This window comes from Hibiscus syriacus, unplaced genomic scaffold (genome assembly GCF_006381635.1).
Source record: "Hibiscus syriacus cultivar Baekdansim isolate YM2019G1 unplaced genomic scaffold, ASM638163v2 tig00111792_pilon, whole genome shotgun sequence".
Classification (NCBI taxonomy): domain Eukaryota; kingdom Viridiplantae; phylum Streptophyta; class Magnoliopsida; order Malvales; family Malvaceae; genus Hibiscus; species Hibiscus syriacus.
This window is the reverse complement of record NW_024063179.1, coordinates 834,730-906,818: the sequence shown is the minus strand read 5'-3', so window position 1 is coordinate 906,818 and position 72,089 is coordinate 834,730. Positions and strand designations below refer to the sequence as shown.

Here is a 72,089-nt window from a genome sequence, read left to right as displayed (position 1 = left end):
AGTAATAAAAATTAAGGTTAATTATAATAATAAAAATATACTTAATATTTATTGTCTTATAAATTCATCACGTTTTTAGTATTTTATAAATTTTTATGTTTTATAGATTTTTTTTAAAAAGTTATTCAAGTATTATTATAATTTTGGAAAAAAAATTAAAATTAGAAAGTTTTGAGGGTAAATTAGATATAAAATCATTGTTCAATGACTTATTTGATGATTTAAATGTAGTTTAGGGGTAAAATTAAATATTTACTTTTTTATCGTTATCACGCTATCAATTTAATGGGATGTGTGGAATGTCATTTTGTTACAAATAGATAACTTTAGTGATAATTTTGTTACAAATCGATAATGTTAGTGATAATTTATTATTTTAAAACTTTAGTGAGAAAAAAATGAAAACTTACTTAAATAATAGTGACTATTTGCATAGTTTACCCTTATTTTTTTGACAAAACTATGCTGGTGATCTTTATATTTTCTATCTGACCAATTTTGGTCATTGGTTTAGAAAGGGCTTAAAGGTTACTGTTGCCCTTATAGTAGACCAAATTTATTGATTTTGTCTCTATCGTATTTTCACATTAATTTAGTCATCGAAATTGTTTAATTTAACGTAACATTTATTAAAAAGAAAAATTTAATATTAACTAATCTGTTACATGTAAATCACACTTCTTCCCCAAAAAAAAATTCCTTTCCTAATCCCTTCACCTAGAAAATGAACGAAGAGACCAAACAAATTTCTAAAATCAAACCTCAACCCAAAAATCACGATCGAATACACTCCCAAAATGCCACGGATAAATCCCTCAGCGTCCGAATGAAAGAAGAGGTCGTCGTTGAAGCGTTTAAGCCCCTCGAGGAGCTGTTGTACGAGGATTCCTCACCGGTTGCAATCTAGAAACAACCGACCGTTGTCCTCGCCGGAGATGAAAACCAGAGTCGAAGTTGTCGAACAGGTGTTTCATCTGCAAAAAGGTGGGGTTGACTGGGTCTTCTCTCTATATCTATTATTTTCATTTGTCGTCCTTTCCGTTACTTTTAAGTTGCGATGTCCAATTGATGATTTTCCAGTGGTTATTATTATTTTCCTCTTTTTGGAGTGTTTAGTGGTGTGAAAATTAAATGAAACATCTGTGGTGGAAAGAACTGAATTCTTTGGCATTTACTCTTTACCAGTTTTATTTTGCTCACAGATGCATGTGTCTACGCTGCTATTTTTTTTATCCCGTTTGTGACTATGAATTGTCAAACACTAAACCTTCGGGGCTTGACTTGCCGGATAGCATCTAGTGCTTTGAGAGGATTTATTATTATGAATTGATTCTCATGATTCGGTTCGGATTATGTTTATATTTCTGAAAATCAGTGAATCATATCGTTTTATACCCAGATTTAGAGGATTTATTATTATGAATTGATTCTCATGATTCGGTTCGGATTATGTTTATATTTCTGAAAATCAGTGAATCATATCGTATTATACCCAGATTTAGACGGCGATCCCCCCCCACCCGGTTTCAAAAGTGTGTTATCTTTTTTTTTTAATGAATCTTTGTGAAACTGTTATCGCTTGTTATATAACCTTTATGGGGTTAAGGTTTGATTTACGTGAAATAGTTAGTTAACATTAAAAAAAAAATTAATTATCACGTCATCAACTAGACACGTCAGCAATATTATCTAACGTGGAAACAATTACATCTACATAAGCAAAAACTACATGTTTTGTTAGTCTTAATGATCAACGGTATAAAATGATAAAATTAAACAACTTCGAATGTTAAATTGATGCAAAAATATAATAGGGGCAAAATCGATAAATTTAGTCTACTACAAGGGCAACAATAACCTTTAAGCCTTTAAAAAAAGAGTGGTTTTGGTCCCTCATATTATCGTCCTTTTGATTTTAGTCCCTCCGTCGTTATCTCCCACTAATCATTTAACGAAAATATTACGTGAAAATTAAAAAAATTAAAAAAACTCTCCTCTTCTTCCTCCGAGGTAGACCCTCATGGGAGTCAAGGAGAGTCTTAGCCCCGCCAATTATTTTTTAAAATAATAAAAAGTTTACCAACCCTTCAATTTAAAAAATTATATTTATGAAAAATAAAAAATATTTTAACTCAGCTATAACATATTCTTAGTTTCGCCAATTCAACCAAGAACAAGATCTAAACATTTCTTTTTGTTGATTATAATGGATTGGATAATAAGCATTTGTTTTAGAAAATTTCTCTTTTTCTTTTTCATACGTTCTTTCGTCTATCAAACTCAATTGCTTAAATGCCATATTTTGCATGTTTATTGATTGTAGCAAATCCTTAGTAGAAACTAGGCATGGCAATAACATAAGTTCTTCACATGTCATCGTCATCAAGTAACGATCCTCCTGCAACCTGTGGCGATGAGGCAACCGCGGGTGTAAGGGTTGATTGGCTCACCGTTTAGACACTCAGGTCGGTTGCATCGGTCCATGTTTTCCCTAATTGCTTCACAGCTAATAGCTTTTCGTTCTCCGGTGAGTCGGCGATGATTTATCTCGGAATCCATCAACGTCTTGGTTCGGTTTCAACCTTACGACGACCCGAAATGCACGACTTGCAGCTGGCCTCATCAAGGGTACTGGTGGAATTGGCAACCACCATTGCCAAGACCAAGATGAGGAACATGAACAAGACCTTGCAAAACCCCATTTCTAGTCAAAGGAATGGAAGCTGTGTGAGAGAGTGATGTGCAAGTTTAAATTTTTTAGGCAAAGGATGTAAGACTTACACTTGAAAATTATAGGAGTAATGAGAGATACTTTCAGCTATAAAAGCCTCCCTGCATTTATAGTATATTAAAGAGATTAAACGTAGGGGGTGTTAATTTATAAGGATTTCCGATAGATAACAATTAATATTAAAATTAAACATAAACTAGAAAATTAACATTTTTAAATAAAAAAATTGGTATAAGGACTTAATATTATAAAAGGATAAAATATACAAATGGTCAGTAAACTATAGGTGTTGCTTTGTTGAGACTATTAAAAGTTATAAAATGATCATTAACTATAAGATGTAACCATCAAAGGTTGATTCACGTGTTAAGCAGCTTGATATCACTTAAGCAAGTCTCGAGTTCGAGTCATTGTGCATGCATAAAATCTCCGTTGGAGACTCACCCATCAAAACTATATGTGCGACCTGGGTCGATCTAGATTAGTCAAGGCAAAGACTTGGAAATCGGAAGGCAACAAAAAAACTATAGGATATTGTTTTCTGATATCATTGACTCTTGAAAAACTATAGGACAAATTTGACCCGAAATAGACTCGAACATGATGACCCAAATTTGACCCGAAATCTGAAAAAATCGAATCGAACCGAATCCTACCCGAATTTTAGCCAAACCAAAAGTAACCCGAACCGAAACTAACCCAAACCGAAAGTAACTCAAACAAAAAATAACCTGAACTGAAAACAACTGAACCGAAATTAACCCAAATTTAATTTGCCCAAACTCAATGTTTTTTATAAAATATATCAGTAATTCTATATATAGTTGACTTGACTTATACCCAACTCAACCTGAAATGACCTGAAGATCCAAAGTTGACCCAAACCGAAAATAATTGATTGAATATTGACTTGACAAAAAAATCAACCGATCCGATATGACCAGACCAGATACCCGAATCGACCCGATTTACTATAGACCTGAATAAAATCAAAACCCTCATTGACCCGACTCTACCCGACTTACTATGGACTCGAGTAAAGTCTAAACCAAAATGACCTGAACCGAAATGACCCGATCCGAATGACTCGTTTGCCACCTCTAGACTATATACATTCCAAACTCATTTTTTTATGAAAAAAGGCAAAAGGGTTTCTTTTACCCCTCACCTCTATTGAATTTTTGCATCATTTTAGACAATACCCCTAACTTAAAACCTTAAATTATAAAACCTAAAGTCTGAAGCATAACTCATTACCTCTAAACCATAAACCCTAAACATTAACTTAAGGTTTATAATTTAGGGGTTTAAGTTAGGAGAAGATATATAATGATGCAATTAAACAAGTTTGAGAGCCAAATTGATGTGAAAATACGATAGAAACAAAAATGATAAATTAGGTTTACTACATGGGCAAAGGTGATCCTTAAGCCATTAAAAAATGATAGTATAAAAATATCGCATTTCATATGTTAAAAACATATATTTATACTAACATGAATCAAATAATAACGATGAATACGTACGTAGATTTATCTTCTATGACTCAAGTATGCAATTTGTTCTGCAGATGAGAGAAAATTGGCAATTAACTTCCCAACAATTTGTAGACATGCTATTTTCGGTTTGACATGTCTTATAAAAATGAGAACTGACGGAATATAGTGATAAAAAATTGAGAGGTTAACTTAAACATTAAAAAATTAAGAGGTTTAAATTAAAAATTTCTAAATTTTTGAAGAATTTAGTTTATATATATATATATATATATTTAAAATTAGGATCTAACTAAAATATTTGAAAAGTTGAGAGGTTTAATGAGATTTTTTTAAAAAAATTATGAAAGGGTTTAATTAAAAACATTAAAAAATTTAAAAGTTTAATATGCATTTCTAAAAGTTTTGAGGGGTCAAATTAAATATCTTAAAAAATTTGAAGGTATAAATTATAATTTTTAAAGTTTTGGGAGATTATGGCCCCCACTAGTTCACCTATGTTCCGCCATTGAAAATGAGTCATCAAGGTCTAATCAACATGGCAATAGTAGAAATTTCAGCATTCTTGAAGCTAATATGTGCACTCATGCTACTTATAATGGCAACATGGATCCTTTAAATACTACTGCTTTTTGTACGTCACCTACTATTTTGAATGCATCTTCTTAGATACAGCCTTAAAACAAATATAACAGAAACACAGTTAGACATGGGAACGGGACTCCAACATGTTTCGAAGGGTTGGTTTTTTTTTAAAGTAAAAATTAGAGTCGAGTATTTTAGAAGATAAATTCGTGTCAGATTAAAGTTGAGCATAAAGTGGAAAATATCATAGCCGACTTGATATGAGAAAAATAATGTAATTATATCTTATATATTTAGAAATAAATATAATAATCTCTTCATGTATTTTTCTAATTAGATTATTATTTTATCAAATAAAATTAAAAAAATTATGTATGTATTTATGTCATATCGGATTTGAGTTTTATCTCTAAAAAGGAATTGCATTTTAAATCAGATCAACCCAAGTCGGATTATAATGGATAATAAGCACTTGTATTAGAAAATTTTCCTTTTCCTTTACATATGTTCTTTCATGTGCAGTGTTTTGAAAATCAGATCGGACGGCCGGTTCAACCGGCAACCGCTGTCTAGTCTGGTTCAATCTACACGGTTGAACCGCTACTAGTGAACCGGTCGAACCGTTGAACCGTTGGAACCGAACCGGCTGAAAACCGGAAAAAACCACCAATTTTATTTAAAAAAAAATAAACCAAACAACATTATTTGTTAAAGGAGCCAAGTCGAACTCGAGTATTGTTGAGCTCGACTCAAACTTGAAAACTTTAAAAGTAAGCTCAACTCGACTCAAACTCACGAGCTAAAAATTATCAAGTTCAACTCAAACTCGAAATATAATATTGAAACTTGAACTCGAAAAGGTTTGAACCCAAAAAAATTTAGATGCTCGATTGAAGCCTAAAATTCAAGCTTAATTGAAGTGAAAGAATAGTTCACTCAATGCTCACCAAAAAGCTCCATGATTTTGAATGCCAAATTACCTCTATTATTTATAAAAGTTAGTTGGGATGCTCTTCTATGTTTCTTAGTCATGTGGGATTGTTTTGTTCTCATATTTTTACTCTTTAGACTTTTGGGATGCTCTTCTATGTTTCTTAGCCATGTGAGATTGTTTTTTTTAAAAAATTAAACCAAACAATATCATTTTGTTATGATTTTTTAACCCCAAATTTATTTTTTAATTATAGTTATATAATTATATTTATTATTTAATATGTTTTACCTTAAATATTATAGAGAAAATAACCTCAGTGACCAAAAATGCCTTATAATATACGATTTTAACCAACTTTTTTTGGATTCGCCAAAATGACCAACTAAATCGCAATGCGATCAATAATTCGCAACGCGATCTCCGGTATCGCAAATCAGTTTCCAGATTCGCAACGCGATTCTGACTATCGCATTGCGATTTCCCAAATTCGCGTTGCGATTTTCCTAATTCGCAATGCGAATACGTAAATCGCAACGCGATTACGTAAATCGCAATGCGAATTAGGAAAATCGCAATGCGAATACGTAAATCGCAATGCGAATCTGACTATCGCAATGCGATTTACATAGCGCCATTCGTATTAAAGCGTATTTTTTTTTCAATTCCAAACACGAATTTCTTAATATATCGGAAACTGAACCGTCCACAGTATATCCCGTAATCGCAACTCATAACCTAAAACCTAAAATCACAACTCAGTCCCATCTCCATCTCTCACTCTCTACGGCGAAATCCGTCCCCATCTCTGAAGATTTCCGTCCACATCGCCGGTGAAATCCCTCACAACCATTCACGGTCAGAAATCCCTCACAATCATTCAGAAATGGAAAATCAACCTCGGAGGATTAGTTTTTTAATTATTTTTATTTTGAAATTTTTGCATTATTTTAGGTTTTTCATATTGAAATTGATGATAAGTTTACTGGTAATTTCAATAATAGATTAACCATTTCACTTAGATTTCTTATTAAATTCATTCGATTGCTGCCAATACTGCTAAACTGTTTAGTCTTTAACCCTGTGAAGTTAGTATTTGTCTTTGTTTTGTCTTTTGGTTGAAGTAATGCAGAAGAAGAATAGTTTCTAAACTTAAAATCGTAACATGAAAATGAAAATCGCAACACGAAAATGAAAATCGCAACGAGAGAATCGCAACGCGAAATGAAAATCGCAACGAGATAATCGCAATGCGAAACCAAAATCGCATTGCGATTTTCATTTAGCGTTGCGATTCTCTCGTTGCGATTTTTATTTTAAACCAAAAGACAAAACAGTGTTGCAAATTTTAGTTTCAAGAATAAACTACTATTTATGTTTATTGTTTTTGGTATATCTTCACAGTGTAGTTTTTGGTATATCTAACTTGGTATGTTTATTGTTTTTGTAGAAATTTTTTTCGGCTTCATTGACATTATGGAATAAAGTTAGCCTAGCCACTACAATTGCTTCGAAGCTTTCACCTGCACAAAGAAAATTGTTTGAGGAAACCTGCTTCGGGCCATGGCTGAGAGTACAGCATCCGGGTGGAGATGCTAATTTGACCCATTTGTGGCTTCAGACCATGACTAGCGATCTACCCGACACTATACAACGTGGTGAGGAAGAGATATGGTTTCATTTTCCACCGGCGTATACTTGTTTTTGGGCGGAAGGAGTTCTGCTTAATCACTGGTCTACGATTCGAACACGATGATGTAGGCCGGTACACTCGTCATATCACCCGCCCATCATGGTTATCCAGGGTTTTTCCTGATGAGTCAATAGAGAAGCCGAACTTACACGTTGATGACCTGAAGAAATTGTTTAATAAGAAAGATGGTTTTACTCGGATGAATGACGTCGATGTTGTCCGAGTATGCCTTCTACTACTTTTGTATGCCAGCTTTTTAGGCAGAGAGGCCATACAACCTATTCCTCATGAGCTAATATTATTGGTAGATGACCTAAATGCATGGAATCTGTTTCCGTGGGGTTCGTATATATGGAAAGCTACCTGGACTAAGTTGTCATCTGCCTTTGATGACCGCAAAAGTTTGCGTGGCGATGGGTCGAAATACACTTTGTCAGGCTTTGTTTGGGCCTTTAAGGTAAGAATTTCTATATAATGTTTTCAAAATTATAATTAATTATTTAACAATTACTAATGTTTGTTATTATATTGTTTGTAGATTTGGATATTCGAGGCTTTCCCCAGCATGCGGACATATGCATTAAAAACTTCAAATGATATTCCTAGGGCTATTTCCTGGAAGAGGAAACGTATGTTGGATTGGGAAGACTTAATACCATATGCGACAATAAATAATGTAAGTTAACACAAATACTATCATATATAAACAAGTTATTAATAGTAGACGTTTAACTTTGTTTGAGTTTTTATATTTTTAGGAGGCCAACACTCTATTAATGAGACTGACACCCACAGAGGCTGAGCTTGCCACTGATTGGTGGCAAGCTAGTCAGCATTTTCTTGATGGCACAAATGATGAGCAGCCTCCACTTCCTCCACTTCGAGAGCCATCACCTCACCCAGAGCCATCACCTGATCGACCCGACTATACACCTCTACAACAAGAGCCATCACCTATCCCGTCACATCATCGAGCCTCTTCTCCACCATCACCTCATGATAGGCGACCGAAAAAGATGCCACGACTTCTATCTCCCTGTTCTCCACCTCCACGGGATGAGTCAAGGGAGTTACGTGATGAGGTCAATGCCTTGCGTGAGGAGATCGGTACTCTACGCGATAACGATGGTGCATGGCGTGTGGAGGTGTCTACTTTACGTGGTGAGGTTGTCGCTCTACGTGAGATGGTAGTATCGTTGCAGAATGAGATTCATACTCTACGCAACAAGGTAAGTTTAAGATTTTCCATATTTAACTTGATGATAAATTTACTCGTAATTTCACTTAGATTAACCATTTCATTTAGATTGCTTAGTAAATTTATTCGGTTGCTGCCAATACTGCTAAACTGTTTATTAACACTGTGAAGTTAGTATTTGTCTTTTGTTTTGTCTTTTGGTTGAAGTAAATTTATTCGGTTGCTTCCAATTCTGCTAAACTGTGTATTCTTTAACACTGTGAAGTTAGGATTTGTCTTTGTTTTGTCTTTTGGTTGAAAGTAAATTTGTTCGGTTGCTGCCAATTCTGCTAAACTGTGTATTCTTTAACACTGTGAAGTTAGTATTTGTCTTTGTTTTTCTTTTGATTGAAAGTAAATTTGTTCGTTTGCTGCCAATTCTGCTAAATTGTGTATTCTTTAATACTCTGAAGTTAGTATTTGTCTTTTGGTTGAAGTAATGCAATCCATTCAAGTTTCAATTTGCAGAAGAAGAAGAAATAGTTTATTCTTGAAACTATATTTTAGCAACACTGTTTTGTCTTTTGGTTGAAATGAAAATCGCAACGAGAGAATGAAAATCGCAACGCGAAACGAAAATCGCAACGCGAAATGAAAATCGCAACGCGAAACTATAATCGCGTTGCGATTTTAATTTCGCATTGCGATTCTCTCGTTGCGATTCTTATTTTGCGTTGCGATTTTCATTCTCTCGTTGTGATTTTCATTTCGCGTTGCGATAGTCATTTTTCACGTTGCAATTTTAAGTTCCAGAAACTATTATTCTTCTGCAAATTGAAACTTGAATGAATTGCATTACTTCAACCAATAGACAAAGACAAATACTAAGTTGACAGTGTTGCAAGTTTGAAACATATTTGCCTTTGTTATCTGATGCATTTTGTGAACTATGATAGAATAATGACTTGGGTGAATTCAATGCAAGTTTGAAACATATTTGTCTTTGTTTTCACTGTTTAAATATCATGTCTGTTTATTTACTGATTTTTGTATTTAATTATTTAGCGGCCCGATAAGGTGGATGCTTTACGTCGGGTTTTCTTGCACGACAGAGTTCACACATCAGACGGCGTGCACGTGCTATTAAGTCTCCGTACACCCCAATAGTGCGAAGACACCGCAAGAAGAAGCCCGACTCGCCTGTCATCTCTCAAGAGTCCACTCCTATCGTTGAAAAGGCCCCTATCATTCCTCGAGAGTCCCCTCCCACCGTTCAAGAGGCCACTGCCATCGTTGAAGAGGTCCCTCCCACCATTCAAGAGCCCGATTCACATGGCATCATATGTAAGATTCTTGAGAAACCCTCTGACGTGCCGGACATGATGGATGAGTGTTGGCTCTCGTATGAGTTACCGGCCAGTACCATACCGGTATCTGAAGTGGAGAGGAGACAACTACCGGACACAATTCTGGATAACACCCTTTGGGCTAAGACCGCAGTTGATTTTTATCTACATGAGCGGAGCCAGGGGTGTTTCACTGACATATGCAAGCTCAACGATGATATCTATTTGTTGCTTGATCGGTCTTGGTGGGGCGTATTATTAGGGGTCGAGGGACAATGGCTATTTCGATGGAGGGGTAAGTCTTATATTTTTCTTATATTTCAATTTGATTATTTTTTTTTTAAATTTATGTAAGTTACTAATATATGTCTTTTTTTGTAAAACAGCATATCGATGCGTGGGTGTCACGTCTTCTAATAATTAGGAAACTTAAGGAAAATAAAAGAAATACACGATATACAATTATGCCAACGTCTTTTAACGCCGTTCACTTGAAGAATCAACGAGTTGAATCATTTGCGTTGGGCAATGGACAAGCTAAACTTTATCCTGCATGGTGGGAGGTCGATAAGGTTAGTATTTATTTTAGATTGAGTTTAAAGGTATTCATAAATAAGTGCGCAAATGAATGAATTATTACTTATGATTGCACGTGTTTATCCCTGTTTTGGAATGTAAACATTGGCTTCTCGTCGAGCTTCAGCTCCCATCCCTTAAGGTAATAGTATATGACAGCATGATAAATTACATATCATTAGCTGATTTAAGAGATATTATTAAGGGATGGAGCTCTCATTTGGCTAAATTCTTGGATACGATAAATTATTGGACTCGTTCTGGAAACAAGAAGCCAAAGAAGCTCAATATTACAGTTAGCAGAGACGAGACCGCACCACAACAAACGAAAGGACCCAGAGGGGATTGTGGTCCTCTCGTATGTTTGGCGTTGGAGTGTTTGATCACAGGAAGTATAACGTATCTACCTCCCACCGATAGAGATAGAGCTGCAGTAGGCTTGTGGTTTCGGCATTATATGGCTAGATCGATATATACGAGACGCTGCCTACCTGCATCCGCGTTATAAAAATGTCCATAAACAATGGGTAAGTTTATAGGCTTTTGGTTTGAAAATGTTTGGTTAAGTACCTAGAATTCAATAATTTGTTGTTTGTAGGTTTTAGATGTGTAGAAAGTGTTGTTTGAGCAAATGTTTGGTTTCTGCAGGTTAATCTCAGAAGTGAGTTGCGTGAAAATCATGTATGGCTGCAAAAGTTGATTCAATAGTAGATGAGGAAATAAGAATTATTGCTTATTTTTTGATTGTTTAATTGATTTGTAAAAGATGATTTGTAAAAGTTGATTTGTTTAATTGATGTGAACATAATTCTTATTTGTGCTTGTTTAATTGATTGAAATGTAATGGTTGATTTTGTTGATTTCAATCTGCATTATATTGAAGGCAAAAATGACTATCGCAATGCGAAATGAAAATCGCAACGCGAAACTAAATTCGCGTTGCGATTTTCATTTCGCTTTGCGATTCCCTCGTTACGATTTTCATTTCGCATTACGATTCTCTCGTTGCAATTTTCATTTCGCATTGCGATTCTCTCATTGCGATTTTCATTTCGCATTGCAATAGTCATTTCCGCGTTGTGATAGACATTAAGATGATTGCGAACGTCATTTCCGTGTTGCGATAGTCAAATGAATGCCTAATAAGTGATAACAACTGAACATAGCATAGAAATTTTCAAACTCAAGTTACTAATACATGCCTAACTGAAAATGTTAAAAGTTCACACATAAAATTCACATAATACAACGTTTGCATTTAAAAATCACCTAAGTTAACAGTCCCAAAAGGTGAAGCCGGTTATGATTGGGATTTTAAAGATGATTGCGATTTTGATTGCCTTTTGCTTGACACCATATGAGCTTTGGATTTTGATGAGGATCCATATTTTGGTAGAGGAAAAGATGATTGTGATGGCATTGGTGATCCACATGTCAACCTTGTATGACCACTTTTCTTGCACCGACTACATGTCGATCTCTTCTTCTCTTCACCCTTAGACGGTATACGATCATGACTTTTTGGTCTGCCAGGTAGCCTTCTGTCCACGGCTGGTGGCAAAACTGTTTGTAAGTCATCTGGTATGTCCCACTCAGAAGGATGTGGAATAGGGTAGACAATCTCGCCATAAGTCTGTCGATATACTTATGTAGTGTAGCAATCCATAGCGTATGCGCTTGAATCATCTTGGTTTAGATGAAGAGAAACTTTTATAACATGGCCACACGGATAACCAGATGTTTGTCATTTCATACAACTACACGTCTTTGCATTTAGATCGACAAGCCCATTTAAGTTATTATCCAGTACTTCAAACAAAGTGTTTGAACATGGTTCAACTCTCCATGACGTTGACTTCACAACACGTTTCGTTATCTTTTTTTCTGTCCATGGTGTAACATGATGTTCCAATGTTCCTGTAAATTTAAATAAATAATACTTAGTAAAATATATGATAAGTTACGAATTTAAAGAAATAATACCTGTATGGTTTCTTTTCTTGTAGTACCACTGTTGAATAGAGGCTCGAAAAAACTCCATTAACATAGTAATGGGTAATTTCCGGGAATGACGACTTAGAGCGTTAATTGATTCTGCACTATTAGACATCATGAAACCATATCTTGCTCCAAGTTGATGTACTCTTGACCATATTTCAAACCCGACATCTTCTAGTGTTTGATCACACTGAGGCAAAACACGTCTTAAACAGTTTATATGCTTATTAAAATCCACTTCCCGATAAGCTTTTACAGCCTTCCAGTATGTCCATTTGTGATTTTTTATACCAACAGACCTTGATTTTAGATTTCTATACAAATGAACACCACAAAGTCCATGAAAAGCATCTGGGAAACACCTTCTAACAGCGTTGTCAATTGAGTTTGCCCTATCGGATATGATTGTCAGATTGCTAATAGGACCTATGCAATCCCTAAGATGCCCCATAAACCATGTCCATGAATCAGAGGTTTCAGATTTTCCAACCCCGTAAGCTATTGGCAGTATCCCATTGTTAGCATCCATGGCTACTGCTAATAAGTTTACTCCAAGTTTATCGACCTTTTAAATGTGCTCCGTAAACTATAATAACTGGGCGCATGCAATTAATAAACGAACGAATCTACAAAATCATATACACAAGAAATATAATCATTTAAATGTGAAATGCATGTAACTAACAAAAATGAGTCAACAAAATTATATTGATTTACTAACCGCAGCACCAATGGCGATAAACAGCAACTCAAAGCGTCCATCTCTATTTTGTTTTGATATGAGTTACCGACTCAGGATTTTTCAGCTTTAAATTGTGACAATAAGCCGGCAGTTGGGCAAACGATGCTTCTGGCGACCCCCTCAACAATTCCAAGGCATAACATTTGGCTCTCCAAGCTTGAGAATAGAGATACTAATCTTGAACCGAGCATTCATGTCCGTCATAATTTCATGTCCCCGATATACCCTACCATTCAAAAACATTAACTCAGCCAGAAAACCACCCAACACCTTTTTGTTTGCCTATCTATGGTGAGGAAAAACTTGGGTTCTTGAACATGTATGTTTATCAATAAAAATCCTAACTTGAAACATTTCGCAATCTTTTATCCTCTTTGCAATCATACGCCACATATAGTTTTTGTCAATCATACACCTTGTTTCGAAACAATCTTTGCTTGATTTGTTAACTTTTAGTTGATAGTCATCTTCCACAGATTTCGTATACAAAGCTATCTTCAAGTCTTCCTTTGTATCAAAACAATCATCTTTCTTGATACGAATAATTTTTGTGTGACAATCAACTGCTATCTTGACCAACTCTTCTTCTGGTATCTGAAGTAATTCTGGCATATTCCAGTTATACTCCCGTGGCATTTTCTTCGGGGACTTTTCTTTGGGGATTTCTTCTTCTTCTTTTTCTTCTTCAGTGTTATATGAATTACAGAATGGATGTTCAACATGTTCATTTACAGTCGTAACTTTCTCCTCATTATCATCAACAACATCTTCCTCGGCAACGGCTGTTTCATCATCAAAATTCGGGTATTGACCAATATCAAAATCATTACACGCAGGGTCTGTTTCTTCTTCTGAAAAATCATCAAAATCCGAGTATTGACCGAGATCAAAGTCCTGGTATTGACCAAGATCAAATTTCGAATACTGACTAGTACTCACAATTTTTTTTTGTTGGCTCATCATCGTCTAATTGGTCAATACGAAAAGCGGAATTTGGTGCTGAAAGTTGATTGGGATTTGGATTAGGGAAAGGTTGTGGGTTTTGAGATTGTGTTTGGTATTGGAAAGGTGGTGAAACAATATTTGCTTGGTGATGAAATTGTGGTGGAACCATTAAATTTTGAGTACCATAAACTGGGGTTGAAAAACTTAGTTGATTACTACCCGCTACTGACCCAACTTCATTACTTCTAGGTTCAACAATATACAATGTAACATCATCACTTGAAACACTAATGTAAGCAATAAATCGTTCAACATCTTCATTGTCGGTTAACAAATAAACTTTACCATTTCTCTGATAAGATAGCCTAAATCCACTTAGGGGCTCTAAATTCAATTTATTTGCAATACGTAACATTAGAGTTTCATAAGTTAACTTTTTAATGACAGTTTTAGTTGAAGATTCATGGGTAAAGGCATATATTGTAAAACACCATGAACATTCTCCCATGACCCTCCAAAACACAAATCTATCCAAACATGATCAACATTAGATGATTTCATTATTGTAAATTAATTTACTAAACAAACGAGCTGCGAAACTAAAACCTGTTGCCGGATGGGGAAAGATGTCGTTGGATATAGGAACGGATATCGCCGAAGAGAGTGATAGATGGAGATGGAATGAGTTGCGATTTAGGGATTTAGGTTATGAGTTGCTGCTGCTGCGTATTTATATACCCAAAACATTTGTGTTGCGAAATTAAAACCTGTTACGAATTCAGAAATCAAGTTGCGAATTTGAAATTCAGTATTGCGATAGTCAGAATCTCGTTGCGATTTACTAAATCGCATTGCGATTTTCCTAATTCGCATTGCGATTTAGGAAAATCGCAACGCGAATTTGGGAAATCGCAATGCGATAGTCAGAATCGCGTTGCAAATCTGGAAACTGATTTGCGATACCGGAGATCGCGTTGCGAATTATCGATCGCATTGCGATTTAGTTGGTCATTTTGGCAAATCCAAAAAAAGTTGGTTAAAATCGTATATTATAAGGCATTTTTGGTCACTGAGTTTATTTTCTCAATATTATATTGTAGTTAATTTGAATCATTTTGTTTCACTTGATTTTATGGTTTTTAATTTATAGATGTTATGACTTGTGATTTAAAAAATTAATTTTTATTAATATTTTTGGTATTTTTATTTAATTTTTTAAATAATTATAACGTCGTCCGGTTCTTCCGACCGGCCGGATCGATTTGACCGGTTGAACCAATGAACCGATAGCATGGCCGGTTCGCTAACCGGTCCGGTTCTGAAAACCATGTTCATGTGTGTCAAACTCAATTGCTTAAATGCCATATTTTGCATGTTTATTGATTGTAGCAAATCCTGTAAAAACTAAGCATGACAATAATATAAGATTATCTGAGGAACCAACAAGAAGAAGAAACAAAAGCAAGACCACATGTCATCTTCATCAATCAGTGATCCTCCGGCAACCTGTGACGTAGTGGCAACCGTGGTGTAAGGGTTGACTGGCTTACCGCGTTGACACTCAGGTCGGTTGCACCGGGCTGCGTTTTCCTTAATCGCTTCATAGCTAATAGCTTTTCGTTTTCTGGCAAGTCGGCGATGATTTTATCTCGGAATCCATCGATTTCTCAGTTCGATCTTCAACCTTACGATGACCCAAAATGCATGACTTGCAGCTGGCCTCATCAAGGGTACTGGTGGAATTGGCAAACACCATTGTCAAGACCAAGATGAGGATCATGAACTAGTCCTTGGAAAACCCCATTTCTAGGCAAAGAAATGGAAGCTGTGTGAGAGAGGTGTGTAAGTGTAAAATTTTATAGGCAAAGGATGTGAGACATGTCGTTGAAAATAGGAGTGATGAGAGATACTTTCAGCTATAAAAGTCTCCCTACATTTATAGTATATTAAAAAGAATTAAACTTATGGGTTAATTTATAGGGTTTTCGGTTAGATAACAATTAATATTAAAATTAAACATAAATTAGAAAAATATTATTAAATAAAAAAATGGTACAAGGACTTAATATTATAAAAATATAGAATCCGAATTTTAAATAGAGTGAATGGCATCGCGAAATTATAACACTCATTTTAAATTGATCCTTAAACTTTTAAATATTTTAATTTCATCCCTAAACTATGACCTCTTTCTAAATCGGTGCCAAAACTTTATGAACATTTCAATTTCGTCCCAAATTCATCTAAACATATAATTAGTTTCAACCATAATTTAACCTAATTTTTTCCCAAATATATAATAATATAACTTGGCCTACCGGTTTTATTAATAAGAGAAGTGATTAGTAGATGTGTATAGTTTAGGATGAAATTGGAATGTTAAAAAAGTTTAGGGACAAATTTAGAATGAAGGTAATTGTTTGGGATGAAATTGAAATGTTCAAAAGTTTGAGGACTAATTTACAATGATAATCATAGTTTAGGGATATAATTAGAACATTTACAAGTTTAGGGACCATTTTAAAAACGAATGACAAATGATGCAATTAACTCTTTAAAATAATATAAAGATTAATGTCATATTTAAAGCTTGTCCACAAGGAGAAATAATAATAGAATCCCTACATTTATTGTGGCTGGCAAAGATTGTTCTTCAAGTTAAGCCTCCTGTGGTGTTGAAGTAAACCAATTTCCCAAAGTTTCAAAAGAATGTATCATTGTGAAGCAAGGCATCTTCTTAGCAATAACAAGGAAGAATATTAATGGAATCCGTAGGACAAAAATGAATAAGAGAATAATGCAATCGCGATCAAATATACCGATGCTTGAGCTCTATATATAGATCTCGTTTCCTGCAAATATTCTGATCTACCAGTATACGGAACATGAGGTTCTGGCTTCACCTCCCAGGGTGTTCATGCTTCTGCTTCACAAAGAGCAAGAAGAGCAACAACAAACGCAAGGCTAAGGAAGCAAATGGTGATTCCTAGGGGGGAAAGAAGGATGTTTTTACAATGATTTGTTCACGCTTTTCTATTAATCCTTTTTCTTGTCATTTTCACCTATAATGATGTCCGCTGATCAGGGCACCGTGGGTCCTGATTTGAACATGGGATACCTTGAGGAAGCTCATGATATTCGAAAATGACAATTTCAATTTGTGTGTGGTAACGTTACAAACCATTATATGACGAATTATGTAACAAATTTCATCAATGACGTATAAATGTTCAACGAAATGAAAAAATATCCATTTTATTTAGTTGCTTCTTATTGATTCTCCCTAATAATCATTTGGTAGCTATTGTCAGTTCAATCCTACCTGCTATGCAATATAAGAGAATACTCTTACAAAGGAATGTAATTTGGCTCTTGTTCCAAAACAAACAAAACAAAGCAAATATCATTGGTTTGTAATTTAGCTCTGGGGAAAACCTTGTTAAATTTCAATCATTCATTCATTCACACACGACTTAGGAGAGGGAAAAAGGGTTTCTCTGAAATACTACAACACAGGACATCTCAAATTTAGATCAACTGAAAAGAAAATTGTTGTTGAATATGAATCTTAGTTTAAACTCTGGTCTTTTGAGACAAATTGAACATCATCTGCATTGTATGTCTCCATAAATACCAGAATTTGGCAACGAACCCATACGCAGTAGCAACAACAATGGAAACATCAGGACAACTGCAACAATCCAACATGACATGCAATTGAACAATTAAAGCATCCACTTAACTCTAAACCTAATTTGAAGTTAAATAAAAAAGTTTTTACCATTAAGCTTGTGCCTCAACCTCTTTATCCTCGACATCATTTGTAGTGCCATTTGCTTCCCCACCTTCAGCATCCTCAGTTGGAGGCTGAACCTGTTCCTCCTCTGGCAATGGTTCTTCCACATAATCATTCTCAAAAGCATCAGCTGGAACCTCATAAATCCTCACTTGAGGCTTGGAAGGATCCTTCACAAGCACATATTTCCCCTCATTTAACTTCATACACAAGTCGACAATAGACTTCACAATTCCCCCACATATTCGCAGTATTGAGATTAATTTGAGAAGCAAAATCCCTCGGTTTGTAACCAACAACACCCAATATCACATGGTTAAAATGATCCCTGGGATGCACCCTCGAAACATATCCCAATTTCATCAAATCAGCATTGGCTAAAATCGCTTGTGCAGTCCATTTAGCAAACTTATTTGCATTGTTCTTCAACTCGGTAGCCAAAACCGCACCCCTTTGAGTCTCCAACTTCTGCCTCCAATCAACACCAGAGTACTTGGGATCAAACTCATTAAGCGCATTCAAAGTAAGGAAAGACTTCTGGTTATTAACATCAACAACACTCTGAACCTCACACCGACAAACTAACTGGATATCATTATCAAGCTTCCATCTCCTATACCTATAAGCAACAGAAGCCACTTCGTCGCCTTCTTTGGCAAAGGGATTCGGCTCATCGAAACTAACCTTATTCCCATCCCTAACTAAAACCTGCTGTGAAAAATTCTGATTTATATATGCAGCTTCAACGCTCAAGGAATAAGCAGAGTTAATATCATCTTTAGCTTCAGGTAATGGCTCCTGAGATGTCTCGTGGACAGACAACAAATCCAATTGCGACCCATCTCTTTTATCGAAAAATAACTTGTTCCCAACACGTTGAATAACAATATCCCATGAATAAACTGACCTGGGTGCACACATTAAGGTAGCCAGAATCGTGTCCGTAGCAAAAACCGTCGCTTTATCCTCGTTAGCCAACCTTCGTATAACCGGGTCGTCAGTCGTAGTGACTTTAAAGAAGTTTCTGTTCTTGAACCTTTCGAGTCTCCGTTCGTTCTTCGGCGTGATTCGATCAAAGGACCGATCGTAATACTCCAAAGCGCTGCAGATGAGTAAATCTTCCGGTTCAGGGACGGTGAAGGATAATTTGGAGAACGTTGAAAAAGGGATCTGGTCCAGCATGTTCCATTCAGGTTGGATATCCACGGACGACTTGAAAACCGCGGCTTCCCGTCGTTGCTGGTTCTGGTTGGACCGGTTGAGATTATAAAGCCGGTCACGTCGAGCTCGTTCTTTCTCGGCCTCTCTCTTGCGAGCCTCGACCTCTTCATCTCGTCGTTGAGGGAGTTGGGGTCTATTTTGATTGAACCGCCACTTAGGACCGAACTTAGGCCGCGGCGGAGGCTTCGCATCGACTAAACGGAAGGAGGAATCGTCTTCAGGGTTAGCCAAAGGGAAAGCATCGAGGTCGAGGGAGAAATCAAACGGCGAGTCGGAAGGATTTCCGGGGCCGTGTCTCGACGAAGGACGGTTGGATGGGTTGGCGGCCGAGGAAGGGAAATTGCGGGTGAAGTCGGCGATTCGGCCCAGCTTCTCCGAGCGAGAGAAGGGAGCGAAGGGAACGTGGAGAGGGAGAGTGGTAGTGGCTGATACGGTAGAGGCAGTGGATTCCGGAGGACCCCAGCCGTTGGGATTAAACGGAACTGCGCCAACTTCGAAAACTCCTACCATTATTTTATTGAACTCTTTAGATTTCTGCCTGCAGCACAATAAATGGGTAGTCCAAGAAGGTTTGGCGAATGATAACAGAAAACCCTAGAGAATTTGCCATCTTTAATGGTTTCCCGGAAAATTTTGGTCCGAATAAGCCCAGAATTTCATCATGTATTACTATTGGGCTATTTGAGCCATTTTACTATTAAAACTTGGGCTTCCTCATGTATTACTAAAATGGACTAATATCAATTTCGGTTTTTTTGGCGGCTAAATTAATTGGCTCAATAGGCCAGTTATGAATTTATTTTGCAATCTATAGTAAATGTTACAGTGCAACACAAACTCGTCACGTTAACTTGACGGATTTGGTCAAAAAATATTTTTTTAATGGTCTCAAATTTGTGGACCCACGTGAGTTAATATTATAATATATTTATATAGATTTGTCACGCTGATGTGATGAGTCCTTTAGAAATATATATTTTTATTTTTAAATTCAATAATTATTTTAAAAATTAAAAAGAGAACTCGTCACATCGATGTGAAGAGTTTCACTTGATTTTTTTTTAAAAAAAAACTAGTTGTCGGAACTGTTCTTAAGCTTTTTAGGGATACGGTGGGGAACGATCCAACTTAATCTTGGAAAAGGTTGGGTTTTAAAATAAATGTATAAATAAAAAGATTTGGAGTCAACATCAACCTTTGGGTAGTAGGTCGAGTACCTAAAAAATATCCTTTAAAATAATTTTAAGAAAAATAATTTTAAAAGTAAAAAAATGATATGCGTTTAACCAGAAATTCGTTTTGGAAAAGAGTTTGGGAGTCGATTATGTGTGGAGAAGGATTAGCATCCCACAACACCCGAAATCGGTACCTAAGTGATTATAGTAATATGGATGTTGAAATTGGCAAACATGAATATACATTTAAATTGTGATCCTTTTTAGAAAAATTAAAAGGAGTTTTATTTTGTACGAACAATTCTCGAAAATACCTTCCTTGTTAGTTAAGGGGGCATTTCCATATATTCTCCACACGAAATAATATTTCCCTAATTTTAATAAATCATATATACACAATAATTTTTAAAACAACTCGGATATAAAAAGGTATTACTTTGTATGAAATATCATTAGGAACATGATCCTTGTCAGTTAAGGCACATTTCCATAGATTCCCCACACAAAATAACATTGTTTTAACTCATAGATAAAATACACATGTTAAATATTTAAAGAGTTCATTCGAAAATAAAATGTATTATTTTGTTCGAAAAATTCTTGGAAACACACTCCTTGTCAGTTAAGGCGCGTTTCTATAAAATTTCCGCACAAAATAATATTTAATATATATATATATATATTTAAAAAATACTAATATACATATATTGATCGAACCCATGCACATTTAATAGCTACCTAATAACATGCAACAAACAAGATAAGGTCAAAACACAACACAAGTCGAATAGACCGCACTAAAATATAACAAAAAGATAAAAACTTTAAAGACCAAACTGCAAAACCAGCAAAGCCTAGGGTAATCATTGCAAATATTATACAAACTAGGCACTAGAATTGTAAATAAACTAATAACGCCATTCAGAACTAAAAATATTAAATTTGAGGATTAAATTGTAAAACAAGCAAAAATCATGGCCATAAACAAGAATAACATGCAACCTAGGTACTGGACATGTAATTTAACTAGTATCACAATTCAGATTAAAATGAAACCATTAAAATCTAGGGACTGAAACAAATATTTACCCAAAACACGTGTAAATAAGGGCATTGACTAAAATAAAGACAGAGTAAAACTTGAGATCCAACTAAACATAAATAAAACTTCATTACAATGACCAAAATGAAAATTTACAATGCACAAGGGCTGCGAGAATGATTTTCCCATGTTCCCAAAACGCACAACCTCTCCCCCTAAATGACGTTGTATGAGGAGGGTATATATATCCATAAACCGACCTAAAATGGCCTAATCTCCTCATTTTTCATTTTGCTTTCTCTCTAAAAGGAGATAGCCTTTTTTATCTAGTTTCTCTCTTTCCTCCCTCGCCGGGGAGAGGTCGACAGCCTCCGACCACCACTCACCGAACCCTCCACCATCTCCTACGGCGGTCGGAGATCTAATTTTTTTTTAAAATGTCACTCGTCATTCCCTTAACTAAAAAATACACCCCACTTAACCTAAAACCAACCCTAGCGTCCTAGATCAAAGGGAAATGAAGGGGTTACATTCGGTTTCCGGTGGTTTCTCTTTTCTCTAGTGGCGAGATGCGTGGCTTTGAGTGGTAAGTTCTCCTTTCCTGTCTCTCGATTTTTTCTTTCTTTTTTTATTCTGAAATGAGCCCTATTTGCTTTGTGTTATCTTCCCTTTTATATTTGTTTGGTTCTCGATCCTCCCCCTTTCTCATTCTCTTTTCTTTAAAAAAATCTCAGATCTTCGTTACTACCCCCGAAAATCCTCCGCTTTCCCTGATATTTTTGTTGTTGTATTGTATATAGAGGAGTCTTCCCCTCTTGGAATTTTCGTTTTGCATGAAAATAGAAAGAGAGAGCCTTTGATTCCTTTTTGTTTCTCTTTTTTGGCTATGGATGCTCTGACCGAGGACGGTGTTTGGCGGTGACGGCAATAACACAGGGGGTAAAAACATTACCCCAATGCTATCTTCGTCCGCCCCGAGGCAGCTGGCGATAAATCCGGTGGTGGTAGTCCTCGGAAGTGGGGAACCATGTGAGCGTACAACTCACTCGAGGAGCGCGTTGCGACGGTGGCTTGGCCTGTGGTGGTAGACGTCTTTAGGTCAAAACCCTAATATGGGTTAATTTGGACCGTTGGATAAGATCTGATCCAACGGTTGAGATGGAGTGGTGGCCGGAGGCTTGGTGCAGCTAGGGTTTCCTAAATTCTTGGGTTGCATCCGGGTTTGGGCTTGCTTGTAATTGGTTTTGGGCCTGTAATTTAGGTTTGGACCTTTTTTGGGCCTGATTTGTAATCTAAAAATAATAAAATAAAATTAATAATAATAATAATATTAAATAATAATATTAAATAATAATAAATAATGTTAAATTCGAACCCGGACAAAAACGCGTGTCTACAACTGCCCCTCTTTGCACATTCTTGTGTTAACAAGAAAAGGAAAAGGCGAAGAGACAACGAGTTTTTGTCTGATCAAATCTATGCTCTGGAGTCTCATGAGAGGTTTGCTCCACTGCTCCTCCAGGGTAAATCAGATCAAGAAATGTTGACTCATTCCACTGTTCTTCAGGGAAGATTAAATCAAGGTAGACTTGTTCCACTGTCACTCAGGGAACGTCAAATCTTGCAAGAGAGGGATTTGTTCTACTTCTTGTTGAGGAAAATCAATATGAGGATTTTGATTCATTTCACTGTTCTTCAGGGAAGATTGAATTGGGGTAGAGTTGTTCCACTGTCACTCAGGGAATATCAAATCTTGAAAGAGATGGATTTTCCGCTTTATCTTGAGAGAAAATCAGATCTGGGGACGTTGATTCATTCCTCTGTTCTTCAGCGAAGATTGAATCGAGGTAGACTTGTTCCTCTGTCACTCAGACAATATCAAATCTTGAAAGAGATAGATTTGTTCCGCTTCTTTTTGAGGGAAAATCAGATATTGGGATGTTGATTCATTCTACTATTCTTCAGAGAATATTGAATCGAGTTCGATTTACTTCTCTTATCTTCAAGAATATAAATCTTGAAAGAGAGGATCTGTTCTTTCTTCTTGAGGGAAAATCAAATCTGGGGACGTTGATTCATTCCACTGTTCTTCAGGAAGATTGAATCGAGGTATACTTGTTCCACTATCACTCAGGGAATATCAAATCTTGAAAGAGAGGGATCTGCTCCATTTCTTCTTGAGGGAAAATTATATCTGGGGATGTTGTTTCATTCCATTGTTCTTCATGGAAGATTGAATCGAGTTCAATTATCTTGTCTTTAAGAATATCAAATCTGAAAATTAAGCATTAACACTTGTTAGTATGTGTTTAAGGATTCGAAAACATCATACCTGAAAGTTTTGGTAGGATAATCTTTAGGAAGTGACTTCTCCTGTGGGAGATTGTCTTGCCACCACCAACCATGGAAATTTGAATTGGTTACTTATATGTTGGGTCATTACATCTTCATCTTTTCCTTTTAGAGAACATGTAAGTACTCAATCGCATTTATCATTATCATGCATTTTATGTCATGACCCTAATTATGCCTAAAATGAGTGCAATGGTGCAGTTTTTTAGGGTATTTTCTATTTCAAATGAGAACTCTCTTTTGTCTACATCCTTGTAATTTAGTCGAATTTTGGGCACGAGAAATCAAAAGTAGTTCATCCTGACTGACAACTCTGGTCGGATACTCTTTGGTTGAACGTTACTCTGAATCTCTTTACTCTTGAACCCAGATACTACTCACGACCCGTTATTTGATCAGAGACAAACCTCTTGGATTATCCCACCTTGTTGAGATTTTACGCGTAGCCTAAGGCTTTAACTTTCTGTAGCCCAACATCATGTAAGCCTCATGCTAAAGCCTTTTTCAGCTTCGAAACTCCTGCACTTTTTCAAAACTTTTTGTACAATAATACACGATGATCTTATGTTTTCGAGTTAATCTATATGTTTTTATTCTTAATTAAGATGCTTGCAACATGGTTTTAACAAATAAAAAGACCTCTTTTAATTTATATAAAGACTTTTTGGGTGAATACATGACAAATTTTAATTGGAATAATTAAAAGAAAACACAGTAGGCGTCCTCAGATATCAATAGTACGAATGCTTTTGAACTGGCACGTCGCAAAATGACTCGAGTGTAGCTTCTGTCAAAGGGATCTTAAGGATAGTGACAATGCACAAAGGTGTGGAATTTCCATGTACTACCAAATTCCCCGAATGTTAGATGCCATAAACCAATATTTGAATCTCATGTGTTCTTCATTTCTTTTCTGGTTATCCCATCCTTTTTGATTTCTAGTCCTAACTCTGACCACCATTTCAAGTCTTTAAAACTAATTCAGAACTTTCACCATGCACGAATTCTGAATTTACACAACTTTCAAGATGTTTGCGCGGGTTTTCAACTTGAGACCTCCTCTGGTTTCAAGACGCCCTTTTCGGGTTTTCATCTTGAACCTCCATTTTGTTTATTCTCTTTTTCTTTTGCCTTTCTTTCTTTTCCCATATTTTTTTTTCATTTTCTTTCTTTCTTTTCTTTTTCTTTTTTCTTTTTCATTCTTTAGGCAAAGAACTTATTGACAGTGTCATAATTCACAGGTTAGGTAACTCTTGTTCATCCATTTTGGTGTGGATCAAAGCTCCTCCGGAAAAGGCCTTTTTTACAACATAAGGTCCCTCCTAATTCGGTAAACATTTACCACTGAAGTCCTTTGAATTGACAGAATCTTTCTTAGTACCAGATCTCCTTCCTGAAACTCTTATGGGCGAACGTTTTTGTTATGTGCCCTCATCATACGCTTCTGGTACATTTGTCTATGACGAATAGCTTTTAATATTTTCTCCTCTATCAGATTCAGCTGATCATACCTACTTTGCACTCATTCTACTTCATCTAGTTGACATCCCATAGGCTAAAGAAAATGGAGTTGCCCCAGTTGACATCCTTATTGAAGTTTGATAGACAAACATAGAAAATGGTAACTTCTCATGCCAATCTTTATAAGTCTCAATCATTTTCTCTATGAGCCTCTTGATGTTCATATTGGCTGCCTCTACTACCACATTCATCTTTGGGCGATAAGTGGTGGAATTATGGTGTTTTATTTGGAACTTTTACATACTAAATCTTTCATCTTGTTGCTTAAATTCAAGGCATTATTGGTGATAATCCTTTCTAGTAGCCCATATCGACAAATAATCTCTTTCTTTAGGAACTTGTAAATTGTTGACTGAGTGACATTCCCATAGGAAGACGCTTCTACCCACTTAGTGAAGTAATCTATTTCCACCAATATGAAACGATGACTTTTGAAGCTTTGGGTGAGATTTTCCCAATGACATCCATGCCCTACACAAAGAATGGTCACAGAATAGTTATTATGTGTAATGGATGAGTAGGGTATGGAGCTTGTCTCCATAAATATGGAATTTGTGACATTTTCTGGCATAGTTTATATAATCGGTTTCCAAGGTCGACCAATAATATCCAAATCTCATTATTTGTCTAGCCATTGCATGTCTATTAGTTTGGGTACCACATACTCCCTCATGCACTTCTTCTATGATCGTTTTAGCTTCTTTGCCATCCACACACCTCAACAAACTTGATCATGACTTTTCTTGTACAAGATCTCGTCATCAAGCATATATGCTACAACCATTCTTTGAATAGTTCTTTTATCATTCTTAGTTGCCTGCTCAGGGTAGCTTTGATATATGATGTATTGTAGGATATCATAATACCAAGGATTTCTATTATCTTCCTCTTTTATGCTATAGCAGTGGGCTGGATACTCGTAAGTTTGCATCTTAATATGCATCATACTTTAATGTTCATTGACTTTGAAGTATGCTGCCATTGTGGCTAGAGCATCCGCCATTTGATTCTATTCTCTAGGAAGGTAATGGAATGTCTCTTCCTTAAACTCTTTGATAAACTCCACGACCAACTTACGGTATTGCACCAACTTGGGGTCTTTCGTTTCCCATTCGCTTTAAGCTGATAATTTACCAGAGCTGAACCCTCATACACTTTGAGTATTTTTACTTTACGCTCAATGGCAGCTATGAGACCTATAATACACACTTCATAATCGGTTATGTTGTTTGTGCAATCGAAGTTCAGCCAACTGGTGAAAGGGTAGTGTTCTGCACTAGGTGAGACTAAAATTGCCCCAATCTTGTGTCCCAAGGCGTTCGAGGCACCATCAAAATTCATTTTCTAATATTCATCAGTAGAGGAAATTGTTTCTTCAGCTGAAATAACCATCAAATCTTCGTTTGGGAAATCAAAGTTCATCGATTCATATTCTTCCGAAGCCCTGCTTGCAAGGAAATAAGCTATAACACTTCCTTTAACTACTTTTTGGCTTACATATTGGATGTTAAACTCAGATAATAAAATATGCCAAAGAGCCAATCTTTCATAAAGCAGACACATCCATTATATATTTTAGAGGATTAAGTTTGGAGATCAACCAAGTAGTATGATACAATATATACTGCCTAAGCCTTCGAGTAGTCCAAACTCGAGCACAACACAACTTTTTGATTAGTGAGTACCTTGGCTTGCAATCAGTGAACTTTTTGTTGATGTAGTATATTGCTCTCTCTTTTTTCTCGGTTTGGTCATGCTGCCCTAATAAACACCCCATTGAATTCTCCAAGATTGGCAGGTAAAAAATTAATGGTTTGCCTAAGATTGGTGGCATTAATATCAGAGCATTTGACAAATATCCTTTTATTACTTCAAAATCTCATTGGCAATCATCATTCCATACGCCTGGGTTATTTTTACGGAGAAGGTGAAAAATGGGATCACACTTTTCGGTTAATTGTGAAATAAACGGGTAATATATTTTAATCTTCCCAAGAATCCTCGAACTTCTTTTTATGTTTATGGGGGTGGTAAATTCTGAATGGCTTTGACTTTGTCCGGATCTACTTTAATCCTTTTTTGCTCACTACAAACCCTAATAATTTCCTAGATGTTACCCCGAAGGTACACTTACTTGGATTGAGTTTCAGCTGACATTTTCTTAACCTTTGGAAGAGTTTCTTCAGATTCTCTACAAGTTCTTCTTCCGTTTTGGCCTTAAAAATCATATCATCGACATAGAATTCTATTTCTTTATGCATCATGTCATGGAATGTCATGGAACAGTGTAACCATGGCTCTCTGGTGGGTTTCCCTTGCGTTCTTTAGCCCAAACGACACCACCTTGTAGCAAAATGTGCCCACAAGATGATAAACGTAGTCTTTTCCATATGTTCCATATGCATTTTTTTATTGTAACCCGAAAACCCATTTGTAACACCCCAACCCGTACCCGAACAGAATACGAGTCTGAGGTGTCACTTTGACTTTTCAAACTTTGACTCTTGATCAAAATTCAAAGAAAATTTAAAACTTTCATTAAAATAATAGCGGTTTATTGACATAAATTGACCCCAATAACCAAAATCGATCAGAGCATCTTTAACTCAATCAACTAGTACATGCCAAATATATTCAAATTAACCAAACCCATTTAAATCATCTATTTTCTGATCTGAAATTTTTGTAAGGGAGTTGCTAACCTGTCTTGCTCCTCTTCGCTTCTCTTATCGCTTCATTAACCTACGTGTGAAACAATCGCACGCTAAGTCAATGACTTAATGAGGCATTAAATTATAAAAGAACTCTAACTAATCACACATGCATGAACATACAATCTTATAATACCATATCAAAATGATATAACATTATATATATATATAACATATACATATCACACATCATTTTAAATCTCTACCCTTTGTTCACTATCAATATTCTTAACATTTATATCTTATAATTATATCCTCTTATACCCATTCTTTTACTCAACATATCATTCAATTAACCAAGCCATACTGATATCATCAGATAAATCATATCAGATTATCTAATAAGCAATACATGCATACATATAAATCATCATTAGTCACTATCATTTAATATATACTTAATCTATACATCCTCATGTCCTTGCTATTAAATTTATCATATCACAAAACATATTTGTTATTTTCTCTTGATTAGCCCATGTACATATATGAGAACTAATGATATGTGAGTCTCTAGAGGTTGTGCACTAATGCTGTCACCACAGCTCGTATAAATGCACCGAAGTGCCACGTAGAATTGCACCGAAGTGCCATATAATAATGTCCATAAGGACCACATATCATTCCTTAAGAATCATATACATATGCTAGGGATCAAGTATGTGTCTCACCAGACTTCACACATGTTCTAAAGAATACATATATGTCCCGAAGGACCACATATCATTCCTTAAGAATCATATACATATACTAGGGATCAAGTATGTGTCTCACCAGACTTCACACATGTTCTAAAGAATACATATATGTCCTGAAGGACCATATAGACCCTCGACTCTTGGCATGCCAACTATACCTCTAGCTCTCAAGACACATAACATGGGCATTAATATTTATGTTTGTCCCATATTCACACATTCGTATCAAATAGACATATAATCTCATAGCTTTCTGTCACATAGATCGTGTAATATCCTCGTAGAGTCTCATATCTCATTATCATATATATATTTGTATTCACATAGACCAAAAAGCCATATTGATCACTTTCACATAGGTTATATTATACTTTCATGTACTCACACATTTCTTGTCACATGTCTTATATTTTATGATCATATAACCATATAACTTATTATCACATATCTTATAATCACATACCTTATTTCAATTCTCCTTTAATTACATAAGTCAATTATATTAATTCACATGGTTTATAACATACACATGCATTCACATAGATCATGTATAAAGATGCACTTAACATCTAGACATAGGCATATACTCATGTACACATAAACATCATAGCACTACATGTTTGTATTCGTGTACTCGTATAATCTAACATCATAATTCAACTCATCGCAAGTCTTAATTCCATAAATACTTATACTTAATATCATGTACTCATTTTCATATAGTCTATTTATATATATATATCATAACTCCATGTTTTTCATAATTACTCATCTCCCATCATTTATTTACTAATCTCATATATTTATCTAGTTCAGTTTCACATGGCTTATCACATATATAAGTCTTCTAATAAATTATCATCAAAAGCTCCTATAATATCTCTCTATGTCTTCATACATTTTTAATATATATCTTATTTATTATAAATTCATTTAAGCTTATAACTCTTTCCCATATAACTTATCTTACATATTTATATAGTTACTTCTTCTTGTTATCACCTAAGTCATGGGTATTTTACATAGTTCATGCTCCTATAATTTATATCTCAGGTTCATATAACTCATCTAATTCCTATAATACATAAATCATTGCCATATAACACATATCATATAAATTCATACCACCTAACATGTAATACAACTAAGCATATTCATGTAATATCAAACATAATCATACAATCATATATTCAACATATTGGAAACAGACTTGTTGCAAGTCAAATTTCCATATACAATACATATATTCTAATAGTACGCACTCACCTGGCCTCACTAGTCAATACCGATCTGTTATCTTTCCTTGATCGATCTTACTTGATAAGTTCCAGAACTTGTTTAGGCTCTGTATCTACATAATCATTCATTGATACTAATCAGTATACTAATTAATATATTTTAAACTATCATTTCTTGGGCTAAAAGAAGAGTCATTTTTATCTTTTAATGAAGGTATGCATCGATGCACCACACCCTGCATCGATGCATAAATCCTTTCGATGTTTGTATTTAATGGGGATGCATCGATGCACTCCTTATACATCGATGCATAAATCCTATTCGATGTTTTCTTTTTAAATTAATGCATCGATGCACTGCATGTGCATCGATGCACCTTAAACAATTTCTGGGATTTATCTTCGATGCATCGGTGCACAATGAATGTGCATCGATACACATTGCCCTGAATTGTCATTTTAGCACAAAAATCATCAACTCTTCCCTTAATTCTTCTATTTTAAGCTCCTCTTATGACATTAAACTCAACTACCATTACTTGAACCAACTTATATCCATGTAAATCATCTTTAACCTCAAAATCCTATCTTCCTTATGAGATTCAAGAATCATACCAAATTTGCTGTATGTTCTAAATCCAATTCTATCACTCCAAATCTCTTAATTTAACCATTGAAAGTCAAATTCAACTTCACAATATATTAACTCCCTCTATTTCAATAATTCACTTAAAAACTCTTCACATTTAATCCTTCAAAACTCATTCATTTTGGAGTTTCAACATGCTTTAATCTCTAAATAATCTTTCTTATCACCCCAAGAATCAAAACTAAGTTTAAAACTCAAGAATTATCCGTTAAATTAAACTTACCTTTGCCATGAGCTTACGGGAAGAGAAGAAGAAGAAGGTTGAACCAAAGTCTCCAGACTTTTCTATTTTATCCCTTTCCACGTGCCATCTCCTATATAAAGGAGAAATAAAAATCTTTCTTATGAAATTACCATTATACCCTTCAAACTTTCCAAAAATTACCATTTAATCTAACACTGAAATTTTTCTATTTAAATCCTTGAACTTTTAACTTGTTTCGAAACTGAGCATATAGTTTTCAAAATTTGCAATTTAGTCACTGACCCTGATTTGGGATGTTACACCATTCATGAATGAAAATAGGGAGTTGTCTACCAGGGTGTCTATATGTGGCGAAGGGAAATTATATTTCGTGCTGGCCCTGTTAAAATCTATGTAGTCAATGCACATGCGAACTTTTTCATCTTTCTTGTGTACTTGAACAATGTTTTCCACCCATTTCGGATACTTGGTTACTTTCAGGAACCCAACATCGAACTGTTTCTTCACTTATTCTTTAATTTTCAATAGCATTTTGGGTCTCATCCTTCTGAGCTTTTGTTGTACTAGTTTACATTCTGGCTTTATCGACAATTTGTGTACCACTAACTCAGTATCTAAACCTGGCATATCCTCATACGACCAAGCGAACATGTCTTTGTATTCTTGAATCAACTCGATCAGACTTTGTCATCCCTCAACAGATAGGGTGGTGCCAATCTTTATCTATTTCTTATTCTCATCGGATCCCATATTCAAGATTTCAATAGGCTCTTCAGTAGGCAAAATCTGTTTATCCTCCATTTCCACCATTTTTAGAAGTTCAGAAGGTAAGTCACATACCTCCTCATTATCACAACCCTCAACTTTCCCCTGACATATGGGCAGCTCAAAATCCATCTCCGGGTCAGAGTAATCAGCATTCATACTTTTGATATCGGAGGTCCTGAAAGAATAACAAACGAGATGATATATATATACATATATACATACAAGAGAATACTTTTCCCATATCAAAATATAATGAAATAATAAAAAATAATAAATAAATAATGAAAAATATGCACGAGAGAGCGTTTGCCACTTAGTGAATTGACAGGAATGCATATTTCATTAAATAATTAAAAAGACATAGATTAACACTTTACAAAAGATTAACTATTGTCTCGGGTTTTAGACAACATGGAAAGTTTCTTGTGCATTACTCTGAAAAAGTTTTGTAAACTACAGGTAATTCTTATGTAGTCCAATTGTTTAGCATGAAGGCTGACGGTGCTGGATAAATGCCCATAGCTCTTCCTTCTATAATCTCATCCTCTGATATCACATTTATGCCTAAATCCCTCAAGGCATCCTCAACAACTAACTCTTCAGATGACTGTCATACCTAAAACATATGGCCCCTGGATATGAATATGTCAGACAGTGGCGAGAAAGTCAAAGGCTCCTACTTAATATCCTCCCGGCTAGCCTTGCTCTCATTCTCTCCTGGATCTTTTGAAGACCTTTCAGTTTTTCCTTCAGGGTCTGGTGGTATCCCAGACCAAAGTGGTCCCTCTTAATGATGGGAGAAACTAGATTGACAGATCCCTGTAGTTGGGTTCCTAGCCCCTTCCCAACCTTGGCCCATCTTCCTAAGGTCAGCTTTAATCCCATTTGGGTACAATTCGACAACTTGGGAATAGATATCCTTCTCCCCTCAGCCATGAATGTGGCATTGACGAATCCTAAGGATCTGAAGAATCATTCGACGACATCCTCATATATTTCTACGTAAGGAGTAGTGGTGGAAACGAAAGCAATAATATCCTCTTTAGTATTAATATAGATCAGCTTTCCTTCGATCACAAACTTGAGCTTATGATGCAGTGTGGATGGCACTGTCCCTACCTAGTGGATCCACAACCTTCCTAATAAATAATTATAGGTCGGAATAATATCTATGACCAGGAATTTGACCTTGTAGGTTGATGAGCTGATAGTTAGGGGGATGTCGATCTTCCCCAATATTTCTCTCTTTGTTCCGTCGAACTTTCGGACGATACTCTAGCAGTTTTTCATGTGCGTACTATCGACCGACATCTTTTTCAAAGTTATAAATGGCATTATATTTAGTGCTGAGCCATTGTCGATTAGCACTCCCCTTGCACTAAATGGTAATGTGCAGGGCCTTGGGATTGCCAACTATCCCAGACGAGATTTCATCATTAGTGAAGGAGATGCAATTATTGACTTGTATATTTGCAACTAACCGGTATATCTTTTCCACTAGCACATCTTTTGGTATGAAAGTCTGATTTAAGACTTTCAACAAGGTATTTCGGTGTGCCTCGGAGCTTAACAAAAGAGCTAGGATCGAGATATGAGCCGACATCTTGTGCGACTACTCCACAATGTTGTACTCACTATGCTTTAAAAATTTCAAGAATTCTACAGCCTTATTTTCCGTTATAGGCTTATTAATAATCGACTCATCATTCTTCAGTAATATCTCAACCCTCTTCCATTTATCATCAGCAGCTCTTTTCTCAGCTTAATTAGTCTGATTGGGAGAATAACATCTCCCACTTTTGGTGAAATGGCCCACCTCATATATATTTTTCCTTTGGTGACCTTTGGAACGCCAACGTTATCCAACTGGCACTCATATCTATAGGGGACCTATTTATTATCTTTATAAGGCAAAGAAGACATGGGTGTGATCACTAATTTAGGGGCTATTCTTTATGCCGAATGAGTTTTCGACGTAATGACTAGAGGGCAGTTGGCATTATAGATTCTCTTGAATGAACCTTCGGATGCACAAAGTGATCACTCGCATTCTGCCATTACTGCTTGGTGCTTCAGATAGTGCGCTCAAGACCAGTGATCTACACTTCACAACTTACAGAGCATCCTCTAAATCACAAACATTTCTTCACAAAGTGGTATTCTTTTCGAGGCTAACCCTTAAATCTGTCACCCACGTGATCATTTTCCACAAATAAGGAATTTTTTATATGTAGGATGTAAACACTATACTCTTCATTCTTAGCCTGAGCATGAGCTAACTCTTCTCATGCCTTGCTTTCATATCTTGTTTCTCTTGAGTGAAAACCTCTATTCGGTCGTTCTTCGCCCCACATCATTGTATCCAAAGGAAAAATTCATCATGCTTGCCTTAGAGTACATGATCTCGATATTGTCTTTCTAATTTCAATTATTCACTGCTTCGCCTATTTTCAGCTTCAAGCTCATCTATTCTTTGTCCTCTAATCTCGAGCTCACTCAGCATGCTATTCACCTCTATTTTGAACCCTTTGACAACTTTTTGACTTTTCATTTTTCCTCTTCCAGCTCACTTAATTGGCCTTGATTTTCAGCTTTGAACTCCTCAATTTTAGCTTATAACCCTTGCACTTCAAAAATGAGCTCATCTTCTTATTTCTTACTCAGTTGTACCTTTATCTCAATTCCTTGGCTTCTTTTCTTTCACCACTCAATGTACGAGTCCAGAATTTCTTCTTTGCTTTGAGCTATTGATCTCTTGTCTTCTTCTTTGCCTCTAGCTCTCTGACCTGACATTCTCTTTCAGTTCTGATGTCCTTAATTCGACTATCTTTTTCAGCCTTGAGTTCCAATTTCCACTGTTCTGAAGTCTTTCATAGTCCAATAATCTCCTAGGCTCGATTAATCTTTCGGTAATCTTTTTATAGGTCCACAAAATCAGCCTCAACCTCATCTTTCTTTTTTCGCATGAACTCAAATTGTTTGTTATGGTACCCAATATTGAGGCCAACATGAAATTTTCTCGTCTAAGACCTTCACACTCTTTTTATTTCTTGGCAATTTCAGTTTCACATTCATTCCTCAGTATTTCCTACTCAGATGGCACATATTTGAATTGTTCCTCTAAAGGAATAACTTGATCACAGTCAGGTAAGGGAATGATGTCATTCTTCCTTGCATTCCTCCAAGCCACATAGTCTGGTGTTAACATGACATCAGCTGCTACCACATCAGTTCAAAAGGTTAACTTCCAAGCATGTGACATTAACCGGTTGTTTTCTTGTAGTGATCTCTGTGGTATACAAATTCGGACTTACTTAGGCCAGAGGTGGCTGGGATGATCTGGCATGCCCCATATTGTCTTAAAACCATTAGCGGAGTTTAACCTACTTCACCCCATAACCCTAACAGAGTTACCCAATCAGAGTCCCCATATTTGTATAATATATCAACATAGGCTAACCAAAGGACGCGCCACACTATATCGTGATGTTGTAAATTCCTGAAAAGTGAAACCTAGCCTTTTCTTATGAGATGCTCTGACCATTGTTTGGTGAGGAAGTATATTAATAGAGAATAAACACTTAAGAATCGACGATGTATTCTCTTTAAATCTTTCAGAAGTGGCTACGAATTCACACAGCAAACAACTGAACGCACCTAGTAAAGCGGCTACTCTATGCTCTTTTACAATTGTTAAGTTACTGAATGTCTCAGCTAAGATTGCAGGAACCTGATTTATTTTCCTTTCCAAACGATCAAATAGATCAACCACGGCGGAGCCTATATGACAGATAACTTTTGGGAAGATCACTAAGCCATAAATTCCTAAAGTGAACATTTTCATACTCTTCTCAATATCAGTGTGTTTAACAATTAGTTCTTTAATACAAGACCAAGGGAAACAGTCGGATTCTCCTTTCTTTTGGATGCGATCGGCTACCCACTTTTCCCCCATTTCGGTAATCTTTGCGAGCTTGCTTTTAAAGGGTTGTACTTTGTCGCCTTTGAGTAGATTCTATCCAAGTGTATTGTTTCGAAATGAAACAGGGAGGTGTACTCCTCCAGAGTGGGAGCTATGTACTCTTTGTTGAAAGTGAAACAACTATATGATGGATTTCAAAACTGGATTAGAGCCTTGATCAATGGCTCATTTACCATAACATACAATGAAAGAGGTATGTCACCATATTTTTTCCATAATGCATGCCTCATATCAGATTTTTAACTCTTCCATATTTCACATAGCCCTTGGAGATCATTTTGCTTAAGACTAACTGGAACGATCTCTGGTAGTATTAATATATACTCTTCAGCCAAACTATCCCCATTATTCCTCTGAGTTTCTTCAGACCATGACCTCACTTCTTCATTATTTATTTCCTTGTTATGAAAACTCTTGTCCATTTGTGACCGCCTTCTACTTTAATGACCACTTCATGAACCAACACCTTTCTTAATGAATGATCATGCAATGCAACAATACCAAAATACCATAAACAAAAATAGATATGTGTCAGTATATACAATGAATAATCAAATAACAAGAAAGTATATTATAAACCTTACTTACATGTAACCTACCCAACATGATATTTACTCTCATGCTTTTATTCGACAAATAAACCCTAACCACATGTCATCTATTTCACAGGCTTCGTATGAAAATATAAAACATAAATGCATACTCTTCTAATTTTCATGTTTTTTTTTTGCAAAATAAGTAAATAAATTCAATGAAAAGGTTAGAGTGAGTTACCCCTTTTGTAGGTTTTGAAGAACTGCAGATAGAAATTCAGTATGAGATGGGAAAAGTTTTGGTATTACTAACAGGGCCCTCGAATTATCCTTGCTGGTGCCCCATTAGGCCTGCCAGACTCTCGATCCTCACCCATTATAGGCTTAAACGAATTGATTTCAATTCGAGAGGATGTATTTCCCCATGTCCATGCGAGGAAACTCAATGTTTAACTCGTAAACACGAGGCTATGCACCCCAGAGGTTACTTGCTAAAGCCCATGTGGAGAAAAATATTTTTTCTCACGTAAGCGTAGCATTCACCCCTACCTAATGGGATAGAGCACAATTAGAAGGCTCTAAATACTCAAACAATTATAGTACGAGTGGGAGGAACTCACAATCCTTCACTTCGATCCAAAAACAAACAGACTAAAACAAAGGTCAAAATTCTGAAACATGTAAATCACGTTAGTACAACCAATAAATAAAAGATGCATGATGCAATGCAAACAAAACATGAGGATCAAAATTTAAATATCGTTCAAATTTACCATTTTTAACAAAAAATATGACGAATAATCGATTACGACTTGACTCTCTAATGTCCCCAGCGGAGTCGCCAAGCTGTCGGAACGGTCTTAAGCTTTTTAGGGCTACGGCGGGGTGCGATCCAACTTAATCTTGGAAAAGGTTGGGTTTTAAAATAAATTTATTTATAAACGAATTTGGAGTAGGTAGGTCGAGAACTAAAAAATATCCTTTAAAATAATTTCAAGAAAAAAATAATTTTAAAAGATAAAAAATGACATGCGTTTAACCAGAAATTCATTTTGAAAAAGGTTCAGGTGTCGATTACGTGTGGGGAAGGATTAGCACCCTTTTAATGCTCGAAATCGGTACCTAAGCGATTATACGTCATCTAGATGTTGAAATTGGTAAACTTGAATATACATTTAAATTGTGATCCTTTTTAGAAAAATTAAAAGGGTGTTATTTTGTACAACCATTCTCGAAAATACCTTTCTTGTTAGTTAATGGGGCATTTCCATGGATTCTCCATACGAAATAATATTGCCCTAATTTTCCTAAATCATATATACACAATAATTTTTAAAACAAATTGGATATAAAAAGGTATTACTTTGTATAAAAAATCATTGGGAACATGATCCTTGTCAGTTGAGGCACATTTCCATAGATTCCCCATAAAAAGTAATATTGTTTTAGCTCATAGATAAAATACACATGTTAAATATTTAAAGAGTTCATTCGTAAATAAAAAGTATTATTTTGTTCGAACAATTCTTGGAAACACACTCCTTGTCAGTTAAGGTGCATTTCTATAAATTATCCGCACAAAATAATATTTAACATATATATTTAAAAAAATACTAATATACATATATTGATCGAACCCATGCAGATTTAATAGCTACCTAATAACATGCAACAAACAAAGATAATGTCAAAACACAACACAACGCAAGTCGAATAGACCACACTAAAATATAACAAAAAGACAGGAACTTTAAAGACCAAATTGCAAAACCAGCAAAGCCTAGGGTAATCATTGCAAATATTATACAAACTAGGCACCAGAATTGTAAATAAACTAATAAAACCATTCATAACTAAAAATATTCAATTTAGGATTAAACTGTAAAACAAGCAAAAATCATGGCCATAAACAAGAATAAAACACAACCTAGGTACTGGACATGTAATTTAATCATCATCACAATTTAGGATTAAAATGGAAACCGTTAAAATCTAGGGACTGAATAAAACATTTACCCAATACACGTGTAAATAAGGGCATTGACTAAAATAAAGACAGAGTAAAACTTGAGATCCAAATTAAAATAAATGGAACTTCATTTCAGTGACCAAAATGAAAATTTACAATACACAAGGGCTGTAGAAACGAGTTTCCCATGCGCCCAAAACGTACAACCCCTCCCCCTAAACGATGTCGTATGGGGAGGGGTATATATCTGTAAACCAGTCTAAAATGGCACAATCTCCTCATTTTTTCATTTTCATTTCTCTCTCTAAAAGAAGAGAAAACCTTTTTTTCTCTGGCTTCTCTTTCCTCCTCACCGAGGGAGGCCGATAGCCTCTGGCCACCACTCGTCGAAACCCTCTACCACCTCTTATGGCGGTCGAAGATTTAAAAAAAATCCCAAAATGTCGGTCACTATTCCCTTAACCCAAAAATACACCCCACTTAACCTAAAACCAACCCTAGCTTCCTACATCTGAGGGAAACGAAGGGGTTACCTTCGGTTTTCGTGGTTCTATTTTCTCCGATAGCGAGATACCTGGCGTTTGTGATAAGTTCTCATTTCCACTCTCTCGATTTTTTCTTTCTTTTTTTATTCCGAAATGAGCCCCCTTTTCTTTGTGTTATCTTCCTATTTTTTCTTTGTTTGGTTATCGATCCTCCCCCTTTTCCTTCTATTTGCTTTTAAAAGATCTCAGATCTTCGTTCTGTCCCCGAAAATCCTCACATTTCCCTAATATTTTTTTGTTATATTGTATATAGAGGAGTCTTCCCCTCTTGGACTTTTCTTTTGGCATGAAAATAGAAAGAGAGAGTCTTTGATTCCTTTTAGTTTCTCTTTCTTTTTGCTATGGATGCTCTGACCGAGGACGGTGTTCGACGGTGACGACAACAACACAAGGGTTAAAAATTTAACCCCGAGGCTATCTTCGTCCGCCCTGAGGCAGCTGGTGACAAATCCAATGGTCGCAATCCTCAGGCAGTAGGGAACCACAGGCACGTGTAACTCACGTAGGGAGCGGGTGGTGGCGGCTTGGCGCTTGATGGTAAATTATCTTTAGGTCAAAACCCTAATATATGTTAATCTGGGTCTTTGGATCTGATCTGATCCAATGGTTGAGATGAGGTGGTGGTTGGAGGCTTGGTGCAACTAGGGTTTCCTAAATTCTTGGGTTGCATCTGGGTTTGGGCTTGTTTGTAATTGGTTTTGGGCCTATAATTTGGTTTGGACCTTTGTTGGGCTTGATTTGTAATATGAAAAATAAGAAAATAAAATTAATAATAATACTAATAATATTAAATAATAATAAATAATGTTAAATTCGAACCCAGATAAAAACGAGTGTCTACACTAGTCGTTTATAATAGTTGTGGAACGAGCAGTTGCAACGGTCAAGACGAAACTCGTCACCTTGAGGTGACGAGTTCAGTGGGATTTTTGAAAATTATAGTCGTTTATAGCCATTAGGTTTGGGCTTATAAATAGTGGTTTGGGGTTTAGTATTTTTTTATTGTGTATTGTTAAGAAAAACATTGAAAAAAATCATATTTTTTGAAGAATTCCCGAAAAATTTCTACATGTGATGAAATGTTACGCCTTGATGTTATCCATATTTCTTCGATCGAACTCGGTTCAGAAGAAGAACGGGACGTTCGCCAACGAGGAATGACACTGAGAGATCTGCATCAATGGATTATTTTATATCTATAACAATCTGGGTTGTATCCAGCCACATTTTAGTGCGGTTTTAAGGTGAACCCAACATTGATTTCGACTATGATTGAATGTTGGAGCCCTAAGATGCATACTTTCATTTTTAGAGTGGTGAAGTGATAAATAAATGAAAGCGGATAAATATGGATGTTGCTCGAGTTGAGGAATCAAACATAGAAAGCTCTAGATTCGATGAAGAAACGAGAAGAATTGTTGAATGAATAGGCGGTGACTATGGTTTTATACAAAGCATGTAATAAAAGAATTGAACTTATCTATTTTAAAGGGACAGGTAATGGGTATTTGATGATGGATTTTTATGGATGAATGCTTGTTGGAAAGATGATGATTCAATGATCGTAATGGTGAAAAATGATTTGAGATCAGATGGTCAAATTGATGAGAAAATCATTTTTAAGATTTATCCCCGATAGGTATGATGATAACATAAACCTAATTTAGGGATAACTGTGACATGATAGTGATATAGGGAAAAATAAGATGATAATAGAATATGAATGTGAAGGATAATTGTCCTATCGAACCCTCATAGTCGTAATGAAAATGCAAACTTGATAATACGAGTATAACCAACCCTCCTAATCGTAATGAATAGACAAACTGGAATGTGAAGATCTTTCTCTCAAGAACCTAAAAGAACTAAAAGAAAAAAAGCTTCAAAGGCGTATGACTATTAACTCTTGGAAAAAACAATCTCTTGTTGTATTGTATAAAAGAAGAAAACTTGATGATTACAATGCGGGAGGACCATTCTTTATATAGGTTTTGAGGAGTCCTTGTTGTTACATAATTGAATAATAAAATAATAACAAAATCTACCCTAAATCCAAGTGAATGGATGACATGAATGAGGGCCCTTGATGAATCTTTAATATGTTGGTGTGGAAGAAATAAGTATGAGGTAATCCTTGTAACTTGATGGATAATCTAGATGAGTCTGTTAGAAGGGGCATGGGTGGCATATAATGAAAAAGAGATGTGATAGACGCCCATGGTTATGATAAGTGATGTGATGAGGTTGATAAGTTATCAAGGTTCGTGATAGGTGGTATGATGTGATAAGGAAAGTGTAGGGTGATAATCTATCAAGGGTTTACAATCAATAACCCATTTACCCTTATCCAAATAAAATAATAAAAATCCTAAGATAACGAGTTAGCCTAGGTTTTATGGACTTAGCACTGGGTAACTTTACAAGTTTTGTGACTTAAGGGGTTGAAACTCATTTTCGGGTATATCTTCATAAGTCTTGTAATTAGGCCTGAAATAACTAGGGTTGTGGTGATCTAAGTTGATATGTGAGGAAGGATAAGTGAGTTTCCTTCCTTGAACTCTTCATTCTCCATATGGGCGTATAGGCCCTTACTGATGAAGGCATGTACTGCAGTCTAGAGTTTATCTTTGAGTAGTTTGGCCCGTCATCTTGTGATTGGGCCTAAAGATAGAGTGAGCTCATCTTCCTTAGCTTTTGGGCGTGTGGTGCATATATCATCTCCCCATCCTTAAAAAGATTCGTCCATATCTGAAACATCAAACGGAGATAAGTCAGAAACATTAAAAGATGCACTCATGTCATACTCACCTGGAAGATCAATATAATATGTATTCTCATTAATTCGTTAGAGTACTTGGAATGGTTCATCGCCTTGTGGGTCAAGTTTAGATTTCCTTTTCTTTGGAAAATCTTTCTTTTCTTATGTGTACTCAAACCTAGTCACCTAGTTCAAATCTGACATGGTGTTTTCCTTTGTTAACTCTGTGAGCCACTACTTCGTATGTTTTCTTCATCATTTGTTTGGATTTGGCATGAATATCCTTGACAAAGTTTACTTTTTTTATTTTCCATCCATGGTAGTAATATGTTCTAAGGGAAAATGAATGAGACCTAAAGTAGTTAGTGATCAAATCCTTAAACTATTTCGACTAAAGAATAACCTGTCGTGGAGTAGATTGACATATTGTATGAAAATTCAACTAAAGGTAAACATTTTTCCCAGTTACGGGTGTTTTTACCATCCATGATTCTAAGTAAAAAACCTAGAATCTGATTGATTATCTCAGTCTATCCATCGGTTTGAAGATGACAAGTAGTTAAGTATAGAATCTTTGTACCTTTCTTACCCCCACAATACCTTCAAAAGTGGCTTATGAACTTTGTGTCTCGATCAGAAACAATTGTGCGAGAGATGCCATGGACTCTCACTATTCTCGGAAAAATAAATTAGCAATGTGTGATGTGTCGTCAGTTTTATGACAAGGAATAAAGTGTGCATCTTTGAAAACCTGTCGATAACCAAAAAGATATTATATCACCCTTTTTTGGTTCGAGGTAAGCCCAAAATAAAATCCATAGATAAATCAATCCAAGTCGAGAAAGAAATCAAAATTGGAGTATACAAAGTATTAGAATTTACCTTGGATTTGACTTGTTTGTATGTGATGCATGAAGCACATATGTTTTCAACGATTTTCCTTATGTGTGGCTAGAAAAAGTGTTCCATGACTATGTCAAGTGTCTTGTTAACACCAAAGTGGCCCATTAGTCATCCTAAATGTGACTCATAGACTAGAAACTCTCGTAATGAGCCTTGTGGTATGCACAACCTATTCATTCAAAAAAAATCCTTCTACAAGATAAAGCTTGTTAAAATCACCTTTTGAACAATGGTTGTAAATTTTAGAAAAATTCGGATCAAAGAATAAAGATCTTTGATGTGTTCGAAACCCATAATAGTAGCATGCATTTGTGTAATGAGTGTGTACCTTTAGGTAATGCATCAGCTAAAATGTTATCTTTCAATCTCCCTGATGAATCATAGCAATCCATTGGTATCTTGATCCAATGGTCTTCCCCATGAGAAGCCAATGCTAAAGTCTGAAATCCTAATGTGTATGTAGGCAGGGTCAGTCCTGCATTCTCAATTGGGTTCTCCTCTGCTAGGTCAGGCAGACGGGCTTCCTTTTGGACCTTGGCTTTATGAACCAGACTTGGAAATTGGACCTTGAACTCAATTGGACCTGAAATCAAAAATAAAAATAATAAAATAACAATAACAACAATATATATATATATATATATGTTTTTGAAATATATATAATATTGTTGAATTATATTTTGATATAACAAATATTTGTAGAATTGATTTTGGACTTAATCAAATATTTCAAAAATAATCCAAAATCCAAAATATCTTGAAAATATGTTTTCCAAATTGTTTTATATATGTGAAATGTTTTTGAGTCAATTAAAACATGTTTAAAATGTTTAAAATGTGTTTAAAGCTTTTAAAAATATGAAAAACAATATTCAATAACTATTTGGAAATGTTCATAGTTTGTAAACTTTTGTAAGAGTTTGGAAACGTTTGTAAATAGTTTCGAAACATATCATCCTGCAATTGTTTTAACGTTCGATTTTCTTCAATGGTCATACTTTTAAGTAAGAGTTTCGAGACTTTTATCAAAGTTACGAAGCTTTCAAAAATAATGTGTTTAAAAGTTTCGATACTTCTACAAATTTTCGAAACTTTCTCCAAAGTTTTGAAACTGCATGTGTAGGTGGCTTTTAATGCATTTTTAAAGCTTTCAATGACTATAACTCATCCCCAATGGTCATAAACGGCTAGCAACTCATTCCACACAATAAAAACACTCCAAGGACACTTAAAAAAGGTGACTACATCTATCCAAGCTTAAAGATCAAGATAAAAGAGTCTTTCATTCTTATTTATTATGAAGCTTTTATCAAGGTAATATTTTTAGGTAAGAGTTTCGAAACTTTTATCAAAGTTATGAAGCTTTCAAAAATAGTGTGTTTAAAAGTTTTGATGCTTTTACAAATTTTGAAACTTTCAAAGTTTTGAAACTCCATGGCTTTTAATGCATTTTTTAAAGCTTCCAATGATTATATCCCCAACGGTCATAAACGGCTAGCAACTCATTCCACGCAATAAAAAACTCCAAGACACTTAGAAAAGGTGACTACATTAAAGATCAAGAGAAAAGAGTCTTTTATTCTTATTTATTACAATTTCTCTGAATATAGTGTATTGAGCCTTATTGAATATCTTTTTATTCATTCTTTGTGAGCTTAAATATTTGTAAACACCTACCTAGTGATGTAATCTTGTTTACCCAAATCAAAGCTTGTAAAAGGGGAGTGGTTCTTGTTTAGCCTTAGAAAAACTAAGGAGTTGTAAATGTTACACTTTATCCTTAAAAGGTAAGAACAAAGTAGTGAATTTGTTAGAAAATTCTTAGTGTGTAGCTAAGGTATTAGATGTAGACTTGTTTGAAAAGTCAAACCACTATAAATCATTGTTCCAAATTTTCTAAATTTTATTGCTTACACACCAAAGATTTTTAAAGGCCAGTTCACCCATTCTTGGCAGTTTTTGGTTGATTGATTGAGTCCAACAATTGGTATTAGAGTGGGTCACAATCGATGGTTTAACAACCTAGTGAAGATCCTAGAAGAGCTCTATCAACTTTCTCTATCAACCGAGAAAGATGGCTTCAACCTCGGGCTCCTACTACATTGAAGATTCACAACCTGTCAACAAGCCATCATATTTCAATGTAGATAATTATGCCTATTACAATAATATGATGATACTCTTCATTCAAGCTAACGATCTATGAGCTTGGAGCTCTATTTTGACAGGTCATTCTATTCTAACAAGTTATGGCGGAGTGAGTAAAAAGAGAAGAAAAAGTTCCAACTAAATGCTAAAAGCCATGTACATTTTGTTTTGTGCATTAGGCTAGGATGAATATGGAAGAGTTTCCTCTTGTTCAAATGCTAAGGAGATTTGAGACAAGCTCCAAGTCACTCATAAAGAAACCAATGACGTAAGGGAAACAAAAACCAGTCTTATCAACCATAGCTATGAAAATTTTAAGATGAAACCAGATGAAGACATCAAAGCTATGACAGATAGATTTTCCGTGATTGTCAATGGTCTCAAGGTATGGAAAAATTATCCCTAATGAAAAGCTTATGAGGAAGATGATTTACTCTCTTCCAATGTCTTGAAAATCGAAGAAGACTTCGATCATTGAAGGAAAAAATCTAAAGTCTCTCACTCTTGATGATTTTTTGGGTTTTTTGCTCACTAATGATTTATTGGTAAAAGAGGAGGAGCAAGAAGAAGAAAAGATAAAAGAGAATAACAAGAAAATGAAAGATGTGAGAATCACCTTTAAATCCACCAATAAAAGTAATCAAGACTCAAGTGAAGAGGTGGATGAAGATAAAAAGATGACAAAGTTCTTCAAAATGATAAATGATTCATGATATCTAAAAAAGATAAGAAGCATGAATTGAGTAAGAAGAAGGGTCCTATAGTGTGCTTTGAATGCAAAAAAATAGGACACGTCAAGTATGATTGTCCTCTCTTGAAGAAAAAATGGATCAAGTAAGAAAAAACATTTGTGGCTGGTTGGAGTGATGGAGATAACTCCAATGATGAAGATGAAGAGTCAATCTATGTCTCATGGCCATCAAAGAATATTCAAGGGTAACTTCTAACTCTAATGATTTAAATTCCTATTCATTTAAAGAGTTACAATATGCCTATGATGAATTGTTTTTGGAATTTGAGATAATGAATTCCAAATATAATAAATTGATTTTAAAATTTAAAGTTGAAAATGATTTTCTTTTGAAAGCAAAATTAGATTTTTATAAATGATTTTGAGGTTTTAAAAATCAAAACTAATGATTTATAAAAAAGAAAATCTTGATTTGAAAGTTAAGCTTGAAGGCTTAACAAAAGAAAAAAGAAATAATTTCTCAAAACAATTCATCATGTTTAAAAATGACAAAATGCTCACATTTTCATTTTCATGGTCACATGGAACATACTTGTCTTTAAGACTTAGAAAACATTTTAAAATTAGACAAGTATGGGTTCCTAAGGGAACAAGGGACATTAGCACTAACAATTAAGGATCCAAAGCAATTTGGATACCGAAATCCAAATAAATGTCTCTTGTACATGTGTGGGAGAAATGGTGACAAAAGTGAAGAAATTAAAATGTTCTAACTTCACAAGATGAGGAATTGGTAACCTCTAAACTTAATTTTTATTTTATTTTACATTATTGGTTGCTTATTTGTTTTATGCATGCATGAGTTTTTGAACATAAATGATCATTTGTTATTTCTCAATCTCATGTACATTAAAATGTGTTATGGTGAACCTTCTAAAGCTTTTAATGATTTTTCATATTTTTTGTTCATCATAATGATTTTTGTTCAAATTTGTTTACATTTTTTAAACAATTTTTTCTTACTTTTGACTTTAAATTTGAATTTTTTGTATGTGTTTTAAAATTTCAAATGATATTTCTCTAACAATTGACTTTATGTTTGGATTTATTGAATTTCATGTACTACTAATGTTCTTCTCTCTTATCTTATTGAAATTCAATATTCTTTGAAGTGTCAAAGTTTTGAGCTAAAATTTGTTTTTAGAATGCATTTGTTGATGGGGAGCTTTGATTTCTTAAATCAATTTAAAATAAAATTATCTACTTACTCTCATTGTTATTTTGAACCAAAAAGTTTGAATTATTTTTGATATAATAAAAAGGGGGAGAAATGTAAGGTTGAAAAATTCAATTTCTTAAAAAGAAAAATGGGGAGCATAAAATATATTCAAATAAATTCTTTTCTTCAAAATATATTTTTCTAAAGGGGAGTTTTTGTCCAAAACAATTTTTAAAAAAGTTTTGTTATATCAAAAAGGGGAGATTATTGAATTATATTTTTATATAACAAATATTTGTAAAATTGATTTTAGACTTAATCAAATATTTCAAAAATAATTCAAAGTCCAAAATATTTTGAAAAATATGTTTTATAAATTTTTTATATATGTGAAATATTTTTGAGTTAATTAAAACATGTTTAAAATGTGTTTAAAGCTTTTAAAATATGAAAAACACTATTCAATTACTATTTGGCAATGTTCATACACGATATTGTTCATAGTTTGGAAACTTCTGTAAGAGTATGAAAACTTTTGTAAAGAGTTTCGAAACTTTAGTAAGAGTTTCGAAACTTTGCATAATGAAACTATTTTAATGGCCCGATTTTCTTTAACGATCATATTTTTAAGTAAGAGTTTCGAAACTTTCATCAAAGTTTCGAAACTGCATATTTGGGTGGCGTTTATTGCATGTTTTTAAAGCTTCCAACGGCTATAACTCATTCCCAAAGATCAAAAACTGCTAACAACTCATTCCACACAATAAAAACATTCCAAGGACACTTAAAGAAGATGACTACACCTATCCAAACTTAAAGATCAAAGAAAATAACCTTTTACTCTTATTTTCCATTTTCTCTTGTATATAATATATTGAACCTTATTGAATATATTGATATTCATTCTTTGTGAGCTTAAATATTTGTAAACACCTACCTAGTGAGGTATTCTTGTTTACCCAAATCAAACCTTGAAAAAAGGAAGTGGTTCTAGTTTAGCCTTAGAAAAACTAGAGAATTGTAAACGTTACACCTTATCCTTGAAAGATTAGAACAAATTAGTGAATTTTTTAGAAAATATTTAGTGTGGAGCTAAGGTAGTGGATGTAGACATGGTTGAGAAGTCGATCCACTATAAATCATTTTACCAAATTTTCTATCTTTTATTGTTTCCACACCAAATATTTTTAAAGGCCAATTCACCCCTCTTGGCGATTTTCGATTGATCGATCGAGCCCAACAAATATATATTTTTAATAAAACTATATATATATATATATATATATATATATATATATATATATATATATATATATATATATCAAAACTATATATGTTTTCAAATATATAATATATTTTTCAAAAACCATATATATATATTATAAAAACTATATATCCCTTTTATAGTATAATATATATATATATTTCAAAACTACATGTTTTCCCAAAACATATATATTATATACTTTAAAAATTATATATTAATTTAAAATTATACATGATATATAAATAAAAATAAGATAAGATCAAAATAAATCCCGACGAAAATTGGTGTCTACATCATTATTTGAAAATATTTTCCTTTATAAAATTAAGGAGATTAACCAAAGTTTAAAACGAACTTTAAAGACTAACAATAAGGATAGTCTAAATGATCAATAAGAGGCTAAAACTAAACTAGAGCCAAGAATGAGTAAACGAGCAAGGGACCAAACTTCCTAACCTTTATGTTGGAGGTTAAACCTCAAACGTATAATGAAGTTATATGGTCCTTTGAAGGCACCTTTTGGAAGGAAGCCATTACGAGTGAAATAGATTTCATCATACAAAACCATGCGTGGGAATTAGTGGATCTTCCTTCGGGATTAAACCACTAAATTCTAAATAGATTTTCAAATGAAAAATGAAAGCGGATGTAACAATTGATAAGTATAAGGCTAGATTAATAATAAAATATACCTATAAAAGGAATGACTTGAGTATTTTAATACATACTCTCATTTATTAAGGATAATAGCCATAAGAATGATACTCGCAATTACCACTATGCGAAATATAAAAGTACATCAAATGGATGTCAAAATAACTTTCCTAAAAGAGGATCTTGACGAAGAAATATACATGGAACAACATGAGGGTCATGTAGTTCTAGGTCAAGAAAAGAAAATTTGTAGGTTGGTGAAGTCTTTGTATGGACCTAAACAAGCACCAAAACAATGGCATGAGAAGTTCGATAGTATCATGATGACAAATAACTTCAAGATAAATGTGTGTAATAAGTGTTTATATGTCAAAACTATAAACATTGGATATGCTATTCCATGCTTGTATGTTGATAGCATACTCATTTTTTTGAAGTAACATTGAAATGGTAAAACACCCCAATGATATGTTAAATTCAATATTTGACATGAAAGATATGTGATTGGCAAATACAATTCTAGGCATCCAAATTAAAAGGTCATTTGAAGGCCTCATACTAACACAGCCACACTATGTGGACAAAATCCTTGAGAAATTTAACAAGGATGATTCTGTATAGCCATAACTCTAATAGACTCTTGTTCATATTTGTCTAAAAATAAAGTGAAAGTGTTAACCAAGCAGAATATGCAAGGGTCATAGGCAACCTAATATATCTCATGAGTTATACGAGACCAAATATTTCTTTTACTGGAGCAGTCTAAGAAGATTCACGAGCAATCCAGGTGAAAACCATTGGAAAACAATAACAAGGATATTGGGATATCATAGATATACTCAGAATTATGGGTTGCATTATTTCAAAGATCCTATTGTCTTAGAAGAATACTCTGATGCTAGTTGGATATCTGATATTCAAGATATCAGAGGTACAAGTGGATATGTATTTACTTTAAGATGAGGAGTTGTGTCTTGGAAATCCTCAAAATAAATGATTATAACTAATTTTGTAATGAAATCTGAGTTTGTAGCTCTAGACAAATCAGGAGAAGAAGTAGAATGGTTATGGAACTTTCTTGAGGATATGGCTGAAACTTGTTCCCACAGTATGTATATACTGTGACAACCAAACAACAATTGCTAGAGCACAAAATATCATGTATAACATTAAATTGAGACATATGCATCATCGACACAATATCATTAGATAACTAATCTCAAATAGAATTATCTATATTAATTTTTTAAGATCAAAGGATAACATCACAAATATGCTAACCAGAGGGTTAAATCAAGATCAAGTTGAGAAAACATCTAAAGGAATGTGACTAAATCCCATGAAGTTTAAAGGCTTTATGTAAAGTAAACCCTACCTTATTGACTAGAGATCCCAAGATCTAGGTTTAAAAGGATAACTTAATAGCATAAATTTTGTACGGTCACTATGGGGGTTCCTTATCCAAATTTGTTTCTATGATGTAAATAATGATCAAAGTTATATAGGCTAAACAAAGCTTTTAATGACCATTGTGTTGCGGTGAGCCAAGAAACATAAGTCACCTATGTGAGAGTGAAATAAGGTCACTTCAAGGAGACTATTTGTCATAATTCTTTCAAACTCTTGCATAACCAGGCGATGTCCATGGCTTTAAGGACATACCCACGAGAACTAAATTCTTGTTAGAGGGGTAGTTGTGTGAAGTATGTCATCGTTTACACAAATGGTAAAATAATTCAAGGACATTGCATCTACTGTTTAGCTAGTAAAGTAAATATATTGTCACAAGGAAAGGTTCAAATGAGGCCACCTACCTATTGTGTCCTATTTTGTGCAACTATTGATCATAGAGGTTATCACCACACCGAGTCAAAATGTTTTTGATAAAATCATCAACTTTATTTATGTTGGGGATTGTTAGAAAAAAGAGTGAATTTCATTGATGAATTTAATATTTATCTTAAATTCATATTCCTTTTAAATATTGTAAATTAAAATATATTATTTAATTTGAATATTAATAGGATAATTATTCTTTTGAAAATGTCAAATTAAATAGGTATTTATTAACTATTTAACTCTGATTATTAAAAGATAATTATATACTTTTGAATATTTCAAATTAACATAATATCAATTTAAGTTTGAATAGTAAAAGGAGTTTATATATTTTTTTTAATAATATGAGGTAAATACATGATAATATTTGTTCAAAGATAACTCTAAACCTTTCGACATTGATCGCTCACAGCTCTAGCATATATGGTGCTCGAACTCGAGTCCTTAAGGAGTTTATATCTTTTGAATATTAAAAATTAAAAGATATTTATTATCTTTTTAAATTTAAATATTAAAGTTATTTAAAAGATATCAATATCATTTTAAATATTTCAAATTAAAGGATAATTAAAAAATATTATCTTTTAGAGTTTGAATATAAATGAATAAATATTTTTTAGTAAGTTCTATTTTGAGAATTCCTTATAAATAGAGTGCTTACAGGTTAAACATAACTATTAGAATTTAAGAGCTTTTTCTTGAAAAAAATATTCTCTCATTCTTAGTTTTTCGATGATAGTCAAATGTAAGGATAGTTTATGATCTCGAAAGATTTTGCAATCGTTCGTTGTTCATCTAATTGTTGTATCTTGGGAGACAAACGATCGAAGATCTCGAACACATAAGAGTTGTCAAAAATCTGTTTTAAAAAATTTATATAACGTCAGACTTCAATTATTTTCGACCTCAAGATCAAGAGATATATATATATATATATATATAGAGAGAGAGAGAGAGGCCTTTTCTCTTATTAATTACAACAAATTTCCATAATAAACTATTGTTTCATTCATAACATTTCAGAAAAATAAATATGTATGTACGTACGGAAAAGAAATGACAGCACGACCATCATGCATGCCTACCGTGAGAGAGGGAGAGAGAGAGAGAGAGAGAGAGAGAGAGAGAGAGAGGGAGAGAGAGAGAGAGAGAGGCGCCTTTTCTCTTATTAATTACAACAAATTTCCATAATAAATTATTTTTTCATTCATAACATTTCAGAAAAATAAATATGTATGTACGTACGGAAAAGAAATGACAGCACGACCATCATGCATGCCTACCGTGAAATGTATTGTGTGGAAAGCAGTGTCGTCAACAACAGAGAAACCGGCATTAACAATGTCAGCTCCTTCTTCATGTAGAACTCGAACCATCTCCTTGAAAACGAACTGTTTTTCGCGGTCGGTCGTTAAACCGATCACCAGAGAAGAACCCATTTCATGAATCTCGCGACTCGAGGTGATTTCGAGCCATTGCTGCTGCTGCTTGCTCCTAGTAAGCCTTCTCTCCTGCTTCATTCTCTCCAAGTTTGTTTGTAACCTTTTTATGTACTTAGCCGCTTCTTCTAGTTGATCAGGAAGCGATGATGTTGATTCCTACAATGAAAGCAAATCACGGAGCTTTAGCATTGTTGATGTCCCGAATCTATGTACTAAGATTGAACGTATAATTTTACGTCATGATAAATTAACATTTAAGCATTGTTTTGAAAATCGGATCGGATCGACTGGTTCAACCGGAAACTGTTGACTAATCTGGTTCAATCTACACCGGTTAAACCGTTATTAGTGAACCGACCAGAACCGCTGAACCGTTTAAACAGAACCGGCCGAAAACCGAAAAAACCGCCAATTTTGTTTTTTTTTTTTTAAAAAAAATTAAACCAAACGATGTCGTTTATTAAACGAGCCAAGTCGAACTCGAGTATTGCTGAACTCGACTCGAACTTGAAAACTTTAAAAGTAAGCTCAACTCCACTCAAACTCACGAGCTAAAAATTATCAAATTCAACTCGAACTCGAAATATAATATTGAAACTTGAACTCGAAAAGGCTTGAACTCAAAAAAAAATTAGAAGCTCGATTGAAGCCTAAAATTCGAGCTTGATTGAAGTGAAAGAATAATTCACTTAATGCTCACCAAAAGGCTCCATGATTTTGAATGAAAAATTACATCTATTATTTATAGAAGTTAGTTGGGATGTTCTTCTATGTTTCTTAGCCATGTGGGATTGTTTTGTTCTCATATTTTCTCTTTAGACTTTTGGGATTCTCTTCTATGTTTCTTAGCCATGTGGGATTGTTTTTAAAAAAAATTAAACCAAATAATATTATTTTGTTATGATTTTTTTAGCTTCAAATTTATTTTTTAATTATAGTTATATAATTATATTTATTATTTAATATGTTTTACCTTAAATATTATGTTGTAATTAATTTGAATCATTTTGTTTCACTTGATTTTATGATTTTTAATTTATATATATTATGACTTGCTTTGAATATGACTTGTGATTTAAAAAATTATTTTTATTAAATATTTTTAGTATTTTTATTTAATTTTTTAAATAATTATGATGTCGTCCGGTTCTTCCGACCGGTCGAACCGGTTCGACCGGTTGAACTAATGAATCGATAGCATGGTCAGTTCGCTAACCGATCCGGTTCTAAAAACCATGCATTTAGAAATTTAGGGGTGAAACTCCCCCTAACACCGCTCGATCCATTCCTGTGCGTGAATTCATACATGAACAAGCTAGCAGATATAATATTAAAAGGAAAGGAGAGAGATGAAGTAACCCTAGAGTTGTAATGTGGGATAAGAGAATTGAGCTTGTCATAGAGAATTTTCATTTGACATCTCCTGTTCCTCTCAATGAGTTTTCTTTCGGTTCTTGAGGAAATATTGTTGGGGTTGATCTCCATGATGATGATGATGATGTTGATGATGATGATGATGATAAACACTTTTCTCAGAGGGGAAATAAGCCAAGGAAGCCTCATTGACCAAAATACAAGGGCTAATTGCTGTGTTTTAAGCTCCTAGGAAGCCTTAAAGCTTTCCCTTATCAGAAAGTGAAGAAAAAAGAAGCAATTTATATTGAAAAAGGAAAGTTTGGTTATCTGAATCAATGGTAGGGTTTGTTGCAAGGCAAAGTGGACTGACATTGACCCTTTTACTTCTTCAGGAGAAGAAACGTGTGTATATATATATATATATATATATATATATATATATCAACTACTGTTCAAATTCCGGCTATAATCATTCACAACTCATGGCAGTGTAAAGATATTGTATTTCGCTTTAATCACCGAAAATTAGGGGTATAAATTTGGATATCAGATATGATATAATCAGAAATTTTGGATATTTAAAATTTTTATGTTTTTATGATATAATGTAACTTATTTGATATAATTACTCACACATAGTAAATAATTAAATATCATAATTTTTATTGGGTAAGAGCCTTTAATAGATTAGTAGGTTATTCATTTATTGGGTTAAAATGTATATGAAATTTAAAAGCCCAATATATTTTCAGATAATTTGAAATTGAAATTTATCCGATCCGTATCCGATCTGATTATCTGAATTTTTTCGGATATCTGATCCGAATTATCAAAAAATCAAAAATGGATCGGATCAATTATATCGAATCTTTTTGCGCACTACGATCGAAAATCGATAAATTCATTGTTATTAAGACGAATTTTAGTGATTGTAATTCAAGTTTTAAAAATCATCATTTATTTTTATTTTTCACTTTTAGGGATGCATCGAGAGGTAGAATCGCATCCCCTGGAAATTTGAAATTCCCTTATATTTCAATTTTTTTTATATATTTTCTTTTATTTATCTAACTTCAAACTCTCTAAAATTTTATAGCTTTGCACCTCTTAAAATTTTCAATATGGTTGTCCCTTTTTTCCCATATGTATGGGATAAGGGGAGATAAGATAGTAGGCTGCGCCCAACACCAGGTTTAGTGCAACTTCCGTAGGAGACCTCCGAATTATGAAATGCCCTCCGTGAGACTAAATCCCACGACCTCAAGATTAAGAATATTGTGCTCTACCAACTGAGCTGGATGGTCATTTTCAATATAATCTCTTAAATTCGTACTCTCTATCATAAATTATTGTATCCATTCTGATCACTTCTATTATAAATTTCATCAATATATATATACATATATACACACTCTTGACAAAAAAGATCAACATGTTTAATGTTTTATAGTGTTTACTTTTTCTTTTTGAATAATCTAAAATTATTGCAAAATAATATTTATTTATAATTTTTTAATTATTAATAACGTATTCAAATTTAAAATTTATTTTAATTGCGGAAGCCACCCAATAAATTCGATAGTATTTTCTTGTATTAACGTATTCTGTGTTTTCCATGTTAATGTTTCATCCTCAACATGCACACAACACGTGGTTGACGTTGGCCAAGTATGACTATTGACAGGATAACATTTTCCACACCTCATTATAGTTGACTTGGCTGTCATGGTGCTTCATTTTACACTGATATATATAGAATAATTTGTTTCGAATTAATATTAATAGAAGATTTGAAATAAATTTTTGTTATTGTGTTTATAATTTAGTTGTTATTTTTATAAAATTACAAGTATAATTTACGGTTGCAATAATAGATAATACATATTTGATCATATTAAAATATCATTTTATAAAAAGTTTAAACATGTCACGGTTTTGTATTATTTCAAAATTTATTTTATATTTTGTTTATAAAATTGAGTTTTCTACTAGTTTTTATTTGAAAACTTTATTGAAGAATAAATTTAAGGATGACATTGCTTTCTCTCAAAAATTTAAAGGCCTATTATACCAATAAAATAGTTTTGAGGGCCTAAGATACCATTAAAAAAATTAACAGTCGAATTCAGCATATACATACGAAAACATATGCAAGCAACAGTAAAAAGACAGCTTGATGTGTTGCTTGCCCATCTATTTCATTCAATCTCACGTGAAAGTAGCGTATGGTACAAATAAAGAAAAGCTTAGAAAACGAACCTTTTAGATACAATTGGCTACTCGACACTACAAAAGCCAGATTCATGTGAACTTAGGTTTAGGCATTAGGTAGCGTGAGGGTGCACGGGACCGAGCTTTTGAATCTGGTGGCGGTGAAGGACCCCTTTCTTATGATCTTGGCAACTCAGGCTTGGTACTGAATTCAAGGTTCGGTCTTGATTAAACGACGATGATGACAACTCCAATTGCTCCAACACCTTTACTATCTGCCAAAACTCGGGCCTCTTGTCTGCGTGCAACGACCAACATTTTTCGATTAAGGCTCGCATGAGAGGCGGACAGTCTCCCGGCACTACTGGTCTCAAATTCTAGGAAGAAAAGGATTCCAATATCAGAATTTCAGATATAAATGCAGAGATCATACATAAACACCGGAGAAATACGATGCTTTTGTAGCTTCGTATTGTTGGATGATAGGGTAGATGGTAAGTCATTCATTTTGGATGAAAGCTCAAGCGGCTGCATGTGACCGGGAAACTAGACCGATGAGGATCGGCAAGATGACCGAGCAGTCTACTGTCATGTGGACTAAACAACTCGGTTCATCGACATTTCAAATGCTGTTGCATGCCGTATCTTATGCATCAAGATTACAATCTTCAACTGACTGAACATGATTTTGGGTGGTTTCATAAGCAAAGAAATGAAGATTTATGCATCCATGTTACAGAGGAGCACGAGATTCAGAAATATACCTTGTTCAAAACTGCAAAAGCAGCTTGCATAGGATTCATATCCTCATATGGGATCGTTCCGGTGACCATTTCCCATAAGATTAATCCAAAGCTGTAAACATCTACCTTTCGTCCATACCGTTTTCGTTTGATCATCTCAGGTGCCATCCAACGATAAGTCCCCGGGTCATCTGCCGGTAGATCACAATGTGCCTCCTCACACGCTATACCGAAATCAACAATTTTCAGGTGGAATTCCTTGTCTATAAGGACGTTTTCCCGGCTTAAGATCACGATGAATGACTCCTTGAGAATGAATGTATTCCATCCCATGAGCAAGTTCAAGAGCAATAGCAATTACTTTTTGTAATGGAAGAGATTTGTGATCAAGCTTGTGCAAGTATGCCCTTAATGAACCCCCTGACAAATATTCGGTTACGACACAATAAACCGGAGGCCTTCTGCATGCTGCTACAAACTAGTTGACGGATCAAAACATAAAGTGAGAACTGAAACCATAACACAAATACTCATTTCAAGATAATTTAAAGCTACGGTCAAAATGAAAATGACAAAGAAATTGAATTACCTTAACAATGTTCCTATGGCAGAGCCTGGACAAAAGAGTAACCTCTCTGTTGAACTGTTTCTCTAATCTAACAGCCAAGTCTCGGTCTTCGGCATCATCCGGTACCCTAATGATCTTAACTGCAACAGCTTCCTCCTTATATATCCCATGATAAAGCCGGCTATGAGCACCGTGAGCGAAACTAAGCCCGAGAAACAGCTGTGAAAGATCAACAATGTGTTCATCAACTGCTTCAACAGAGTTAACCCTTCCACCAGCATGGTGAAAATCCTTGCACCAAGCGGACTCTTTCCTGCCCTTGGACTTATCTGAAACTTTCAAAGACCCTGAGTTCAATGGTGCCGGTGAACCGGATTGTTTCTTTTCCATCCTTCGCTTATCGGATTCTTTCCTTTGAGGATGTGGAGTTGAGAATCTCCTCCTGTCGGACCTTGCTTCCTTAAATGTATCAGACAGAACAATCTGGGGTGAAGGAGAAACAGATCTTTGCTTGTTTGTGATCAGATTCTGCTGGATCAGCGGATCAATGTGATCGGATTTCGGATTAGAAAGTTTCAATACTAAAAGCCTCTCCTGAATTGTGTCTGATTGTAGATCGACAGGGAAAGATACCAAACTAGATGAATCCAATCTATGACAAACAGTGTGACAAAACTTTGCTCTCCTAATCCATGAATTAGCCTCTTCTGCCATTGTTAAGGTTAAAGACCTTGACCTCAAAAGCTCAACCCCTTTGCTTTTATCTTCCTTCTATGTTCTCTCCTATACAATATGAAATTAGCATAAGAAACCAAAAATCTTCAAGCTCATCACCAAACGAACATTGAAATGAGAATCAAATTTTGGTTTCCTTGAAGTCAAGAAACCAATCGAAGCCACGAAGAACCATAAAAAATGAGAATCTAGTTGGCCTTAAATCTTTTCTCTACCTGACAAATTATCAAACAGTTGAGGAACCCTTTGATTTTAAAGGACCAAACTTTTCTTTCAATAACTTCTTCTCCCTAGGCTTGAAAAGTCTGGATACCACCTTCCGTGAATGCCTGGAAAATCCCACACAAGCAACCAAATAAACAATTTATTCATCCTTATTAAAAGAAAGCCAGATTCATATATGAAAAATATCAAAGTACTACGAAGTCTAGTACATAGGACAAGAACTTACCATGAAGCTATGAATTGCATGGCCAACGCAAGGTAGCATTTTTGTTTTCTAAGTTCAAAACCTTCTTTGTTGTTATAAATCAAAGAGACGATCTTTTGTGGGTGAAAAGGATTAAATGGAAATCATCAACAACAACAAATCCAAAATATAGTAAAAGAAGAACAAAAAAAATCTAGGAATTCACCTGTAAAAAAAAAAGCAGCTAGTTTACGAATCGTAAACGGATATGGCTGAAAGACGTAGATTACGTGGACCCGATATTTTCGGACATGAAATACGTATAAAAGTATAAAAAAAATATAAAGCTGGAGCCGAATGAGAAAGACGGCTTTGAACTGTTCAAAAAGGAAAAAAAAAGCCATATAGACTTCATAAAAATCGATGGTAGGATTATAGTTTTGGTCCCTTTGTCATATTTAAATCTGAGAAATAGTCTTTGTTTTTTAATATGTATAATTTTATCCTTTATTCTTATATGACATTAGTTAGTCTGAATAGTTAACAGTTAACACATTAACTCTTTTGATTAGAAGGATGATGGAGCAAAAAGGACATTTCAAAGGGCTAGTGGAGATTCACAGCCACTAGTCTCATCATTTTATGCTGTGCATGCCTTGATTCAATAAATATCCCCTTTTCTGCTTCTTGAATCGGGGCAACGAATATTTAGTAGAATTGATGGTGTGAATCAACTCACAGTTGAAAATGTTTGTGTACTAAAGAGAGCACCATATGATTGTCATGGTTGGAGAAGAAGAGGGACGAGGAACCATCGAAGAACAATTGGGAAATAAGGATCGAGGGTTAGGGATTGAAGACAGGGATTGGGAATTAAATCACGTGAGGTGCACGAGGCAAAGTAAATGTCTGAAGGAGCAGCCCAAAACCAAAGGTTCAGTACTTGAAGAAGAAAGGAAAGAGAAGAATAATTCTGTTATTTAGTTGTTATATATCAAGGATAGCTGGCATGAAATGTATGACAAATGTAACTAAATAAATTACCTGCATTGGTTGTAAAAATCCCTTATGCAATGAATGAATGACTGATTTCTTCTCTCAATTCTCTCATTCTTTTCTTAAACCTCGTTCTATTTCTTCTATTCTATAACAAATTGGTATTCAGAGCCTCCATTCCTGGGTTTTGATATCTGTTATGCCAAAGAAAAACCACACAATGGCACAAAATCCAGAACTTTCTGCACTACAGAAACAAATAGAGGATTTGATGCTTTTGGTGAAGAACGCAACAGACGACACTAATCCACCAAAGTGATGGGAGGGGCAAGACAATCGAATCAGCTCATTGGAAGTTCGGATGAATACATATCAAGGTTATGTCGAACAAATTTTGGGTATACTGATTAGAAAGAAGGACGGGCAGGAACCAGAAAGCCCCGACAGTCAGCAGGTGAAGACTCTTGAACCTTCAAAACCTGATGGTAAGCAACCAGCGGCTGTGACAATAATCAATGAAAAATCAAGATTTACTTACCAACTGGAGGAATATGGAATTCTAAAGTCCAAACCAGATGAACCACCTCAGAAGCCGAAAGCAGATTTGCAGTTGGGTGACGAAAGTGGAACAAAAATATCACAAGGAACCCTTGTTGTTGAACGACGAGGGTCATTTGGGAGTCTCGGATCAGTGACACCAAGACTTCGAATAGAATTACCTATATTTGAAGGGACAAATCCAAAGGGATGGATCCAAAAGTGCATCAAATTCTTTCATTTTTATGGAGTTACTGCTGAAGAACGAGTGGCGCTGGCTGCAATGCATAATAGAGGTAAGGCCGAAACTTGGTTTGATGATTATATTTTGCAAAAACATTGGGTCTTATGGCATGACTTTGAAGCTGATATATGTCATAGATTTAATGACAAAACTTTTCCGAAAATTATGGAGGAATTTAATAAGTTGTTGCAAAAATGTTCTGTTGACGAGTACCAATATAAGTTTGAAGAACTTAAGCCCTATATTCTGATTCAAAGTCCTACATTGCGAGAGGAATTCTTAGTGTCAATTTTTGTTAGTGGTTTAAAGGAGGGTCTCGAAATGGGTTCCACTCAACCTTTGGCAATAATAGTTGCTAATGGAGAGAAAGTCTTCAGTTCAACTAGATCGAATCAAGTATCTTGGACAATACAAGGATTCCATTTTAATCATGACTTTCGAATCCTTCGACTTGGTGGGAGTGATAGGGTGCTTGGTGTCGATTGGATGAAACAATTTAGTCCAGTTCTTATGGACTGTAAAGACATGATTTCGAGCTTTCAAAAGGATGGCAAACTGATGATTATACAATGTCAGACTACGATGGGTAATTGGAAATCGATACCAGGAAACAAAATGCAAAAAATGACAGCAAAGGTTTCTTCTTTAATGGACGAATTATATGTACTGGATATGGACCCTGTTGCTTCAACAGGTTCCAGTGAATTAGAGCCTTTATTACAAGAGTTTGACAATATCTTTGATGAGTCTACGGGTCTGCCTCCTATCAAGGCTCATGACCATCCAATTACTCTCATACCAAGCTCCCTTCTAATCAATTTACGACCCTATCGCTTCACGCATCATCAGAAAAATGAGGTGGAAAAATAGATCACTCAGATGTTGACTTCCTCTATAATTCAAGCAAGCAAAAGTCCGTTTGCTTCTCCTATTTGCTGGTTAAGAAGAAAATTGGTTCTTGGCGCTTTTGTGTTGATTACAGACAACTAAACATCCAGACGATCAAGAATAAATTCCCAATTCCAGTTGTTGAGGACCTTTTGGATGAATTACACGGGGCAAATTTTTTTTCCAAAATAGACTTACGCTCGGGCAATTGGAAAATCTGTATCCAACCACAAGACACCTATAAGACAGCGTTTCGGACTCGTCACGGCCACTTCAAGTTTAAGGACATGCTAAAGGTTTTGGTGCTCTATATAACCAGAGCTTTCATTCCAGTAACTATGATCGTTGTCCTGTATTATTTTGATCACAGTGTAGCTTCGCAACTAGCTCAGCAGAAGGAATTCAACTTGAGGAAACCACCTTCTTTCCATTATGACTTACTTTGTGGATTTTTGACGATATTATGTGGTTTTATTGGCATCCCTCCAGAAAATGGTGTCATTCATCAGTCTCCTACGCATATTAAAAGCTTGATTGCATTGAAGCACCAATTGCTTCGAAACAGAATAGTAGCGACAGCCCGCAAATGTATGCATAATAATGCAAGCTTAGGACAAGTGTACGACAACATGCGAGAAGCTTATCAACAAATGCAGAGTCCACTGGTTTACCAAGAACCTGCTGCTAGGGGATTAAATGAATTGAAAGCATCAACGATTCAAATGGCTTCAAGCATGGAAAATATTGATGCCTCTGTTGATGAGATAATATTTGACGTTGAGAAGGAAATTGATGATCTGCTTCCTATCGAGGTAAAAGAACAACGGCTAAGTAACGTGGTTCAAGCTATAATGGTCGGAGGGTGCGTTGCAGCAATGCTTTTCATAAAAACGGATCACGAGCCACTAAAATATTTGTTGGAGCAAAATGGTGTTCACTGTCCAGATTCAAATGGATTGAGACATTTGAGATCTAATTCAATTGGTGGCTCTTTTCTTGCCTTCCCCACTGCACTTGATTCTAACGCAATCAATGGCCATTCAGATACTAGGCTGCTGAAGGGTACCACAGGTTTGCAGGAAGGGAACAATACTTTGCTAGAGGTTATTAATGAAAGAGAATCTGGATCTTTCGGAGAGAGAAAAAATAGTACGAAATGCAGAAATTCTGCATCAGTAGCTAATGGTGGTCAAGGTGAGGCTGATTGGATTGAACAGTATGAGCCTGGAGTCTACATAACTCTTGTAGCATTGCAGGATGGAACTAGGGATCTTAAATGTGTGCAGTTCAACCGACGAAGATTTGGAGAGCACCAAGCATAATCTTGGTGGTCAGAAAATCGTGAGAAGGTTGTGGACAGGTACTGGGATTGGGAGCTTACAAATGAAACTCAACCTATTTGGAATATGTTTACTCATCTAAAGAAATATGTAGGGTATAAGTTTGGGTATATTGAGCTGCCAATTCATGACATATTCCCAGATATGGGGTTTCTACCTCTTTATTCTATTAGTCTTCGAGTCGGACAATGCGAGGCCAAACGGTATAGGGAAGAGCAAAGTTTCACAAAACAATGATGAAGTGTTGTATGAAGTGAATGTGAATTCCGATAAACTACCTACTCTGCTATGGTGTTTAGAATCCATAGTGCATAAGGTCCCATATATGTTGCAGAATAGAATTAAACAACATGCTGACAAAAATCGAAGTGAACGACAGTTTCAAATTGGAGAAGAAGTATACCTAAAATTGCAGCCCTACAGGCAGATATCCATCGCCCTGCGAAAGAACTTGAAGTTAGCAGCAAAATTTTATGGGCCTTATCGAATTCTGGAAAAAATAGGAACAATAGCCTATCGATTAGACTTACCAGATTCCTCTCAATTGCATCCAGTATTCCATGTGAGCCTCTTGAAGAAGTTCATCGACGATTCATCCACTACTGTCGCCGATCCTCCTACAGTTGATGATGAAGGGCTGTTACAAATCAAAACCTTAAAGATTATGGGCAGAAGGATTGTAAACAAAAACGGCAAACCTGTGATTCAACTTTTGGCTCACTGGAGAATCTCGCTGAAGAGAATGACATTTGGGAGGATTATTCGACACTCAAGGGATAGTTTACTACGTTCGATCCTTGGGGACAAGGCTCGTCTCGAGGGGTGGGTATTGTTATGGTTGGAGAAGAAGAGGGACGAGGAACCATCGAAGAACAATTGGGAAATAAGGATCGAGGGTTAGGGATTGAAGACAGGGATTGGGAATTAAATCACGTGAGGTGCACGAGGAAATTTACCATACAGTGGACAGGCCAGGCAAAGTAAATGTCTGAAGGAGCAGCCCAAAACCAAAGGTTCAGTACCTGAAGAAGAAAGGAAAGAGAAGAATAATTCTGTTATTTAGTTGTTATATAGAAAGGACAACTGGCATGAAATGTATGGCAAATGTAACTAAATAAATTACCTGCCTTGGTTGTAAAAATCCCTTATGCAATGAATGAATGACTGATTTCTTCTCTTAATTCTCTCATTCATTTCTTAAACCTCGTTCTATTTCTTCTATTCCATAACAATGATTTCTTCTTTTGGTGCTTCGTTTAATAAAAAAAATATGAATCATGGGTGAATTTCATCCATCAAGGTTTATAAACAGCACTCCTGTAGAAATGGTTTCTCATTGCATTTGTAGGTCCAGTTACTCCAGTATTGTGAAAGCTAAACTGTTGCATCTTCTTATTGAGATGAGGCCCCTGCATCTATCAATATTTGGGAGATTATTTTTAAGCTTTTTAAACAAAAGTTTTCTTTCAAATGGCATTTTGATGAAAGAAGTCTCTACCTAAGCCCTTTCAGATCAGGATTATATGATGCTACTTCATGCTGCTTTATCAGTGCTAAATTCAGCTTTTGTGAAATTCGAGAAGCATTTTTACCATCTCTTTATTCCAAGATTCTGTTGAATGGTTTTATGCATCTGGTTGATGTTATGTCCAGAAGATGATAAGTTGCGTTTATGGCCAAAGAAGCACATGAAGGCTTGAGGGAAACCTCATTAACATTGGTGTCTAATAAAGTAGACTCGTCAAGAATGCATTTTATGAATGCTTTAGTGAGTGCATGGCAATGGATGGTTAAGAAATTACCTTTTGGACATCAACATTAGCAAGTAATGGGGATTTCCTATGCTTGTACTGATATCATGACTGATACCAAAGCCGGTCAAGAAGGTCGAAAAATTAAACATATGAAGAATCTTCCAGTTGATCCAAAAGTACGTCCTGCAACAGTGCTGCACTTCCCTTATGATAGAACTGCTAGTGAAGAGCATTTATCCTTGAACCACGGGTGGATGATTCATCTCAACTCACAGATTTGGAGAAGATGGATGAGATTCATGCCTGTCAATCACTATTATTGACAATCTCAAATGTGCTTCGGTGTAATTCTTCGGATTTTCAGGGTTTATCACTGCAAGATGTTGCTAAATTGTGTGTAGTTAAATGGGAAACAAGCATTCTTGGACTCCATGATATCTCATTAATTAATGAAACTGGTTCCCCCATTTTTTGACTTAGGTGTATTGTAATACTATTATATAACCCTTTTACAACCAACTTATACTGCATAAACACAAAACAAAATATGGGGAAATAAAAGCAATCAGAGAAGCATCTTCAGTCTATCAGGAATCCGCATCTTCAGCTTCCAGGAGATTTCGATCTGCAATCGCCCAAGAGAAAGCATAGCTTCATCGTCCACCTTCAACTCCTCCAAAGTGTAGAGACTCCAAATGCTTTGAGAATAAAGCTCTGGAAAACCTTGTGCAGAGCAACACATTTCCTTCCCAATGAAAGCTTTGTTCTTCACTTCAAGGATCCTCAAGTTAGGCAACTTCTCCAGAACCAACATCAGATCTTCTTCAAGCTTGCACCTTCTCAACTGTATGTAAGCAAGATTCGGAGACAAGCAGCGGTACTCTGGTAACATCCATATCTCCGCGTTTAAACTCAACTTACAAACACTAACACAGCTTGAAAGGAGGTGATTCAGATGCATTGGATCGATTCTTTCAGCACTCCAAATAGACAAGGAATACAGATACTTGCCGTGAACTATAGGTGGATTCTTATCCAACACTTCCCTGTTAAAATCATCGATCTCAAACCGTCCATGAATCTCCAACACTCTGATGTTTTTCTTGTTGATAAGATCTTGTAGGTAACAATTCTAGATGTTTAAATTCACAAGTGTTTGCAGGTTTATTAAATTACTCAATTTCAACTTCGTTTCCACTTTGCATTCTCGAGGAAGATACAGATGTACTAATCGATCCATTCTGGATAAAACATTAAGTACCTGAACTGACCAAACAACTCTTAAATCCAAGGTTTGCAAGCACCTTAAGTTGCCTAGAGATGATGGCAACTTTGTGTTCAAGATGACAAGTACTCTTAGACTTAAGAATCTTAAATGGATGAGATTACCTATATCATTTGGTAGCTTGCATCGTCCTCCAATGTTAATTATCTCCTCATAATTTAGAACCCTCAGCAGTTTGAAATTGTTTTCAAGGTAATTTGGCATTGCCTTGGGCACATATTTTCCAAATACCTCATTCGGGTGGAACTCGTTAAAGAATGAAAATGATCGGAGATTCGGACTGTTAATGTCTTGTATCTGAAAAGCATCGTGTGTGGAAACTCTGCGAACCTTTTGAATTGTCGACGATGGGCACGCATTGGATCGATCGACAATGAAGAGAAAGTTCTCTTGCTTCGCCTTTGACAAGCAAAAATCTCTCATCAGATCATGCATCTGAAAAGTTTTGATCTTGAAAGTTGCAACATCTCATTCTCGTACTTGAATCATACATCTTTCCGCAAGCTCGATTAAATAACCTTCCGCCTCATCTTCTATTGTTTCCCCTCCATATTCTCCTTCCTTTGAAGAAATAATGCTTCAACAATCCATAATTTAATCAACCTATCTGCATGTATCTCGTAATCTTCCGGAAAATGACTTAAATAAAGGAAATTGTCTCAAATGAGAGGGCAAATCATCATAACTTAATGCCAACATATCCTCTATCCGTAAACCTTTACCTCTATTAAAGTATGATATCAAAATTTCGAGCACCAGTTTCCATTCAATGAACATTTCGTACTCAAAATTCCTCCCAACACGATGATGGTTAACGGCAACCCTGCACAACATTTAACCATGTCTTTTCCCAACTCTTCCATTTTCGCATCGACTTTCCGGTCCGGAAATACCGTCTTTTGGAACAATATCCAACTGTCTTCTTCCTTTAAACACTCCAATTCAAGCAACTAATAACATCTTCTATCGGCGTAAGAAGCCACCTCTTTATTGCGAGATGTGAGCAATATCTTGCTTCTTGAGTCGTCCTCCATTGAAAAGGCAGGTTTTAAGATATCCCAAGCTTCAATGCTCCATATATCATCAAGGATCACCAAGCATCTCTTCTCCTTCAACAAGTTGAAAAACTTGGCTGCTAGATGTGCATCACTAAGGTGACTAACCCTTTCGTTTGAAGAAGATAGGGCGATCAATATGTCTTCCCATACTCTGTTTCTTTGGCATTGTTGAGAAACATAGACCCAAGCCATGTGTTCGAACCGAGCTCGAATACCGTCATGGTGGTAAACCCTTTTAGCCAGTGTAGTCTTCACCAAACCACCCATACCACAGATGGATTCAAGTTTATGATCCGGGGTTTGATCATTGAGAAGAACCGAGACTAGCTTTTCGGTTTCATCCTTCAATCCGATGATGTTATCCTCGATGATGTGGGGATAAGATCGCCTCAGTTCACGCCTCGTTTGAGAAGAAGATGGTGATTCTTCTTCCCATAACTCTTTCACGCCATACATCTGCAGTTGTCGAGTTAAATCAGTGATTCTGGTTTTGATTTTCTGTATCTTCCACTTGGTTTTGCAGAGTTCCCATCCTTCGTTCAGGATGGAAGCCGATCTTCTGATGGTGTTTGAAAACCCAGCTTTTCTTCTCGACCCGATCTTCAGGGCGAAACCTTCGATGACATCTTTGGCATCGTAAGCAAGTTCTCGGATTTCGGATATCCAAAGGCGTATCCTTCTTTCTCACCCTGTTTTGAATCTGTATCTTTTAAGAAGCTTTGAATCCGTTTCAGCTCCTTTTGCAAACTGTCAACTTGGTCCTCCATGCCCCATAGGGATATTGCTTCTTTAGTTATCAGTCCCCCGATCGTCGTGACGGCATAAGACACGGCGGGTCAAGCCATTTCGGTCCTTGCTGTTGCAGTGTTGAATGATTGTAACAATTTTGAAGAAACTTCAAAGAAACCCGAATAACCAACTGATGGAATGGTGATTAATCTAATCATTTGATTTGCCTTTTTTTTAAACGGGGTTGTGGTACTCCATTATGTGTTGAGTTTTCATTAATAATGCATTTCAACCAACACTTTTATAGCATTATGTGCTCCATCTTTCACATAACCTTAGGTACCTAAACCACTGCTAAAATATTAAATCTAAGGTCTGCAATCACCTTAAGTTGCCTAGAGATGATGATGACTAGTATAAATTCATGCCATGAAATCTAAGCTAAAACCCTATCTAACTATATAATACTAGGAGAGGGGTCAGATACTCGAGCTAAATTTCACCTATGCTTGAGGAAAAGCATTGTGCAAATGGACATTACTTATAACCCTATCTAAATTTCTAGCCAATGGTTTTCCCTCATGATGATTAGACCAGGTAAATGATAATCCTGAATAAGGACAATCCAGCAAATCATTGCCAATGCACCTTGAAAATCCTTCATGTCAAAATTAACTATTTGATCATAAGGATTTGTTGCTAATAGGGATGATTATCGGTCGGATTTGAGTTTTGGTCTTTTTCTATTCTGATCTGAAAATTAAATATCTCCACCGGATCTAGGTTTAGGAGGGTTATATTCGATTTTCAATGACTTAACTTTTAGGTTAAAATATGCAGAAGACCCAACCCATATATATAATGTTCATTTTTATTAGGATGAGTCTCCCACGCTCGACAATCGCCGATGAGCATCACTAACGATGAGAATCATTAATTTAATTTATAAAACTTTAAAATTATAAATTACTCAACGTATAATTATAAATTAGTTAAAAATCTAAAACATAAATTATTTAAATTTAAAAATTATTTACATTGTTTTTATAATCTTATTTTTAATAATAATTATGTAAAATACTAAGCCCTAAATTTTAAAACCCTAACTACTATTCTATTGCTTTGAAATCATTGTCGCCGCCACCGTTAGAATCTTCCACTGGCGTTATAGTCCCTGCGTTCGTTCATCCCTACGTGGTCGTCATTCTAGCCCAACCGTCGTTCATCTCCGTTCGCGCAACCAATCCTATAAGGTAATGTTTCTTTATGTGTTCTTTGTTTCGGACTTTGGGTAGTCGTCCAAGCTGTCATCAATGGGTGACGCCTCATCGGATGTCGACGCATTCACCTGTAGTGGCCGTCGATGCCCGTGTGCGACGGTCGCCATCTCATTTCGCTTCCCCTAATCCTTTAATTCTCAAACCCTAACCCTAAACCCTAACCCTAATTTTTTAATTAGGCCAATTATAGAACCTAATTCTCAAATTAAATACCATAATTCCCACATTAGAACCAAATTCCAACAATTGAACCCTAATTTTTTTATTAGAAGCGTATTGACCCAATCAAATTTTGAATTCCCAAATTGAATCCCACATATTATACCGGTATGTTGGCTCATGTGTATCGGTACTCGGGCATTTATGTATTGGTACTGAATGTGTACCGATACAATATTTACACACTATTTTTTTTAATTTAGATACGTGTATCGGTCCTCTTGTTATGCATATCAGTACGGTATGTTTGACTTGTATTTGTTTTAAGTTTAAATGCATGCACGCTTAGATTTTATCTTTTTAACGTAAATGATGGATCTAAACTTAATACCTTCAAAACAAGTTAAGATGACGGAGTGGAAGCGTCATATCGACATGAATTTGGAGAAGACAAACAATGAGGTACATTCATTATAATTAGCTAACGTTTTAATAATAGTGATGAATATCTTTGTGTCGATATGTATTATTAATATTATTGTTATATTTTTATTGATTTTATATACTTATAGGAAAAAGATGCAGATGTGCATAAGTAAAAGATAAGAACTCCTTATCAGAGTGATCACAAGTTCGAGACACTCATTCATTCAGTGCAAAATATTGGAAAAAATTTGATAAAATAAGTGGTCAATTCAAAAAATTAAAAGGTCAATTTGAAAAATTAAATGATCAATTTGAAAAATTAGTGAACATATTAACACCGAGTGATTTAAAAGTTCAATTAAGTAAAAGGAGAAGGTGTAACTAGTCGTGTAACCCCCAACCCGTACATTATCTTTTTAAAACAATATTCTTGTACAAAATAATAGAAAATTTTAACTTATATTAAGAAATTCAATAATTTACATAAGTTTAATACAAAAGCTTACAAAAATAATCAGAGCATATACAACTTAAACTTCTGATTACATGCCAACATTGATTTTCATAACAAAATAACCTACTATTTAAGTTGATTCTGATATGATATCTGCAGGAGTGATGCTATCCCAGCTGCCTATCCTTGCTCGTCTAACTTCTTGGATCCTACATGTGAAACACTAACATGCTAAGTCATCGACTTAGTGAGGCATAATATGTAATAATACTATAATGAAATGAAGTACAATGCATTCCTATATTCATTCAATGTTATTTACATAACCATGCATTCCGCACATAAACTTATTATAGTAGCAATTATGAATTCATATTAATACTTTCATTAGCCCATGATACAATACTGAGAACTTAAGGTATGTGAGTGCATTGAGGTTGTGCACTAATGCTGTCACCACAGCTCATATAAATGCACCGAAGTGCCATATAGAAATGCACCGAAGTGCCGCGTAGAAATGCACCGAAGTGCCATATAAAATGACCATAAGGGCCACATAAAAATCTCCTTAAGAATCATATATATATTCCAAAGGCCCATAAATGACCGCATATATGTTCCAAAGGATTACATATATGTCCCTAAGGACCACGTAGACCATCGACTCTTTGCATGCCAATTATACCTATAACTCTTATCTACATAACATGGGCTTTTCATAATTCACATATTATATATATATCTAATAGACATATAAGTTTGTATTTTTTATCACATAATTCATGTAAAATTCTCATACATAATCACTTAGATCATTATTTTATAGTGCATATCATATGAGTTCATTTCATGCATCATATCATGTAATTGCAATCAAGACATATTTACACAATAACATTTATAAATATGCTTCTACTTATGCAATCATGTATTATATATGTCGGAAATAGACTTGTCACAATTCTAATTTCCATGTTACACATATATATTCTACAAATGAGCCCTCACCTTAGGCTCACTATTTCAAATAACATCTATATCTCTTTGTCTTTTCCTCGATCAATCTTACTCGTCAATTGTTCCAGAACATGTTTATGCTCGATATCTACATAAATACGATTTCCAAAACAATCATTAGAATCCTAAACATTAGAACTAAATCTTAATAATTTAAACTATTTGCTGAACATAATTCATATTTTCCTTATGAAGTAGTATCGATACCCAAGGAACTGTACCGATACTTCCCTTATAATGGTATCGATACCCAATTTCAATTCTGGAATCCTTACATCAAAAATGGTATCGATACCTGCCTTATGGTATCGGTACCTATGGTATCGATACTACCCCTTTCGGTATCGATACCTCATGAAGATGTGTGTCTAAATTGGCCTTATGGTATCGATACTGTTCATGCAGTACCGATACCTACGCAACATTATAGCCTATAAAATCTTTGTAGTATCGGTACTTGTTCATCGAGTACCGATACTACCAACCCAGAACATACTCCCAACATCCGAAAATCATCAACACTTTACTTAATTTCCATCTTTAAAGTACCTTTCCTACCACCAAACTCAATTACAATCACTTTAACAATTTTTTATCATTCTTACCCCTTAACACCTTCAATATCTCATTCAAATTCTTGAAACTAAGAATCTCACCAATTTTTTAACATAATCCAAACTCAGTTCTAACAATTATTTCTTCTTATCATACTTATGACAAGTCAATTCTAACTTCCAAATTCACTTATTTCATCTTATTTACAATTTTACTTATACACCTCTTACATTTAATCATCCATAACTTACCATTCTTTGAGTTTCTATACCTCTCTTTGTCTCACTAATCTTTTCTAAGGCTTCATCAATCAAAACCACACCTAAATCTCAAGAATTAACCAAATGAAAACTAACTCACCTTAGCTTATGAAGAACACGCTGGAGAAGGAAGAAAGATGAGATATCTGAAACCTTTTCTTTCTAAATATGAGCTCCACATGGTTATAAAATAACCACAACCCATTTTTTTTTATTTTCATGCTCAAATGACCAATTTGCCCCTTTTATTCTTTCTTCTTTGCAAAACCATCCTACATAAAATATTCCAATTAAGTCCTTAAACTTTTCTATTTATCTAATTAAATCACTGAATTCTAAAATCTCACAATTTGGTCACTAACCCGATGTTTGGATGTTACAAATCTTCCCCTTAAGAAAATTCGTCCTTGAATTTTCATTGCACGAAGAGATGGGGGTATTGATTTCGCATATCTTCTTTACTTTCCCACGTTGCTTCCTCTACTTTGTGATTTCTCCATAGAACTTTAACCAATTGAAATATTTTATTCTCAACTGTTTGACTCATAAGCCAATATTCTCACTGTTCCTCCTCATAGGTCAAATCAGGTTGGACTTCTATTTGTTCTGATGTAACAATGTGAGAGGGATCAAACCTATATCTCCGTAACATGGACACATGGAAGACATTATGAATTTTCTCCATTTCCGGTGGCAAATATAACTGATATGCCACTGGTCCTATCTTTTTAATAATTTCATATGGCTCGATGAATCTAGGACTCAATTTTCCTTTCTAACCAAATCTTAATACTTTCTTCCAAGGAGATACCTTCAGGAAAACTTTATCTCCAACTTCAACTTCAACTTCAATTTCTTTTCTCTTAAGATCAGATTATGACTTTTGCTGGTCAAATGCCACTTTGAGATTATGCTGAATTTCTTAAACTTTTTCTTCCATATCTTGAATCCAATCCGGACCAAGAACATTTATATCTTTAAGCTCATACCAGTTTAATGGCGTACGAAATTTCCTCCTATATAACGCTTCATAGGGTGCCATCTTAATGCTGGACTGATAACTATTATTGTAAGCAAATTCAACAAGTGATAAATACTTCTCCCACGACCCTTTGAACTCAATGATACATCTCTCAACATATCTTCCAAGATTTGAATAGTCCACTTTGATTGTCCATCCGTTTGAGGGTGAAAAGCTGTACTAAAGTTCAGTCGAGTTCCAATGCTCCATGTAAAGATTTCCAAAATCTCGAAGTGAATCTAGGATCTCGGTCAGAAATTATTGAAACATGCACTCCATGCAATCTAATAATTTCTCTAATATACAACTCAACATAATTTTCCATAGAGAAATCAGTTCTGACTGGTAAGAAATATGTTACTTGGTCAATCGGTCAATGATTACCCAAATTGAATCTCTTTTGTTTAGAGTTAGAGATAACCCCAAAACAAAGTCCATCATCATATTTTTCCACTTCCATTGAGGAATGATAAGTGGTTGCAATAATCATGATGGAACTTGATGCTCGGCTTTGACTT

At 35.0% G+C, this 72,089-nt stretch overlaps 1 protein-coding gene and 3 pseudogenes across 1 annotated transcript; all 4 read right to left on the bottom strand.

Moving 5' to 3' along the window:
• Window positions 1-17,642: 17,642 nt before the first annotated feature.
• On the bottom strand, window positions 17,643-19,824 carry LOC120170781 (annotated as a pseudogene).
• A 21,529-nt stretch (window positions 19,825-41,353) lies between these two features.
• Window positions 41,354-53,042, bottom strand: LOC120170766 (transcription factor bHLH162-like). Its single transcript, XM_039178636.1, has 5 exons — window positions 52,906-53,042; window positions 51,346-51,702; window positions 44,340-44,403; window positions 42,615-42,869; window positions 41,354-41,433 (listed from the first exon to the last, which is right to left on the bottom strand). Exons 1-5 carry the CDS (start codon window positions 53,029-53,031, stop codon window positions 41,354-41,356), a joined length of 882 nt encoding a protein of 293 aa, XP_039034567.1. The 5' UTR covers window positions 53,032-53,042.
• A 2,169-nt stretch (window positions 53,043-55,211) lies between these two features.
• LOC120170728 lies at window positions 55,212-57,246 on the bottom strand (annotated as a pseudogene).
• A 6,646-nt stretch (window positions 57,247-63,892) lies between these two features.
• Window positions 63,893-66,506, bottom strand: LOC120170765 (annotated as a pseudogene).
• Window positions 66,507-72,089: the final 5,583 nt, after the last annotated feature.

What these genes read in the sequence shown, in the direction of transcription:
- LOC120170766 (XM_039178636.1), bottom strand. Translation starts at nt 53,031, where the DNA reads ATGGAGATCAACCCCAACAATATTTCCTCAAGAACCGAAAGAAAACTC. An exon ending in CTGTCATTTCTTTTCCGTAC is followed by an intron (nt 44,404 to 51,345) that starts GTACATACATAT and finishes GCTTGTTGACAG; the next exon opens with GTTGTGAATCTTCAATGTAG. An exon ending in TTTCTCGGTTGATAGAGAAA is followed by an intron (nt 42,870 to 44,339) that starts GTTGATAGAGCT and finishes TTTTGATTTCAG; the next exon opens with GTCCAATTGAGTTCAAGGTC.